Here is a 72089-nt window from a genome sequence, read left to right on the forward strand (position 1 = left end):
TCCGCACTGACAGAAATTCTGCACAAAATGACGAAATTACATGAGCAGACTTGCCTGGAGTGGAAACAGAGGCCGAAATGAGCCCGAATCAGAAATCTGAGCAGCTTGAGCTCTATAAGCTTCCCGAAATATTTGTCGACCTAAAAAACAAAAGCCTTGTAAGAAACGTACCACTCGCTCCAAGAAAAGTAAGAAAATGTTGCATTGGATTCCTAAAAAACTATTGGAAGCTCAAGGCTACTATAAAGGAAATGATCAAATTTGGGTGCCAAAATGTAAATTGTGCTGTTACTTGTCACCTGACCTATGTGAGCCCAATCTTGTAGCTCCAAAATGAATTGACAATTGTGGAAAGAAAAAAATCATAGAATTCTACACACCCGCTCCAGAGCTAGTTTGGGTACTGAAGAAAGAACGATTTGTTGCACCTAGCTCAGGAAAGGGGGGTGTCCCATGAAGCTTCTAGCTCCTCATGTAATGCATCCATAGAGGTAAAAGCTTCTCCACAACCTCCACCTACAATAGTGGACCTCCATAAAGCTACAAAGGAATCCACACCTCCCAATTTTCAAGAATCACCTGATGAACCACTTAAAGTTCGATCCTGGGAGAGTACCTTACCACCCTTGCAACTCGATGAGGCACTTAAGGTAATAGAAAACTACTGGCAAAAACCCTCACCTATTACCAACTGGAACAATTGGTTTCAAAGGGTGACAAGCACATTTCAAACAGTATGACCTACCCAAGGAAGGGGGGAAGTCTTCATTCACGTTAGCCTATTGAATTATTTCCCTCTCAACCTTCCTCCATGACCTCTCAATCTCCCAATCTTAGGGAATGTATATATAAAGCCTTATACTCACAAAAAACAAAAATAATAAAGAGCAAGAGCAATTAGCAAACGAGTATGCACAATAAAAGTCAAAACATTGACCCAGACCTACACATTCACACCCGGTACATTGAAACAGAAACCTATGTCATCAAACACCTTTGATCCTCATCACTCGAGTGATGCACGGTAGGTAAGATTAGTACGATAGGAGTGTTTTTGTTTTAGAGTTTAGTGATTAGAAAAGTTCTTTCTTCCCACTGATGTGCCTCCTAGAGGTATTCTTTGTGTTTCCTCCTGTGTACAGGAACGTGTTGTTGTGGTTAGGATTTGGACCTTCATGGGATCTTTATCTCGTTCACTCTTCAAATCAAGCGCGATCATCAACACAAACAGGTGTTTCTTGTCCATTAGCATTTCCCCTTATCTTTTTCGCATCCGTGTTTGTCTGCTTTAATTGTAATTGGTAGCATTATATTCAATGCAAGTATCAAAAATTAAATTCAATGTAATTTTTTGTCATAATCACTTGTCTAGGTTTAAAAATCAAGCAGTTCGACTAAGCTAGGCATTACAGATCTTATTTTGATACCATGGGGAATGCCTTCCTAATAATCAATGGTTACTTAGGTTCTTAATCCTATTTAGGCAGCATTGTGTGCGATGTACTAGGGCTTTCTAGTGGGCTTAGTCCCTATTGACCTTTAGCTTAAGTATTATAAAGGGAGTTTACTAATGTGATGAGCCTGGGAAGGGTAACATTGTTATATGACCTGCCAAAGTTACAAAATTAAAATGCTGAAAACGAACAAACAAAAAATCAAAGTGCCACAATGTAAAATCTAAAGCGGGAAGATAAATCTCAGTTTGATTTGGTACTTCACTCACATGTATCGCCTATGGTACATTATGAGATTTCGGAGGTCTTTTGGAGGGCCTTTTGGTAGAGAGAGGAAAATAAGCTCCTCCAATGAGAGAAGAGCCTACGTTACGTAGAAAAATAGATTGATATTAACAAAAATATAAAAGGTGTCCCTCTCCTCATTTAATAATCTAGTGGTCCTTAAAGACAAGCACTCTCTTTTATTTAATGTGAGCACCTTTTTCAGAAGGTAGATGCGGTGCATTTGATACGGGCTACGTCATCACTAGAACTCAAAAAGTCACAAAACTATCAAGTGGTGGAAGATTTTGAAACTTTTGATACTGTCAATGCGTCCGGAACGCACATATCTCCTACAAATGAATGTCCAATTGCCTCGCTCAGACATCCAAAGAGGCCAAAAATGTCAAAAACCCCTAAAAGAACATTTTACTAACGGCGCGCGAGGGGGCATTCCAAAATTTTGGAATGCCTCCTCACGCGCCGTTAGTAAAAAGGCCATTTTTTCCTCTTTTTAGGGAGATTTTTGAGAGGAAAATGTCCAAAAACCTCTAAAAAGGGGCTTTTTGGAAAGATAAGTGTCCAAAAATCACTAAAAGGAGCTTTGTACTAACAGCGCGCGAGGGGGCATTCCAAAATTTTGGAATGCCTCCTCGCGCGCCGTTAGTAAAAAGGCCCTTTTTTCCTCTTTTTAGGGAGCTTTTTGAGAGGAAAATGTCCAAAAACCTCTAAAAAGGGGCTTTTTGGAAAGATAAGTGTCCAAAAATCACCAAAAGGAGCTTTGTACTATCGGCGCGTGAGGGGGCATTCCAAAATTTTGGAATGCCTCCTCGCGCGCCGTTAGTAAAAAAGCCCTTTTTTCCTCTTTTTAGGGAGCTTTTTGAGAGGAAAATTTCCAAAAACCTCTAAAAAGGGGCTTTTTGGAAAGATAAGTGTCCAAAAATCACTAAAAGGAGCTTTGTACTAACGGCGTGCAGAGGGGCATTCTAAAATTTTAGAATGCCTCCTCGCGCGCCTTAAGTAAAAAGCCCATTTTTGGGGGTTTTTTGACATTTTTTGCCTCTCCGGATGTCGGAATGAGACAAGTAGACATTCCTTTTTAGGGTATTTTGGCGTTCCGGATGCATTGGTGGTGTCAAAATCCTCAAAATCTATCACTATTTTATAGTTTGTGACTTTTTAACTTTCAGTGATAACGTAAGCTGCATTAAATGCGCCGCACCTGCCTCCTGAAAAAGACGCTCGCATTAAATAAAAAAGTGACCGTTTTCAAGGACGATTGGGAATATAAATCTACTTTTTAGAGTGTCTGGTTGTCCTTTTGGACGTACTCACAAGGTGCAAGTGCATTTTAAAAAAAGTTTCTAGAGAGAGAAATACAATTTCTTACAAGGCCCTCCAAATGACCTCCGAAATTTTCTAATGCTAGAGCCCTAGAGGTTCCCAGTGTGGGCGCTTTTCCTTGAAAAGGAAAAAACCCAAGGCATACAAAATAAGCACACACATCAAAATTGAAATAATGTGAAAAGACTTTGGGGGGTCAAAGAAAAGAAAATAAGTCAGGCGATGATTTCATGAGCAATTCCTTTTATCGTAGCTTAACTACAAGGTCTTCTAGGTATAGGCCCTCGGACATGAAATACTTGGTTCTCGCGATTAAAAAACTTAATTGACTAGAGAAAATTGAGAAGCTTGCCCATGGTATTAATAGTCGATCTTTAGTGCCTTTCGACCTTTAAATTAGCGACCCCAAACTTGTTTATTTTTTCATCTTTACAACTATTTATGCGTTTGATTATATTACAATTTAATGTTTTTTGCTGACAAATGGTTTAAAATTATGTTACCAATCAAATTGTCTGTCTACAACTGCATATGGTTTTTCATTGTATAGGAGAATGCAATTATTATGTCAATGTTGTTTGATTTTGCGGTGACTGAAGGAGGCTAAGGACATTCATCTCAAATGCTCTTCCACCTCGATGAATGAGATTCAACTCAATAGATTTCGAGGATGGAATCTACATCAGGAAGGGGGGCATGTTAACCCTCATGCACATTCCTATCACCTAAGACAGACGCCGTATTATTTATTTGGTAGAGTCAGGTACCGCGCTTGTCGGTCCAATAGGAAAAGGGTAAGAGTGATCGCCGATGAGAGGCACACTCTAACTAGAACATTCAAGGGATTAGTTGGTTAAGAATGGGCACCCAAGTGTGAATGGGGCGAGCTCATATAAAAGTCAACTAAACCTAAAATTCACTCATTCTTTCATTTGTGCAATTGAAGAATGCTCTTGCTCCATCTCCATCGTCTTCTTCTTCATCTCCTTGTGTGTGTGTGTATGCGTGGTGAGAGAGAGAGAGAGAGAGAGAGAGAGAGAGAGAGAGAGAGAGAGAGAGAGAGAGAGAGAGAGAGAGAGAGAGAGAGAGAGTGCAATCGAGCATTGCGACGACGGCACGGTGGCGGTGAAGCGGTTGAGCGCGGCGCAGCGGTGGATCCTTCTTCTTCGCGGCAAGGAAGTCTCCACGACAGCAAGCGTAGAGTGGTGAGTGACACACCATCGCCATCTTTGAGCTTACTAGTTTAGGCTAGTTGCGTGCTTGGAGCCATTTGTGGCTCGCACACAGTGTATAGGCAAGTCCCTTGCATTGACACATGCAAGAGACGTGCACACTTAGCATCCAAAATCATGAAGAGCAGGTAAAGTTTCAGGTGAAGCCTTCAAAAAACATGCTTGCAGATGTCATACTTGGAAATCAGTGGTTAGACCAACACAAGGCCTCCAAAGAAGATACAATGCTAATACTCTCTTTTCCAAGAGGTGACAAGCAACAGTTACAAGTACCATTAATGCTGGAATCAAAGTTGCAAAAGTCACAGGAATCAAAGACAAATCTTGCAGACAAAGGTAAAGCCAAAGTGGACCTTCCACCGATTAGCAAAGAAAAGGTGCCAACATATGTCTCTACATCAAAGAACCCTCATGGATCAGCTTCTTCAAGCAAGTCAGCTTTCAAAATTTCAAGTCAATTGTTGACCCAATTGAAACCTCTAAGGAGACACCCAGAAAAGCAAAGATATTTCAACCAAAGTACTCAAGAAAGAAAAAGATAGTCAAGCAAGTGTTTGTTTCAAGCAATTTAGTCAAAGTCCATGATCCAGTTTGGATTAAAGACAGGAAATCAACACAGAAAGACAAACACATGGGATGGATAGCATCACAATGGAGCTTAAAGGAACAAGAGTACTATGGAGGTAACAGACATATGTGGTTGCCAACACCGAAGGTAAGAGCATATGAAGTAACTTCAAGTCCCTTCAAGAAAGAATGCCCACAAGGTATCAACCTCAACAATATCCTAGGATACATAAGAAGTAGGTATACAACAGAACAACATTGAAAGATGCTAAAGTCAACCACAACTCTCAAGAGGATACAAAACAGAGACGGATTTCAAAGAATGCTGCTCTTGGACAAGAATTCTACACAGGGTATACAAAGATTTGGCTACCAGTCAACTGCAAGTCAATTGCAACTACACCAGATCTGCTTGAAGATCTCAAGGAATCAACAAAACCTAGAACAAAGCAAAGTCAACAATGGAGAAACAAAGGTCATCAAGAGATTTGGATTCCTAAGTCTTCCAATGAACCGATTCAAAAGCCAGATGATGCCGACAGCCAACAAAGGCCTACAACAACATCAAAGACTCCTATCAACAGGCCTACTTGGAGAATCAAACGGATAATGGAGTGTTTACAATCAAAGAAGGACAACCCAACCAATGTGAATGCATATTCAAAAATGATAAAATAGGTATGACAAAAGAAACATTCAATGCCAACTTGGTCCTTCACTAATCCTCTTTTTGAGGATTCAAACTTACTTTTACCTGAAGAAATGTTTGTAGTAAGCACAAGAACGTAAAAAGTGAAGTCACCAAGGTGAAAAAAACACTCTTTAGCATAGTCAGAGTGGGGTTGCTGAGCCATAAAATGAGCAAAGCATTAGTCCCAAAGCTTCAAGTCATATTCAACTCTGTGATACTAGTCGTAGTTATTAGGCTTACGCAGAGTTGAGCATATCTAAGTCATGTTGCTCATGCTGGATGAGATGAGCATAAGAGTCAAACTCTATTAACTTATAATTGGTGGAGTGTTGTAGAGTCCAACACTCACGCACATTGCACACTAAGAGGAGAGCACATATCCTCGTCAACGAAAACCATTCTTAAAGGGGTGCAAGCTTGCAAAGCCATGTCGTATGCTTTTATAGCTACACCATCTTTCTGCAGAACCCCTCAAAATCCTTCTTGCACAGCATATTGTTTTCCATGCATTTTTTGTATGCATAAATAGGATGTCCCATCATTAGACATATGTCGTAGACACTCTTTTTTGCTTCCACCTATGAACCTTGAGTGGAAAACAACAGGCAAACCAATGTTCCATCATGATACCCTTTCATATTTGCTGCCTTTTTATTTCCATATCTATCCGCAAATAATCCCTTGAGTACTTTATTAATATTTTCCATGCTAATAAGTACCCCAATAATGCGCGTATCCCAAAGGCACTTTTTTTCCAATGGGTTTTTTCCCTTTGGTCATCCAGGAATTAGTCCCTAATTTAGAACCTCATCATTTATTTCCCTTGTACATACTTTTCGTAAATAAACATCAGCCTCATCATTATGCTATTACAACGGACAAATGCAACATCATCTTTCACATCAAACTATTCAGACCAATGAAGATGCTGCAGCAAAGTGAACCTCATCAACAAATTCAACAACAAATGACGACAATCAGCCCATCAACAACCAATCAAAACCTTCCACAGCCTCCACGAACACTTTTCAATAGTGCTACAGGACGGACACTAAAATCGGAAGCGGGAATGTAACTGAGTCAATGTCAGTTAATAGAAGCTGCTAAAGACCGAAGACGTACGGATGCACATTGAATATCAACAGAAAGAAGCAGTAAAGATTGGAGTTACACATTTTTCACGTTTTTTCCAAAATGGTCATGTATTGTAAATTCCCAATTTATTTCAAGCCATTGTAATATTTCTAATGTGTTACAGGCTCAATGGGATTTCCAAGCTGTAAAGAATAGGTCGATTACTGTGCCTAGGTTTCAGATTCAGTAAGTAGTGGAGCCCTAAAGACCTTGGGTGCTCGGACATTGCGTATTTTTACCCTAGGTATATAAGGAAGTGTGTAAAATAAATTAGGGTTCTCAAGCTCATTTGTTGAGAGCATTCTTTGGTGAGAGCTCTTGAGGTGTGTGGCTATGGAGTCCTTGAGCTTCTCCTTGCTCATGAGACTTGATTAACACTAATCAATGATTCATTCTGTTTTACTATGCCTCTCTCATGCTTCTTATGATTGCCTATGATGCTTAGATTAGCTAGATCTTAACTAATTAGTGGTTAATCCCTCTCTAATCTTGTGTGATTTCCCTCTTTTGCTTGTGTGTGCATGTAGGTTTGATTGGAGTGTGGTGCTCAATAGATCTATGTGTGTGTGCTTGCGATTAGTGTGTTGCATGATAGGATTAGTGTTGCATGATAGGATTAGTGTTGTGTGTGTCTTGCAATCGTAGTGTATGTGATTGGGTTGATTGAAGGTGAAGAGAAGTGGATGTGAAGATTTCCCTTCATTGTGGCTTAGCTCCTCCATAGGCCAAGAAGTTCACCTCATAGAGTTAAACATTTGTGTTGCCATAATTAGCTCACTAATTGTGTGAGTGTTTCATGCCCTAGCTAAGTAGCTCATCCCTCCGTATTGACAATTTTGTTGGTCATTGGAGCTATTGCAACGATGGGACCCCCAACATGAGGTGAGAATAGCAAGCATCATGCATTCCAGATGGATGTTCTTTCTAAAGTGATTCATGAAAAAAATGCTTAAGGGATATGTGCATCAAAGGGCATGCCCTGAGGGAATCATGGCAAAGGGTTAGCAAATTTCAAAGTCATTAGCGTATATGGGTGAGTGTCTCTCTGGGATGGATTGTAAGATCTCCACCTCGGCGACACCAAAAAGTGGGATGGGATCCTTGAAAGGTCTCTAGGCCTAATAAAAATCAAAGTCTTCAACAAGAAGAATCCAAGGAATATACCTTTACTATTGACAATGGCTTGGGTTTATAGTCCTAGAAGGAGACGGAGTCCTATCTCGCAGTGGAAATGGGACAACTTTTTTTGAAATTTGTAAAACTATTTTGGCATTATAACTTCCATTAATTGGACTAAGGTTTCCTTAACCAACTCTTTCCCCCCCCTAACATATGTGAGGGCACAACCCTGGACTCAGGCTTCCAAGTGGAGAAGTTTTGTAGACATTTTTAGTGCACAGGAATGGATAGTTACGTGACTAATCAGGGCCATCGGTCCATGATTGACAACCTTAGTCAATACCCACTTACCACCCCGCACTCACACATGATACTTTGCTACTTAATTACTATTACATTATTACCACAATATAAATAATGATTCCTTTTATCCTTCATACCAGCATTTCATCAAAACAGCCCTTAATAGCAGTATTGAAAACAATCTTTTAGCAAACAAACATCTTTAGACTTAAGACAAGGTACTGTCAATCTGAAGTAACTCTAACCAGTACTCGCTTGTCTCAAGATCACCTATACAGGGGTGAAAAACGGCACCCATTCTTTATTTATAAAAACCGGGGTGGAAAAAGTCATCACCCAAAATTTGGGCACCCATACTCCAACCGGTTGCCCATACAACCGGGTGGTTCCTCTATGATAAAAATGATATCCTAAGTAGTATCCACAAACATAGACAAGCACGGGGTAAAGACTCCATGTGCACGGAGGTAACCGACTCATCCATGGCTGACTCGCCATCATTACTCATCACATGGAGTAAAATATTCCAAGGAATCAGAGGTGTCTTGAGACAAGCTGTCTTAACGACGATCAAACATTCTTTCCTAGGTCAACCAGTCTTAGCCCAAACAGTTCTTTCCTGTTTACAAACAATGCTCATTCGTTTCTTGGAAGTTACGTTTCGTTTTTTTTGGCTAGTTATTCCTTTTTGGTTCATATGCAATGTTAATTTATAAAATAAATTTAAGCTATTTAAAGAATTAAGTGAATAAATTGAAACCCACCTGAGATTGATCAGCCATCTGCTGCTGCACTGGCGCCTGAAGACTCTCCTCCGTAGGCCTATGACTAGGCCCAACTGTTGGAACTAGGGTTGCAGAGAAACACACACAACTTGGAGAAGACAAAGGAAGCTCAAGGCACACAACTGAGAGTATATTACTTAGTGTGCAATGGAAAGATAGATAGCCCTAGAGTGATGGGCGTATATACAACGCATGGGGGAAAAAACCTCTTAAGGAGGGAAAAAATGCCTTGACGGTCCTAGTATGTTCACACACATCACTACCACATGTATATGGTAACAAATCCCCCTTGGAGTGATCCGGTGAACGAGAGCTGGCACATGAGTAAAGGGAAGTGCCATGCCCTAAGGACATATTCACTCCACAAAGGGGAGTAAGCCCAAAGCTTCAAGCTTCTCACAAAACAATGCCTTTGTGAAAAGATCTGCAAGGTTGTCCTGTGTTGGCACATAATGCAAGCTGATCTCTCCTGCCGAGAGCCTCTCCCTAACATAGTGGTAATGCACCTCAATGTTCTTTGTGCGAGCATGAAAAACTAGGTTCCTTGCAACTGCCAATGCGCTCTGTTTGTCAGTGTATATAGTGTTCGCAGTGTCCTATCCAACACCCAAATTAGCCATAAGGCGTCTGAGCCATATACATTCAACCATAGCTGTGAAGATTGCTCGCTCTGTACTCAGCCTCACAACTATAAGTGGACATAGTAGGTTGCTTCTTGCTGAAACCTGATATACATGAACTGCTAAGCATGAAACAAAAACCACTTGTGGACACTTGCATGTCAAAACAACCAACCAATTTGAGTCCGAAAAGCCATGTAAGTCTGGCGGCATTGATCCCCCCTTGGGATAAAACAAGCCAAGATATAAAGTGCCACTAAGGTAGAAAAAAATCCTCTTGATAGCGTGCCAGTGCTTAGATCCTGGGCTATGCATAAATCTGCTGATCTGTGAGACTGCAAAATGAATATCCGGCCTCGTGTTGCATACATAAATGAGGCAGTCAATAGCAGTTTGATAAAGAGTGACATTAGCAGGATCACCAACATCATGTAGACTCAACTTCAAACGTGTTTCCATGGAAGTGGCAATAGGTTTGCAATCCTCAAGTCCAAACTTACATAGCAATGTCTTTATGTAAATTTTCTGACACAAGGCAATACCACCATCACACTGCTTAAACTATATACCCAAGTAATGATGCAACAGCCCCAAATCTTTCATCTTGAAAGTATTATTCAAATCATCCTTAAATTCAGCAATATGTCTCTCATTTGGTCCAGTGATCAGCAAATCATTGACATAAAGAACCACAATGAGAAGTACATCACCTCACGCTTTACATACACTGTGCTTTCTGTTGGATTGTTACGAAAGCCTCGTTTGACCAAATGAGTGTCAGCTTTCTCATACCAAGCAAGGAGATTGCTTCAACCCATATAAATCCTTCTTACATCTGCACACTTTGTCCTCTTGTCCTTTTATGACAAAACCGCGAGGCTGCGTTACATAAACTTCCTCAAATATGTCACCATTTAAGAAAGCAGTAACAATGTCTGATTGATGTTCATCTTGCTTAAAACTCTTTGTTTTGCCTTTTTCTTGTTTCCACTTCGTACAGTCTCTCTTCATGTGACCCTTCTTGCCAAAATGGTAGCATTCAATGTCATCCTTTGACTTCGATCACGAGACTTACTTCGGTTTTGTGCCTTCTTACCCTTCTTCTCTTTAGACTGTTGTCTCCCTCGAACGACCAAAGCACTATTGCCTTTGCCTTTGTCAATGTTCTTCCTGTTCACTTCCTCTGTGAGCAAGCTGCCTTCTACATTGGCACTTGTAAGACCTTCTGGCCCGATAGAATTACTTTACACTGTACGAAAAGTATCCCAACTGTCTGGCAAAGTGATTAAGAGAAACGTATCTTTCACTGAATCTAGAAAGACTATCTCCTGTGCTGTTAACTGGCTGAAAATTGTGTGAAATTCATCGAGATGATTTGACATGGCTGTCCCTTGCTTCATCTTCAAATCCACCAATTTCTTGATCCAATAAATCTGAGAAGCAACACTTTGTTTCTTGTACATACCACATAACTTTTTCCATACTCCATACGCTGTAGTCTCTTTTGCTACGTTGAAGTAAACATTTTCTACCAGTGTCATCATGATTGTGGAACAAGATAACTCGTCAAGCTCTTCCCACTCATATTCAGCCATACCTTCTGGTCTCTCCCCTTTGAGCTTCAGTGGCTTCACTTGTTTTTCCTGCACCAAAACCTGCCAAATCTGCTTCTTCCAGAATGGAAAGTTTGTGCCATCCAGCTTCTTTATGTTGTAAAGAGTCTCACTTTAAGAAGATGCCATATCTGCCAACTGTTTACTCATGGGAAAAATCTGGCAGAGTTTCCCCCTTAAACTGGCCTCTGGACACAATAAACAAGTTGTAAATAACAAGCTGAACACCTCTCCCCAAGAACTGTCAGTATTTTGAAAAATTTTGACAGAGTCTCCCCTGTAAACTGAGCTCTGGGAACCAAAAGATAGCTAAAAAACAATCATAAATAGCTGACCAGTGACAAATCTAAAAATCTTTGTAATGTGCTGTCCTGTAAGCATACACTGTCTCCTGTCTGGGCGATCACAGAACCTGTATTTGTCTCAAGACTGAACCCCTGAACAATGCCTCAACGGCCTGACGCATAAGATGCAATCCAATGTCTACACGAAGTCATACATCCTATGGGATAAAAGTCGCTGAAGAGGATGCGTGTAGAGGGGAACTCCAGCAACCTAATCCACCTCACATTGGGTAACCCAGCCCCCAGTGCTTGGCTTCTAAAAACCTCACACACGACCCTCACAGATGGCTCAGCAAACTTCCCAGAACTAGCATACATCCTACAATAGACCAATCACTGTCCTATGACCGTTGTGGCGGTCTGTCTGCTAGCATGACTCACAACTAGCAGACCCACAATCACAGTACATCAATCTGCAATACATGCCAGTGGTGTCAAGCCGTTGTATGGCCACACCTCCCGTGGAACCTGGCAAGCACAAGAAGTAGCAATGCAGTCTGTAATATATATATCTGATGATATATATGTGTACCTGGTCTATAGATGATGCTTTGAAGACGAATGAGTGATGTATGTCGATGCAGATATTGATGCCGACAACCTCCTGTTTGCCAATCTACACAAGACGGGTTTCTTTGCGGCTAAAACCTATCTTCTGATGTAGTGGTCAGAACGAAATTCTGAGGGCATAAACGGCTTCGAAAGGGGGGTAAAACCCCAAGTCACCTATTGGAAATGCTCTCGGAAGGTCGAGTGTGAATTTCCAAGCTCCGGATCCAAAATCTGTCTGAAAAGTGCGCGCGCGCGATTACTCAAATACGCATTGAACCAAGCTCTGATACCAATTGAAGTCGCGGAGCGGAGCGTGGATCGACTCTCTCACACACACACATAGAGATACACAGAGAGCTTACACAATACGCAGAGAATCGTTTGAAGGGTTATCTCCCAAAACCTTATTATCTACACAAGTATAAGTGAGTATATACAAAGAGTTAGAGGTAAGTGAGTTAGGCGGGCGGGTGGCCATATCCGTATAAGAGGCCACTTGGGCTTTAATCCCAACACATCCCAACCAAAATGAGCTGCCAATGCACATAGAAAATGCATAGTAGTCATACAACAAGTGGGAGAAAAAGTCTCTTTATAATCTATGCCTTTTTGTTGTGCATAACCCTTTGCAACAAGTCGAGCCTTATGGCGATCGATCTCACCATCTGGCTTGCGTTTCAACTTGTAAACCCACTTCGTACCAATGGCCTTTTTGCCAGGAGGCAAATCACATAAAGTCTATGTGTCATTTTCTATAAGTGCATCATATTTTGATTGCATGGTAGCCATCCAATTTTTTGAATTCTATGCTTCATCAAAAGACAGAGGTTCCTCAACATCATGTAAGCTAGACACAGCCAAAGCATAACAATCTGATGCATAAGATGCATGGCAAGAGCCTGAACAAGTACGACTAGACAAAGGTGCATCCAATTTACGCAATGTATGCACCAGCCATTTTGGCATACCTCTAGCCTGCTCATTTTCAACCCTTTCTTCATCAAGTACATCATGTACATCTCCATCAGTAATAGGCTGATCTATAACTTTTTCAGTAACCCCAAAGGCTATACATTTGCCTCATTGGAATTTACATTCGTATTCCACCACTAAAAAGAGACAACAAAGTGTCATAAATGTCCTGTGAGCTTATATTACTATCTCTAGTACATGACAACAAGGGCTGAACAGAACCTTCCAACTAGAATACCCTTTGTTTGCGGATGATGCAACTTGTAACCTTTGCTTTCAGTGCTATAACCAACAAAAATACATTTGATAGCCTTATCATCCATTTTTCTGCGCTGTGTTTGTGGCACCAAACCATATGCCAAATAGACAAAAACATGCATGTGCTCAATAGAAGGCTTTCTATCATGCCATGCTTCATATGGAGTAATAGACTGCAAAGCTTTCGTAGGACACCTGTTAAGTACATAAGTGGCACACATGATGGCCTCAAGCCAAAAAGAATGCGACACAGCTTGACTTTTGACCATACATCATCGTGCCATTTCCGTAAGTGACTTGTTTTTCCTCTCAGCTACACCATTTTGCTGAGGCGTATAAGGAAATGTACATTGGTGTTTTATCCCATGACTAGTCAGAAATGCATTAAATTCATGAGACATATACTCCCCCCCTCGATCAAAACGGAGGGTGCCCATAGTACATTTCAAGACATTTTTAGCCATAGCCAAAAATTGTTTGAAGCACATAAAAACTTCAGACTTCACTTTAAGCAAAAATACCCATGCATGCCTGGAGTAATCATCAATAAAAGTCACGAAGTAAAGGTACTTGTATTGCCCAAGGACGGAGCTTGCATGGGCCCACAAACATCACTATGCACAAGCTGTTGGAACCTGCATGTGGCTCTAATAACTGAACCATCCTTTGGAAACTTTGAACACTGCATCTTACCCAAAATATGGCCTTCACAAACATGTTTAATAGGTGCTTCAAGAGGCGGCAAAGAAGCAACCATATCAGATTTCTACAAACGTAGTAAAGTGGAAAAATTTAGATGACCAAAACGTGCATGCCAAAGTTTTGCATCTGAAATAGCCCTTGAATCTGCAACTGAATTTGCAAAATTTTATACACACGTGTGATACAAAGTGAGCTTATACAGTCCACGGAACAAAAGCCCAGATGCAACAATTTCATCACCAAACTGAGATCATGAACTGTACATCTGTCATCCACAAATTTGACTACAAGTACAACTCTAGCAAGTGCAGATACAGACAAAAGATTCTTCTTAATCTAGGTACATAAAGTGCATCAACAAGTGTGAAAGAACTACCATTTGCAGTGGTAAGCACAATCTTTCCAACTCTCTGAATTGAATAAGAGGCATTGTTGGCACAAGTGACAGAATTCCCATGAGGAACAGACTCGAGAGAGGTGAACAATTCACTATGTTAGGTAATGTGCTTTGTAGCACCACTGTAAAAATACCACACATGTGAATCTGCAGCAACTGACATGCATGCATCATGGACGTCAAGATTGTAAGTGCGTTGTGCACTAAAATCCCATTCTGCATCAACATCAACATCATAGTCTCCTTTCACAGAAGACTCAACAATGGCTGAATTTGTAGTGGAATCAGTATTTGCAGTGGAACCACCCTCTTTCTTCTTAGCCTCTTTGGCCTTCAACTTAGGACACTGCTTGATCAAGTGATCGTTAGCTTTACAATAATGGCAACGCATCTTCTTTTTGCCCTTATCACCAAAATTTCTAGATGAATTGCTGCCAAAATTTTTGCCACTCACAACGACAAAACCATAAGAAGTGGCTACATTGCTGCTACCACCCTTTCTTTGAGAAGCAATAAAAGCATGTTCAACTACACGTTGCCTAGTCCTGTTTTTTTGGAAAGTGACTCTTGCAACAACAATGTGCATAATGCATCAAACTTGTCAACTTCAGGATTTCCTTGGGTCATAAGTCTCCAAGTACTAGCAAAAGTCTGGTAAGAATTTAGTAAAGCATCAAGAACAATCTGCACAAGGGAACTGTCTAAAATGACTTCACCTGAAGGAATAAGTTACTCATTGATATCCTTGAGACCAGCACGGAAAGTTTCCATATCATCTTCCTCATGCATAATCTTCGATTCCAGCTCTTTACGCATTTTAGCCTCATTGTAGCTTGCCTAAAGACCTGCTAGAATATCCCAAGCCTGTTTTGCGAATTTTGATGAACGAATGTGAGGAGTAATGGTGCGCTTCACAGACAATGCAATCAACGCATGAGCGTGCAAATCCTTTACATCCCGACGAGCTTGTTTAATTGCAGTAATCTTGCAACAAGATTTGGAACATCCTCAACATCGCCTACATCCTCAGAACCAGGATGTACATCAATGTCCCGCACAAATATTCCAGACACTTTGACACAAGAACATGTTGCATCATGTAAGCCCACATAGGGTAATTGTCTCCATCCAACCTTTCCTCATCAACAAACATCATGAACACATCTGTGTTGTTGTCAACCATGGAAAATATTTGCACCTGATGTGAAAACTGCTCGAAATGAGGAGAAATTGAGTGAGACTAGCATGTGCTATATAGCACAACCCGTAGTAGACTGTATGAGACTGTTATGCAGTATTTGGCACTAAGAAAAATTCTACACAAAATGACAAAATGCCTGCACAGACCTGGTTGTAGTGGAAATGAAGGCCGAAATGAGCCCGAATCAGAAATCTGAGTAGACTGAGGTCTACGAGCTCTCCCGAATTTTTGTTGACTTGTGAACGCTCGCCAAAGCTCACAAAAGTTGGATAAAGTGAGTAGGCGTGTGCTAGAGCTGCCAGGGACTAAGCCCGGGAGGACACAACTTGCTCTGATACCAATTGTTGGAAATAGGGTTGCAGAGAAATGCGCACAACTTGGAGAAGACGAAGGAAGCTCAAGGCACACAACTGAGAGTATATTACTTAGTGTGCAATGGAAAGATAGATAGCCCTAGAGTGATGGACGTATATACAATGCACGGGGGGAAAAGCCTCCTAAAGAGGGAAAAAATGCCCCGACGGTCCTAGTGTGTTCACACACATCACTACCACATGTATATGGTAACACCAACCTCATGGTCATGGGATGCCCTAGTCCTTTTGTGCATTGTATCTTCCTCATCGGACTGAGGATTTCCTTGGGTCCTTTTTGAAGCCATAGTGGCAGCCTTTATAAAAGGATACATAATCGATTAGAGAATTAAATGAATAATCTCTCTTATTCCTTTTATCCAAAAATAGGGATATTTTGGACTAGCTAAGTATCTTTGATAAATATCTGGGTGAGATATTTTCTCCTAATCTTCCTAATAGTGTTATTTCTCTCCCATAATTATCTTATAGTTATCGGGCTATTTAACTAATTTTCTCCTTTAAGTTTTGCTTAAAAACATATAATTTTGTCCTATTTAATTAGATAAACTAATTTCTTATGTATACCCTAATTATCTCGACTTCTTAATCATGATTCCTATCTTTGATAATTATTGTGTAATTATCTAAGTCATTTTTCTAATTTTCCCCTTTAATTTATGGCTAGAATTAGTCTAATTTGACCTACATAAATAACTATATTATTTTTCCAACCTCAAGATAATTATTATGGATTCTTTAACATGTAGTATAACTTTGATAATTAGCACATAATTATCTAACATATTTGTCTAGTTTTTCCCTTTAATTTATGGCTAGAATCAATCTAATTTGAATTAGATAAATAGCTATATTAGTTTTTTAATCTCAAGATAATTATCATGACTTTTTTAACATGTGAACTAACTCTAATAAATAGCACATAATTATCTATCGTTTTTTTAAATTTCCAGCTTTAATTTATGGCTAAAATTAGTCTAATCTGACTTAGATAAATAGTTATGCTATTTTTCTAACCTCAAGATAATAATCACAACTTTTTGAACATGTAAACTAACTCTGATAATGGCATATAATTATCTAACATGTTTTTTTAATTTCCCCCTTTCATTTATGGCTAAAATTAGTCTAATCTCAATTAGATAAATAGCTATATTGTTTTTTTAACCTCAAGATAATTATTACTACTTCTTTAACATGTAAACTAACTTTGATAAATATCACATAATTATTTGACATGTTTTTATATTTTCCCCCTTTAATTTATGGTTAAAAATAGCTCCTTTCAGCTTAAAAAATACTTATATTAATTATCTATTAATGAGTAATTTACCCCATGTTCCTAATAGTATTTTATAACTATGATAATTAACTTAATAATTTTGGAGCTAATTAAATAGATTTCCTATCAGTATTTTGATTAAAAATAGCTAGTTTTTCTAATTAATTATAAAAACTAATAAAAAATTAAGAGATAATTTTGCTAGCATCTTGACAATTTAATATAGCTCTAATAACTATTTTATACTACTCTAAGTTTAAGTAGCATAATTACCATTAATTTATGGCCAAAAAGATTAATTTTAGTCCTAATATGGCTTAATAGTTAATTAAATTAATATTCCTAATCTTAATCTAAGAAATCAGCAAAGTATTAAGAATTAAGAGAGTATTTTAGAGTGTATGTAATTTTAATCATCTTAATTAATTGGATTAATCAAGAAAATATATGTAAATTAGCATAATTTTGCTAATTAAAAAGAGATTAAGCGAATTATCGTGGAATAATCAATTAGAGTTTTTACTCTCTAGTGATTTTTGAGTAGAGTTCTCTTTAGGTAAGAGAGAAATGGCCAGGACTCTGAGTCTGATTTGTTTGTGAAGAGGGGGGGTCGATTTATAGGTTTTTAGGGCTCCTCGGCTGCTTCTGGCCTTACTTGCACCTCAAGCCAACCTCCAACCTTCCCCTAGAACCACCTACTACTAATTCTAGCATGGGCAAGTTCATCACTGCCCCACACAGCCCCCCAGGTACACAAAATCAATTTTCTGCTATTTTTTGACCTTTTCATGATTAATTTTGAAAATATATACAATTATCTGTAAATATGTAGGAGCTTTAGGATAAAAGTCTTTTGCAATAATGATTACTTAAACTTTACACTTTATTTAATTAAACTAATCCATAGTGTAAACTTCCAGGGCCCATAACTATGCTAGTTTTTATCGGAATTCTATTCTGAAAATTTCTAACCATAGTAAAGTCATATTACGGTTCCAAAAATATAAATATTTGCTATGGTTGGACAATTCTACATTGTATTCTTAACAAACAGATTAATCTGATTATGCTTTGTACAATCTCTAAGGTTTCAGAAGCTAAAAACCTTACATGGATCATGTAGATAACATGCTTTGGAAAACAATTGAGGATGAGTTCTTGATTGGATTGTGATGGTGGGCCCGAGCATGGATAAGAAAATGAAAGAGGACTTTGAAGCAAAGATCGCAATCCAACAATGCAAAAGTGTCTTTCCTGATATGATGATGCAAAATATACTCAAATCATTGCACAACATGCCTTTAGATTGGGAAAGCAACCACCAGTCCAGTACCCTAAAGATCTTAAGATCTTGCCATCATTCATGAGACTAAGATGATAGAAGAAGAGTGGGAGTATTCATGGGATTGTAGCCCTAAGGTAAATCTCTAATCTCTACTGTGTGGTGTGGTGTGGTGTGGTGTTCTTTGACATTGATTCTCATTCCTCCATTTTGCCATAGTACAAGTCCTACATGGCAGCATGGTGCAAATTTCATCACTTCAAGGAGCGAATTGACACAAAGCAATGCACTTTTTACTGCGGAATCATGGAAAAAAAGGGCAAAACTCGACCACTCTACCCAACGACGATCCTCTTATGCAGATCCAATTGTAACATATCTCATGCATTTTGGAACGTTGTATAAAATTTTGAAGGTGGATTACAGAGAATTCAAAGTGGAATTGTTTGATCTGAAATGATTCAAGGTAAAGATGGAGGGTCGTGCTGCTACCATGCATAAAGGGGAGTTGGGTTTTCTTGAGGTGGACTTAATGAAAAGATGGACCAATCTCCAGAACACTTTCATACTCCTCGAGCATTATGAACAAGTAGGTCGTATTTTTTTGTAGCCTCTTGTTGTATCAATTTCTCATTTGGCATGGTTCCTCTTTTTCAAGTGATTCTCTATCACAAGGATATACAACTGAGTTTGTGGTATGTCATTGAAGTAGACCTGCAAAGTGCACAAGTCTACAAGGGATACAATCTTCCACTACCAAAAAACATAGAGGAAAAGGCTCCAAAAAACATAGAGGGAAACGTAGACAAAAATGGTGAAGAAAAAGAAAGGAAAAATACATAAATATCAACGAAGGAGCAAGAGGATGTGTTTTTAGGGAGAGAGCTCTTCATAGATATAGGGGTTGTGCCAAGATGAGGGAGAGGCTCCTTAAAGTGAGAATACATTGTATTCGAAACACAAACTAACTAAACATGTTTATGTTTAAGTTTGAGTCTTTGTTTTAGTAATAAGATAAAAATGTTGATGTAATTCAAACTTGTGTTAGTTTTTTTGAAATCGAAGTAAAATGGTTTGAACTTTAAATTTACTTGTTTATTATGGAGTCCTTGCATCATTCTTGCATTTTGTTTTTATTTAGTCCTCCGTTCTGTACATTTTTCACTATTCACACACATTCACACATGGGGGGCTATGGTCAAGGTACATGGAGGAGTTTTTAGTATCTCTATCACCCACACAGAGAAGATGGTATGAGGGCATTCACTATGCCCCATCATTAAGGCATTGGACAATCATAGTTATCATTCCGAGTGTGAGGTACCCACCTCGCCGTATCAAACGGCGGATCTGATGGTGAACCTGGTGGCCACTAGATCTATAACGGAAGCAAACAAAGTGGTTCAGGGCTCAACTAGCGGACGATCTCTCATCACAAGGTGAGTCGAGTTCGAGCTTACTAGCATCGAGATCTAGATCCACCTCGTAGGGGAAGCGTACTTAACCTATCTAGCGATCCTAAGACCCACCTTCCAAGAGAAGAGAAACCTCGAGTGCCTTTTTTTCCATGTTTTAGAGGCACGTACACTTGAGACTTCGCCGCTCTAGGGCCAATGAGTAATACTAACGTCGATTTATAACACTATGGGGACAGAGAGTTCCCAACCAATCGGGACTACCCTTCTCATAGGCATTGGCAACCTGAGCCAAGCCCCCACTTTCCACCCCCACACTCACACTTCCTTGTGGGCCCTAATTGCTACCACAGTGGTTGTTCAACATAAAAGTTCCTTGGTTAAATTCCGATTCACAAGTTCGTTAAGACAGCCCTTCAATCAGTATTGCACAGCGGCACCAAGAGAGAGTTCTAGTAAAAATTCTACTCAAACTTATTCATTAAAATTCCAATGTTCTGGAGGTACAACATCCCCCCTCCAGCAAGAGTTTACTCCTCCCGTTGTCGCCTAGCTGCCCATACAACTAGGTATGTCCACCGCATAGAAAGCACGACATGGACATTCCCACTGCTTAACTAGCAGACGTGGGTTCCCACCGCTTAACCAGCAGTCGTGGGTATCCACCGCTTAACCAGCAGTCGTGGATTCAAGAGCCGTTAATCAGGAACTCTACCCCCTGTGATCAGGAGGGGGTTCATGACTAATTCAACATTGGAAATATAATGAACATGTCGAGCTAAATTTTCCCTAGCAGACATTCTTTCCTATTGCAAACAATATATCCGTCAATCATTTCTTTCCTACTTTAGACTTTAATATTCAAATGAATTCAATTGCCGAGGTTTCCGTCGGATTTCTCCAACATGTTTGGGGATATGTTCATTCCTAGCTAAATGTATGCAATGTTAAATTAAACAACTTGAATAAAGCTGTGATCTACCTCTTCCATTTCTTCGTCATTGGCTCGTGAGATGGCCGGTGCTTGTTCGACCATGGGAGCTTTTCCTTTTCCATTTGTATTGCTCGTTCCCGCCTCGTGGTCGTGGGCACCACCGAAGTGAGTTCTCTTAACCGGGCCATTTTACTCACTACTTTAAATGATAAACTTGAAAAAAAGAGCTAAAGTCCGAGAGCATCATAACAACCAAATGGCAGATTAGAATTATTAAAGAATCCTCCTTAGACAAGAGATTAGATTTTTCCTTCGAGACCATTTGACACAATCAAGTATCAAATTGTTTAGGAAAAGTAATTATCTTACCCTTTAGATCAAAATTTCAAAAATTAAAAGATTTTCAAAAAATAAAAATCTATGTTATTTACCTTTGTGCTATAGGAAAAGTGTACTTGCACTAGGAATAATCATGATTCATTTGTTTCACTTACATTAGGTAATAGGATTTAGAGTCCCATTAAAGCAAAAGGCAAAGCTAATATTTTTAATGTATAAATTAAAGGCTTGAGTATTTGCTTGAGAGATGAGAAACGTTAGTCATATGTGCTTTCCTAAACACGAGAGTGGGTGTTATAACTTGTGGGTGGTGATGGTACCAACCATTATGATTATTTGTTCTCACATTATCTATTTATTGCCTGCTTTTTTGTGCAGGTAGTATTTTACAGACGGTTTCAAGAAATGCATTCAATGGTGCGCATTTTGTTGAGATGCTTTGAAATTTTGAAGCCCTTTTTGTTGCGGGACCGCAATACCTACTGCTGCGAATATCATGTGCAAGCTGTCTACCTTAAAGATGCTTTCAACCAAATGCGTCAAGGTAGGTTTGGAGTACATGGAGTCTCTTGTCGCTGTGCTTGTGATGTTTGTGAACATGCAGTAAGTGGGAGTATATGTGTGGTTGCAAAGTCAACATTTGAGAGCCTCACAACACTATGGGAGTCCTTTTTGTGTCCTAAACTAGAAAATTCCATGTTTCATTTACACATTTGCAAGTGCTGTCTTAATAACTAGCAAAAGTTTCAGAGCCACTGGAAAGTGCTATCTTAACCACTATCAAGTGGTTCAGAACGACTTTCAAAGTGCTTGCAAGTGGAATAGAAGACCTAGCAAGTGGTCCAGAAGGCCTTTGAAAATGGTTCAGAAACTCTTAAGATTTTTGTTGAGACCAGAGATCAGAAGTGGAGGTGGTGGAGGCAGCACTTTGCCTTGGCCGCTTGATAATTTTTTCCTCACAGATTCAACGTCTCAAAGTTGCTGCCACCTTCTTCTAGCATCCAATTTACAAGCAGTGCTCCAATTGATTTTCTATTTTCTTCCACTCATAGACAAATGGAAAAACTTCATGATGCATAAACCTCTCCCATTGGTCTTCGATCTAGTCCTCTAGAGAAGGCAAGATAACATAGGATTCTTCGTCATTCATGCAACACCTAGGATATTTGTCATCTAGCAGGAGGGTGTTATCTTTGTTGAATGTGGAAACTCTTTCCAAAAAGTGCCCAAGACTAGAAAGAGCATTTGTTCCCCTTGACCATCAAGCCATGAGCTTCTACTACATGCCTCCTTTGCAATCCACCCATTCAAGCACCTGCAGGGATGAGGCAAGCACAATTCTAACCTCTTTTCTAGGTCTCGGTAGTGGCTTGAGTTCCATACGTACACTTCAACAATTTGGCTAGCCCCAAGAACAAACCACTCTACAAAATGGTGCACAGAGTGGTTCAGATTATTGTCCTGCTTCACCTTCCAAAAGTGCAGCATGTCCACATTAGGCGGGCTTGGTCCCTCTCTCTTGTCGTGAGTGACAATATGCAGATCATTAATATTAGTGATCAAGGTAGGCCTATTATGCTCTGAAAGGTGAGGGACATGAAATTGAGTTACTAGGGGTGTCTCCCAATCAAAGTGCCCCAGGTATTCTTGAGCACAATGCCGGTGCCCAACATTACCAATCACTTGTATTCTTACTACAACGCCCAAAAAACCACTCCCAGTAAATTGTAGTGAATATTGACACCATGAGACAAAAAATATATCTTATATTCAAAATAAGTAAATAGTACAAAAAGCACATGGAACTTAAAGTTTTGGATGTGCACAAATTTTGGGGGGGTCTTGATTGGTACTTTTCTTTGGATCTGGATGATGCACTCGTTCCTCTTACTGTTGCTTGCATCCTTTCTTAGGATATCCGCAATTACTTGTAATGTCTCCACATCCTCTGCGTCCTCCACTTTATTCGCGGTTTCCAATTATGGGATCACAATAAGGTTTAGGAAAAAAAAACCAAAATCTGCTTGAACAAAAATGAAACACTACATATATGCACTTCATTACCTTCCTGGATGTCGGTTGAGAGCTTGCTGGAGTCATGTCCAATGTTTTCCTTGCCATGGTTCTCAACCACGAAGGTTTCAGCCCTGGGGTCCTCCACTCCCACTTTTTACAACAGACTTGACATGCTAAAAACCCTCATATAACTCTTATGTTATTCTTGTCAAGTTCAAACAGTATTGTTCTCGTCAAGTTAAAGTAGACGAGAAACTTTGTTAGCATTGGTTTTTGTGAATAAAAAAATCATGTTAAGAGACTTATCTCATGACAAGTGGATTTAAGCTGAGTATTGTGAACCCATCCTCCGACTCTATGTACACAATTCTGAGTGCCTAGCACTTGGCAATTTATGAAATCTTTACTGTGCACAATGGGTGAGTGCACAATCTTTACTGTGCACAATGGGTGAGTGCACTCTGCCATAGTGCCACATAGAATTGCAAAGCAAAATGGGTGATATTTGTGTTGACATTCCAACAAGAAGACCCCTGCCATGTGGTTAGCTAAGAGGGGTTTCCCACATGCAACACAATCACCCCCCATACACACAAATGTTTTCAAAATAAAGGCTTTAGTCGGCGGTGAAGGGATAATGATGCCTCTACCCTTTTCCTAGACATATTGGATGGATGTATCCATAAATGATCTTTGAGATGTCAAGGCTTCTAATTCAAATTCCAAAGCCATATTCCTTTGCTACCAACCATAGCATTAACAACAGCGGAGAGTAAGATCATTTAATGCTTGGATGGACTTAAGTGCACAATCTTGAATGCTTCTATTGAACTTCTTCTAAAGAATTCAAAGCAAATTAAAGAATGCTTGACAAATCTTATCAAAATGCTTTCTAGGAATTTCTAAGCGCTTTCTAGCCACTTACTAACCACTTATTGAGCACCATTGACCACTTTCTAACCACCTGGTGACCACTTTCTAAGCACCTAGTTACCACTTTCTTAGCAACATAAAGCATTTCAAATCACTTTCTAACAACCTATTTAGCAACATTGAGCTCTTCAAAGCACCTTCGTACCACCAAGTCACCACTTTGTACTCCTTATGAGCAAAGAAAGTGCTTTAGAGTGCAGATTAGTTCCTTGAAAGCACTTTGAAGTACTTTCGAAGCACCATTCAACATTGTGGAGCACTTCAAAGCAGTCTCTTCACTCAATCCTTACCACTTAGTCTAAACTTCATAACCATCTAGTAAGCAGTTAGAGCTATGTCAAAGTACTTCAAAGCACTTTCAAGGACCCTTTCAACACTTTCTCACCACTTTTTGACCACCTATTAAGCCCTTTCAAGGATATTGTAGGCACCATTGAGCACTTCAAAGCACTTTCTAAGCACTTGGTTACCACTTTCTTGGCACCATAAATAATTTCAAATCACTTTGTGACCACCTATTGAGGAACAGTGAGCACTTCAAAGCACTTTCTTACCACCTAGTCACCACTTTTACTCCTTGTGAGTAGTTAAAGTGCTTCAGATTGCAGATTGGTTCCTTGAAAGCACTTTGAAGTACTTTCTAAGCACCATTCAATATTGTGGAGCACTTCAAAACAGTCTCTTCACTCAATCCTTTCCACTTGGTCAAAAATTTATAACCACCTATAGATCAAAGCACTTCAAATCACATTCAAGGACCCTTTCAACACTTTCAAGCACTTTCTGACCACTTTTTGACCACATGTTAAGCACTTTCAAGCATATTGTAGGCACCATTGAGCATTTCAGAGCACTTTCTAACCACCTGGTTGCCACTTTCTTTGCACCATAAAGCATTTCAAATCACTTTCCGACCACCTATTGAGCAACATTGAGCACTTCAAAGCAGTTTCTTACCACCTAGTCACCACTATGTGCTCCTTGTGAGGAGTATAAGTGCTTCAAAGTATTGATTCCTTGAAAGCACTTTGAAGCACCCTTCAGCATTGTGGAGCACTTCAAAGCAGTCTCTTCACTCAATCCTTACCACTTGGTCAAAACTTCATAACCACCTAGTAAGCAGTATAGAGCTATATCAAAGCACTTCAAAGTACTTTGAAGGACCCATTCAGCACTTTGAAGCACTTTAAAACACTTTCTTACCACCTATCAAGCATTTTCAAGCATATCGTAGGCACCATTGAGAACTTCAAAGCACTTCTAGGTGCTTTTAAGACATTTGTAAGCACTTTCTAGGCACCATTGAGCACTATGAAGCTTTTTCTAACCACTTGGTCAACACTTCCTACTTTGTCATAAAATCTAATATCTAACCAACCCAAATGATTTTCTCATATTAAATTGATCACTTATTGTGGTAGAATAAACGGGAACAAGTATTAAGATATAGATATGTACTTATAGATCTATCTCAACACGGGGCCAAAGGTAAAGGGGCCCAAATGAGAGATGGTCTATCAAAGAGCAAGGCTAACCAATGGAGCATAAGACCTTAGGGTTAGCTTCATTGAAGACCTCCAATAATGTGTGTAAAAGTCCTTTGACCTTAGGTAAGCTAGGGTTGAGCTTGAGGTGGGAGCTTGAGGCGGGAACCCGGCCCAAGCTCGAGGTGCTTGTCGTGCTTGAGGTGCTTGATTAAGGTGCTTGAGGTGCTTGACTTGCTACTTGATTAAGGTGCTCGAGCTGCTTTGACATGCTTGCCTGAGATGCTTGTGGGAATACACCCTAGTCCAAGTGCTTAGTCATGCTTGATGACTAAGGTTCTTGAGCACCAAAAGTCAAAAGATCCCTACAAGAGGGGGGGCGAGCCCTTTTCCTAGGGGCTACAGAGAGAACACACACTCACACACACAAGGAAGGCCCAAGCTTGAAGAGGCAGCAAGGACACATGTCAGGCCCCTACCTATGTTACCTTCATGAGATGCCTGAAGCCTATTGGTTGGCCACCCAAGGGGTCCAATAGTAATTTAGGAGATTTAATTAATTGATTTAGCATTTATCTAGCTCTCTCTCTCAAAAGGGAAAGGGGGACACTTGTCTCAAGGCTACCCCTACTGCTTGTAATGCCTCCTACATATGATTGGCTAGGCCTGGAGGGGTCCAATGAGCTTCAAGCATGAGCTACAAGGGGGGGTCGACCCAAGCTAGCTAGGGGGTTGCTTAGGGGGTATAGTCACTACACACACTCAAAAACACTCTCATTGTGTGCCATCCAAAGTGCAAGATCTCCCTCTCATTCTCAAAGCAAGTAGAGGTTGAGAGCCTACACCAACACTCTTGGCTATGGAGTGCAAATCCAACCAAGAGCCATGCTTCGATGCTTAAGCTTGCCATCTCCTTCTTCTTCATTACTATGCTATTATGTATGCTAGCAACAAGAGTATGATAAGTGAGGAACTAATTATTTCTCCTACGAAATGTTTCTTCTTCCTCTTCCCTACCCTCATTCCTTGCTAGCTCTCTCCACCTTCGAAGGTGTTTGAGGTCTTGGGACTGAGGCGTGGGATAGTTAAATCTTTCTTCAAGTTTATGTTATGTTTGTGATGCATGAAGCTTTCCATATTCATTGCATCACCTAGGTCACAAGGAACACAAAGACTGTATTGTAACAAGTCTCTCTTAATGGGAGAAATCATAATACAAATGCCTATTGGAGGGGGGACCGGCTCCACATAAATCCGGTCCTCAACTGTTGTCATGTTCTCTAAATTCTCTCTCTTGCAAAAGTATTGTTCATGCCAAGTTAGCTAATTGCTATGATTATGTTGCTATGTTCAATTATGTTCACCCATTATGCTCACAAAGTTATTTCTCAAAAGTACTCTCATTAATTTCCGCTACTCTCAAGTTAAATAGGCCAATTTCATTACATTGGTATCAGAGCATTTGGTTTCTCTTTTCTTGCTTAAGAAGAGAGGTCCTTAAGTAGCCTATAAATGATTGATGTTGTTAATTATAATAGGGTAAGTGGAACTGGGATCTATTATCGGTTTTGTTGAGCCCACTATGTGGGAGATGGTGCACACCTTGGGAGCTTTGGACTTAATAATGGAATCTTTTTAGACTTGCCTACGGATTTACCATTATTGAGCCATAAGAAGTCCGAAAGGAGCTAGCCCTTGGCAACTCTGCTATGTTAGACCTACTCCTCTACTCTCTATAATTAACCACTTTGAGCCGTGGGTGTAGATACTTAAGAGCCGATTTTCAAAGGCTAAGAGGAGTGGCAACTAAGGTTTTGAATTGACAAAGCATACACTAAGTACATACATAAATTTTGTTAACATGGCTGACAATAATCAAAAGAGTAGAATGAAAATTGATAGCTTTGATTTTGCACATGAAGGTGCTAATGATGATGCTCCCATGTTTGTGAATTATCTCATCACTAGGTTGCAGCAAGCTATGGGCAACCCTGCTTTGCAAGCCGAAGTTACTCAACAACTTCGTGCTTATGGAATTTCCCTTCCTCTCCAAGAGGGGAGAGAGCTTAGGCGGCCTCTTGAAGAGACCCCCAAAAGAAGACTCTCTCCCATTCGAGAGGAGGAATCCAAAGAGCAAGAAATCAATGAAAGTATAAGTTCCTCTGGAGATGTGGCTCCACGAAGACGGCGGTCTAGATGATCGGCTACTCCTCCCAAGAGGAAAAGATCAACTCATAGTCCTTCTCCTCATCACTCTGAAAGGCAAGAGAGGAAACAAAGGAAGAAAAGGGCTAGGAAAAGGTCACCCTCTTCTCCTTCTTCTTCACCTTCCTCCTCTTCTGACGAAAGTTATGGCTATTCTCCTAGAGAATACAAGAGGGGAGGACATCGCAAATCATTTCCTGCATGGCGATCAGCTCGTCAATGGTGGGCTAGCCTTCGTGGAAATGGTGAAGCCCCAAAGACATGGAAAACTCTACGAGTTTCCATCATGAAGCAATTCCTTGCAAGCGATGCAAAGGACAAAGTGCTTACCGAATGGCGCAGCTTGAAGCTCCTCTCCCATGAGTCTATCCACAAATATGTAGACAAGTTTTGGGATTTACATCTCAAGGCTACTGTCTTTCAAAAGATAGATTTTTCTGAGCAAAGGCAACGATTCTGTGCGGGATTACCTGAAGAGATGGCTAAATACATCAACTCTCAACGGACTGCTACTGTCACCGAAGTAATCCATCACACCATGGTTGCTTCACGCATCAATTTCCATCAAGGGGATAGACGTAATGTCAAACCCATGGAAAACAAAGACAAAAATGATGCAAAGGGGAAAAACAATGCTCAAAATAATTCCCAAGTCACTTCCAACAACAACAACAACAACAACAACAACAACAATCGGTCCAAGGAGAAGGGAGTTTACAAAGGTAAAAACAAACTCTCTCCTGAAGAGCTTGAATCTTTTCGCAAGGACCATAAGTGTTTCAAGTGTGGGAAGCAAGGACATGGCTATCGTTCTTGCCCCAAGAAGAATACTCGCAATGAGACTCCTAGGGCTTCCACCATCGAAGCTCCAAAAGAGGATGCTCATTGCAAAGGATCATCACTCTCCTATGCTTGGGGAAAGGTAAGAGAGCATCATGCCTTCATCTTGTTTGACCCTGGATCTACTCTCAACTTCATATCAATGGAGTTGGCCACCAAGTTGGGCATTTAAGCTTTTGAGATGGGAGATATAGTAGTGGCTGATGCAGCTTTCAAGGGACAACAAGCCTCCGTTACTCCCTTGATTGGGAAGTTGAGGCTTCATGTCCAAAGCTATGTCGACAAAGAAGACTTCTTCATATCTCCTCTCCAACAAGAGGATGTTATCCTAGGGGCACCATGGTTTGATCGCATGGCTGCCAACATGAAGTTCCCTGAAAGGAAAATCTACTTCACCTACAGGGGAAAGAACATGTATATAGATGCTAGTGAGCGTGGTCGCACTATTCCACTTGTAAATCCTCTTGCTTTTGATAAGTCAATGAAGAGCTCAGTTTCTGTGTACATGATTTTTGTCAAAGAGTCTCTAAAAGATACTAATGTTTCATCAAATGTAAATAATGGGAATCAAGAAGAGTTAGACTTGTCTAATTTTCTAAAAGGATTCCAAGATGTGTTCATCGATGATATCCCTATGGACTTACCTCAAAAATGAGAGGATGATGACCATCGTATTGAGCTCCTTTCTGGAAGCTCACCACCTAACAAGCCTCCTTATCGAGTCTCACAAGCTCAACAAGAGGAGATCATGAGGCAAGTACAAGAGCTGGTAGACAAAGGGATGGTGAGGCCTAGTTCCTCTCCCTTTTGTTCTCCAATCCTTTTAGTGCAAAAGAAAGATGGTACATACCGTATGTGTGTGGACTATCGAACACTAAACCATATCACTATCAAAAACAGATTTCCGGTACCTCGGGTAGAAGATCTGTTCGATAAGCTACAAGGCTCTACCTACTTCAGTAGGATTGACCTTAAGAGTGGCTATCATCAAATAAGGATAGTGGATGAAGATAGCTTAAAGACCGCGTTTCGCACAACGTTTGGTCTTTATGAATATCTAGTCATGCCTTTTGGCTTGACTAATGCACCAGCTACGTTCAATCGTTTGATGGAGAAATTTTTTAGACCATATCGCAAATTCATTGGAGTGTTCTTTGATGATATCATCATCTACTCCAAGTCTTTGGAGGAACATAAGCAACATCTCCAAGTGATTTTTCAAGCATTGAGGGAGAACAAGCTTTATCTCAACCAAAAGAAAAGCGAATTCTTCCTTCAAGAGATTCAATACCTAGGTCATATTATCTCTAAAGATGGTATCCAAATGGATCCATCAAAGTTAGAGGTAATAAAAGCATGGACTAACCCAAGAAATCTACATGAGCTAAGAAGCTTTGTTGGTATGTGTGCATACTATAGACGCTTCATAGCAAAATTCTCTCAAGTAGCAGGACCACTACACGACTTAACTAAGAAGAACGTTAAGTTTGTATGGACTGCTAAGGAGCAAAATGCTTTTGAAAAGCTCAAAGAGAAGCTTACTTCCCAACCAGTCCTCGTGCTTCTAGATCTCTCAAAGCCATTTGAGGTCCAATGTGATGCTTGTGGTGATTGCCTTGGAGCAGTTTTGCTTCAAGAAGGGCATGCCATAGCATATGAGAGCCGAAGGCTCAATATTGATGAACGAGTCTTGGGCATTTATGAGAAATATCTTTTAGCTATTCTACATGCCCTAGACACATGGAAGCACTACCTATTGGGGACTCCATTTATCCTACGAACCGACCACCAAAGTCTCAAGTATTTCATGACGCAAACCAAGCTTTCCGACAAACAAATGAGGTGGGCAAATTTTCTTTCGCAATTTAATTTCCATATTGCTCACATAGCTGGTAAGCACAATCAAGTTTCCGATGCACTTTCACGACGACCAAAAGTTAATGCGGTGTCTATAGCTACTCACAATGATCTATCCTTTATGATAGATGAGTATGCTACTGACCCTGACTTTAGAGACATAATGTCAGCCCTTGCTTTGGGGAAGAAAGAGGAACCATTCACCTTGCAGGATGGTAATCTTCTCCACGGAAATAGGCTATGTGCTACCCATTCCCTTCGTGAGAAAGTTATGTATGAATCCCATGCTCCCTTATATGCGGGGCATAGAGGTATTCAACCTACTCTCCGAGGAGTAGAGACGTACTTCTATTGGCCTACCATGAAAGTGGACATACAAGAGTATGTATCAAAATGTGTAGTATGCCAAAAGACCAAGTATGATAGAGGGAAGAAACATGGATTACTCCAGCCATTGCCTATTCCAAATTCACCATGGGAGAGTATATCCATGGATTTCATCTTTGGATTACCCAAGTCTATCCATGGGAATATTGGAATATGGACAATAGTCGACAGGTTTAGTAAGCAAGCACATTTTATTCCTGTCAAAAAGACTATTAAGGCACATCAAATGGAAACTCTCTTCATATCTCATATTTTCAAGCACCATGGATTAATCACCCACATCCATCGTGTCAGATAGAGATCCTAGAATGACCAGTAATTTTTGGAAAGGTCTCTTTGAAAATCTAGGAACAAGATTGAATTTCTCTTCGACCTATCACCCACAAACGGATGGCCAAAGTGAGATAGCCAATCTTACGATACTCGATCTACTCAAGACGTATGTTACCGAAGTAGATCAACGCTCACAATGGGAAAAGTACTTACCTCTTGTAGAGTATGCTTACAATAATACTGTACATACTTCTACGGGAAAAGCACCTTTTGAGATCATTGAGGGAAGACCTAAAAGTCCCTTGCTACTCAAAGTACATGGGAAGATCTTCGCCGCCGATGAGTATAGCCGTGACCTACAAGAATCTTTTGAAAAGATTAGGGAGGCTATATCCATCTCTCAACAAAGGCAAAAAGGTACTGTTGATAAGCATAGAAGAGCCTTAATGTTCAAAGAAAATGATTGGGTCTTACTCAAGTTTCCTAAGGCTCGATTGAGGCAAACGACGGGCAAAACTCCTACGGGCCATCAAAAGTATTATGCTAAAATAGCAAAAAGATACTATGGTCCTTTCCAAATCTTGAAGCCCATCAATGAGATGGCTTATCAACTCAAGTTGCCCAACCATTGGCTCATACACAATGCCTTTTATGTAAGCCTACTTAAGCCCTACAAAGGAGAGCCACCAACTGAACCAATTATTGAAGACCCTCCCGAAGTTGAAGACCAAGAAGAGGTGCTTCAACCTGAAGCCGTCCTTCGGCATGAAGACAAGGTACTACGACATGGTAAGATTATCCGACGGTATTTTATTAAGTTCAAAAATTATCCTTTTGAAGATGCTAGATGGATGTAAGGAGTACAGCTTAAGGATAGTATGAACCTTGTCAATGCTTACAATGCTACATTAAAGTAAGCAAATGTACAAATTTCTTTTAAATGACTCATGTTTTTGTCTTATAAGACTAGTCCTCTTTTTAATTGTGAACAAATTTAACTAGTATGCATGCTTAGAATCATGTTTGTGATGACGACGTCTCTCAAACACCAAGTAGAATTTGTCACTCTACTTTGGGAGAATGACATGGACTAAAGAGCAGACATGCTTGCGACAGCTATGTCTCCCAAGCACCAAATGGATTAGTCATCCATCTTGGAAAGATGTCGTAGGGTACAAAAGGGATCCTCTACCCGCTAAGTAAGATTGACTAATGACTAAGGCTTTATCTTTTCTACCTCATAGTCGAGGACGACTATGATTTCAAGAGAGAGGTAATGTCATAAAATCTAATATCTAACCAACCCAAATGATTTTCTCATATTAAATTGATCACTTAATGTGGGAGAATAAACGGGAACAAGTGTTAAGATATAGATATGTGCTTATAGATCTATCTCAACACGGGGCCAATGGTAAAGGGGCCCAAATGAGAGATGGTCTATCAAAGAGCAAGTCTAACCAATGGAGCATAAGACCTTAGGGTTAGCTTCATTGAAGACCTCCAATAATGTGTGTAAAAGTCCTTTGACCTTAAGTAAGCTAGGGTTGAGCTTGAGGCGGGAACCCGGCCCAAGCTCGAGGTGCTTGTCATGCTTGAGGTGCTTGTCATGCTTGAGGGTCTTGATTAAGGTGCTTGAGGTGCTTGATCTGCTACATGATTGAGGTGCTTGACTTGCTACTTGATTAAGGTGCTCGAGCTGCTTTGACATGCTTGCCTGAGATGCTTGTGGGAATACACCCTGGTCCAAGTGCTTAGTCATGCTTGATGACTAAGGTGCTTGAGCACCAAAAGTCAAAAGATCCCTACAAGAGGGGGGGCTAGCCCTTTTCCTAGGGTCTAGAGAGAGAACACACACTCACACACACAAGGAAGGCCCAAGCTTGAAGAGGCAGCAAGGACACATGTCAGGCCCCTACCTATGTTACCTTCATGAGATGCCTGAAGCCTATTGGTTGGCCACCCAAGGGGTCCAATAGTAATTTAGGAGATTTAATTAATTGATTTAGCATTTATCTAGCTCTCTCTCTCAAAAGGGAAAGGGGGACACTTGTCTCAAGGCTACCCCTACTGCTTGTAATGCCTCCTGCTTATGATTGGCTAGGCCTGGAGGGGTCCAATGAGCTTCAAGCATGAGCTACAAGGGGGTCGACCCAAGATAGCTAGGGGGTTGCTTAGGGGGTATACTCACCCACACACACTCAAAAACACTCTCATTGTGTGCCATCCAAAGTGCAAGAGCTCCCTCTCCTTCTCCAAGCAAGTAGAGGTTGAGAGCCTACACCAACACTCTTGGCTATGGAGTGCAAATCCAACCAAGAGCCATGCTTCAATGCTTAAGCTTGCCATCTCCTTCTTCTTCATTACTATGCTATTATGTATTCTAGCAACAAGAGTATGATAAGTGAGGAACTAATTATTTCTCCTACAAAATGTTTCTTCTTCCTCTTCCCTACCCTCATTCCTTGCTAGCTCTCTCCACCTTCGAAGGTGTTTGAGGTCTTGGGACTGAGGCGTGGGATAGTTAAAGCTTTCTTCAAGTTTATGTTATGTTTGTGATGCATGAAGCTTTCCATATTCATTGCATCACCTAGGTCACAAGGAACACAAAGACTGTATTGTAACAAGTCTCTCTTAATGGGAGAAATCATAATACAAATGCCTATTGGAGGGGGGACCGGCTCCACATAAATCCGGTCCTCAACTGTTGTCATGTTCTCTAAATTCTCTCTCTTGCAAAAGTATTGTTCATGCCAAGTTAGCTAATTGCTATGATTATGTTGCTATCTTCAATTATGTTCACCCGTTATGCTCACTAAGTTATTTCTCAAAAGTACTCTCATTAATTTCCGCTACTCTCAAGTTAAATGGGCCAATTTCATTACATACTCCAAGGAAGTAGTTTAGACCTATCTCAAAGCACTTCAACACATTCTACTTATCCATTGAGCAATTTGAATTTATCACATAGCACTTCTAAGTACTTTTAGCAAGAAGCTTATCTGCAAGGAGTCCAAATCTTCTTTAAGCCTCCCCGAATCAGTAGTGACACCTGCCTTGGACAACATCTTGGTAATAGCTATGACCTCTACCTCTTTGCGGTCTACCTCTCGTGGATTTGAATTGGGTGAGGTCTTGAGTACCTCCAGCTCCTTGTTGAGTTGGTCCAATTCCCTATAGAAGTCACTGTAAACAAAAAAATTCCCTTCATTTCTAAGCCATAGGTCCCTCTTTTCCTGCAGCTGCACTTTCACCTCGCCCAGCTCAGCCTTTTTTTCTCATTCTCCTGGCCACTAAGTCCCTCAACCATGCTAAGCACCAGCTGAATATATATTTGCGTCTCTACTACCTGAAATGACTACAGCTTTCTTGCCAACATTGTCGGTATTGATGACAAGGCACCGTCACGAATAGATGCTTCTATCGGTGCGGAACATGTTGATCTTCCACTCCAAACCCCCTTTTTGCATCTTGGAGTTTTTGAGGACATTGCCACCAAACCTTGCCCATACAATCCAATGTCCAGTTGGATCACTTGCTGCTGTTGGACACGTCTCATACACAAAACCCCCTGCAAATTTTTCTAGCAGCTCACCATTGGATGGGGTTTCTTGATATACCGTCTGGTACAAAAGCCAGCACTCGTCAACAACTCATTCTTCACATGGTTGAGAAATAGCTTTGTGCTTTTCATGTGCAAACACTTGAAGACACTCAGCCACTCCTCATCAGGGATATCTTTATCTATGAGCTCTTCAGGCAGCTTCCCCTCTAGACTGAGACCGTAATCCTCATGCAGTTCCTTGGATGAGAAGAAAAATCTTGATAGCCGCGGGTACTTCAATGCTGCAAGCACCAGAAAAAAGAGCTTGTTGAAAGCCCAGCTTTGCAAACACTGAAGCAATGGAAAAAACAATGCAAAACATACACATGCATACCTTATGATGACTTTGTTGACAACTTTGAGTTGGATGCAACGCATTCCACAGTGCCAGGCACAACATTTACCTCCACTTTTGATGGGCTGCTTCGCATTGCTTGCTCATTGGGTGGAGGGGTTTGATCTTGAAGTTCAAGTTCAAACGTTGTGCCCTTCCCGGTCTTATACCTTGGTAAATGGCATATAGGTGACTTCATCTTGTAGCCTACAACTTGACTGTATAGTAAAGAGGATTAGCTTACGAGCATGTAGAGAAATACTAATGCCTACAGCTCCAAGTGCTACAGTATGATGCATGCAAAGCTTGACTTTGGTAAAGCAGACAGGAAAAATGAGACATGCAAACATATAAGCCTCAACAGTTCAAAACCGTTTATGAGCACAACTGGCGACCTGTGTTTGCGAAAAGGATGCATGTCTTATGAGCATGAGGAGAAAGACTAATGCATGCATACAATTCCAAGTGCTACAGTATTCATGATGCATGCAAAGCTTCACTTCAAAAGCAGTAAGAAAAATGGCACATGCAGACATGGAAACCTTAGCAATTCAAAATGGCAGTAGGGTTTACCTTCTCAATCTGAGAGAGTAGGCAAGAGTGAATGAGACGAGTGTTTGAGTTTCGAAGCTCAGGGAGATCACTTGGCACGCGGGAAGAATCTGTCAAAAGTTGACATCGTCCTATGACAAATCACATCACACATATTCTTGAAATGATGATTGAGTCGCCCCTCCCTACAATCAGTAGCCCCTTACAGCTACTAAGGCCATTAGCATTTGAAAATTCCCCTTTTCTTTTTTCAATTTGTCACAAATTCCTTTCCAAAGTAGTCTCTTGGTGGTACCCCAAAAAGTGAAATAGTGGCACCACCAATACATGCTTAGACCCATATAGTATGTATATAACTCCCAAATAGTGGAGTAATCAAATTCTCAATATAGCTAAGCCCAAGGTAAGAGGAAATATTTACACGCAAAGAGTGGGCCATATTTTTTTTTAAAAAAATTTGTTTGGGATCAACTAACCTTGTGTGAATAGCTAGCTGAGGGTTTTCAAGGAGACAAGAGAAAAGTTCCCTAACTCACACATGCCTATGTACAATGAAAATGTGAGAATAGATATAATATTTATGTGATCCTTTTAGAGTGAGATAGCTTACTATGGCAAATACATATAGCTAGAAATAGCTATTAGAACCAAACCTCAAATTGAAATCAAGGGCATCGAGTTCTCTCCCTCTTTCTAGCCCCTTTTCTTTATCCCTCTCTACCTTATCTTGTAACTCCATTGTACGTGCCCTAGCTTAGTTGGGGCTTAATTAGCTACTTCGTGCAATGCTCCCACGCCTGTGTAGCTGCCACTTTATTCTTGTCCAAAAGAGAATACATGGCCTCTTCAAGCTCCATACTTTGTGTAAAGTGAGAATGTAGGTCATGGTCTATTTTCCTATAGATTGCCTATTGAACTTATCTAAGGAGAAAAAATTTAAGCACAAGCGAAGTTCTTGCATCTCTAAATTAGCTTGGGTTAGTGTGTTCTTGATGTAGATGGTGTTTCCATAACTTGAGACTTTGTTTAAAATATCAAAACGAGTACCTACCTTTAATACCTCCATTGATACATGTTAACATTAATTAGATGGTTATTTCCATAACTTGAGACTTTGTTTCAAAATATCAAGACGAGTACCTATCTTTAATACTTCCATTGATACATGTTATCATTAATTATAATATCTTGTAATTTTTTTCTTTTTTCTTTTTTCAAAACTTGCAATTGTGAGTGGTTGTTGTATTATAGTGTCACAAAGAAAATTACAAAGTAGCCTCAAGCTCATGCCGAGTCTTGAGGGATAGAAGGTTACATTAAAACTTAGTCAAAATACCCGGTTACCAAGCGTCCAAACATTTACACGACACAGATCGATCAGATGGTGAGAGTCATCCTAAGACAATCATCTGAGTTATACCTTTTACTTACCACACATTTTATCTCCTTGATTTCTTGTACAATCCTTGTATGCGAAAATTCTTGGCCTTCCAAATATTTTTGGAGAAGCAGTATCTATCAATTTAACTACATGGATATGCAATGCAGAACTTTGAAATTGTTTCCCACCAAGGCACATATCCATCTTGAAAAACCCGACCTTCCATGTTCTTTGTATCCATTTGCACACTTTTTTTCTAGTCCTCTAATAGTCGAACATTTTATGAACAGGTGGATGAGGTCTTCACGACCAATCTGCACCCTGAACATCTGTCGGACCCGATACCACATGCTTGTATCTTGATGCCTATCTCCAAGGCCTCCCAAGGTACCTTCCACAATAGAAATATCATCATAAAACTATGCTACTAGGGATCCAAATATTCTTTGTGACCTCAACCCATCTAGCTTCCATCCATTGCTTCTTCCATTGCTTGTTCATTGGGGCAAATCAATCACTCTCTTGTATTAACACTTGGTAAATGCCCTTGGTATGAGGTTTAAAGAAATGTCTATTAAAAGGCCATTTCCAAGCTTTCAAATCAAAAGTAGATTCACATATCAACATTAGAATATTGACCAAGCCTTCTACTACTCTATTAACAAGCAACTGCTTAATGCCATTGAGTTGAAAACTAGACTGCCACCTAGCCAATGGATTTCTAGCACTTGCTATTTCTATCGCAGAAGTGGCTCAAACGCTAGATTCCTTTCTTGTTGATAGCCAAGGGAACCAGTGATAGATATAGTTCTGGAAGTATCTAATTAATTTTCCCCATTCCAGTACCCCTAGTGCTCTATTGCACTTTCACATGAGCACTCTTGTGGTGCCACCCAATCTCACGCTAGACCACCCTGGGGCTAATAGTTTGTTGTACACCTTGAGCCCTTTCCACTGACCCCCATCAGAGCAAAGTTTTGCCTTTTCTATCATATCCTTGCTCATGACAGCCTAAGATTGGTCTTTTTTTGCAATTGAGACCACAAACTTGGCGCATAGGGCCTCAACATGAATCATTGGGTTGAGAATTTCAAGGCCCCCTTGGACGAACAGTCGAGCAATACCCGTCCTCTTTGCCCATTGCCACAGAGACAAGGCTTTAGTGTTGTTCCTCTATAAGAATATTTAAACAGGTTTCAAAAATTTCTTCCAGTTACATTTGGCTATTTTGAGGAGCGGGCTGAAAAGGAAATATAGGGAAGCATAAATGAGTTGATCACTCTAACTCGACTCTGGGAGGGAAGCAACACATACTCCCAGATTCTCATTTTTGTTGAATCTTCTACAGAACCCATTGGAACCTTTGCTTGTGTGTAGCGTCCACCCCCAAGGGGGCACCCAGATGATGAAAGATACTTCCTTTGGACACGGTCTCTCCTGACCAAATTAATGGATCAAATGTGTCATTTTCCATTAGAGAGATCAATCTAGACTTCTAAATAATACACTTTGACCCCAAAGCCAAAGCAAATGTCTGCACAATCTCAAGGGCCTTCCTAAGTACCTGAGGGCAGGCTTTCAAAAAGAGGAGGGATCCATCTGCAAACCTCTTGGCTAGAAGCTTGTCTCGTTACCAGTCAAGTTAACCTTGAATTTACCGTTGCTCAACAACAACTTTGAGCATCATAATTAGAGGATGCAACCCAATAGCAAAAAGAAGAGGGGCCAGGGGGCACCCTTGCTTGATAGATCTTTTGGCTTCAAAGGAGCTCACAATTCTATTATTGAATAAGATCTCCGATTGGTTTTTTGCAACTCAGAGTGTGTATAGGTCAATAGAGGCGAGTCCCAAAGCCCAATGCTTCGTGAAGGTTACGTACTCAATGCCCACCATTGCCGTCAAGATATTGTCATATATTGACCTTCCTTTGATAAACCCGTGTTGATGAGGAGAGATGGCTATGTCCAGGAGGGGGGAAATTTAAGGGCGACAGCCTTGGCAATGATTTTGTATGCCAAAGACATCATAGTTATGGGACACCAGTGCTTAAGATGTGAGCAAAAAACATGTTTCAAGATAGGCTTGATAAGGCCTCTTTTCACACTGGGATCCAACGATCCTTTGAAAAAAGCTAGGTTAGTCATATACATGACAAGGACCTTGAGGTCCTCCCAGAACTCCATAAAGAATTCCGTGGTCAGGCCATCCCACCCAAGGGACTTCTCCTTGCCAAGAGCTTGCAATGCAAGCAAGCATTCCTCTTCAGAAAGGGCCATCTCAAGACGATTGACTCAGGTTGGGGAGTTTTTCTATTGGCACTCTTGAGCACAGCCGCTCAAGCTTCCTCCACCGCTTGAGAGCGGCTCTCTGGCTGACCTATAATTTGGCTTAGATGATCAGGCATCATCCTAGCCATTCCATCTTGGTCTTGTGTATCATTACCATTCTCATCTGTGAGCGAATGGATGGAGCCCCGTTGGTTCTTCTTGATTTTCAAGACCCTAAAGAAATGTGCTTGATTGGAAGCCTCAGACTAGAGTAAGGTCTCCATGAATATCAACCTCACCCTCCTACCCACGTTGGCTCTAGCTTTTAGCCACCTCTTGTGTTCTTCCTCAGAGGCCCCTCAGAGGCCAACCGAGCATATTTTTTGGAAGTTAAACTAGCAACCTCCTCTTCGACCTGCTTCCAATGCTCTTCATGGGTCTTTTTCATGCGAGGGCCCGAGCTTTTGATAGCTTTATATATACTCTGAGCAAAGAGGTCCCAAGCTTTAGGTTTTTCAAGATTGATATCTTCATTGAGTATACTCACAGTTTTCTTGGTAAGCCTTCTAAACAGAGGGTCTTTAAATAGGTGTGCCCAAGCTAGAAGCAACTTCTTACTCCCTCTAGGGGCCTCCCCCTCCCCCTTGGCTTTCCTGAGTTTTAAGTGTAGAGGTATATGGTCTGAAATGCTCCTTTCTAGCACTACCTTCATCTCTCGTAGCAACGGGATCCACTCAGCCTGGGAGAGTAGTAGCACATGTCAAGCCGGGAAGCCATGCGGGCATACTAAAGGCTTGTGTACATGAAGCCGGGCATCCTATTCCAAGGACCCACCTCCCATACTAAAGGCTTGTGTACATGAAGCCGGGCATCCTGTTCCAAGGACCCACCTCCCAAAAGTCCACCATAGCCCATTTCTCACAGAGACCTAGCCACTTAGCTTTTATTAAATGTTTCAACAGATTGGGTGAGCATGTTCTATTGTTTCTCTTATCCACCATATTAAAGTATATATCAGTAGCCACTCTCCTTCAATAGGGGTATCCCTATGGTGCATCCACAATTCGGCTCTATCCTTAGCATTGGAAGGGCCATAAATGTTTATTATGATGATAGATTGACCTACCCAACTAATTCTCACACTTAGGACCCTCCCAGAATGGTGACTTAGGACCACTTTGGGCTCCAAGTCCCCATCCACAATAGAGAGGATGCCACTGAACACGTTCACTCCCTCTCCATAGAGCACCAATTTCTTCCCGAATGTCTGTTTTCTTTTTATGTGAGCATCCAAATGATGTTCTTGGATGTTCTAGTAATTAAATTCATTATCCTTTCTAAATTTCTCCCAAAAGAGGGCATGCTTCTTTCGGGTCTTCCACCCTTTCACGTTCCATGATTGGATAGCTAGAGCTTCCATCATTGGGATAGAGGGACAAATTATTCAACATCCAATCCTTGCCCCGTTTCTACCTCCTTAGATCTCTTCCACCCTTTCACGTTCCATGATTGGATAGCTAGAGCTTCCATCATTGGGATAGAGGGACAAATTATTCAACATCCAATCCTTTCCCCGTTTCTACCTCCTTAGATCTAGGACAACCACGAGGCTCTCCATCCACCCTTTGGTTGAAGCGCTTCAAAGGGATTGTGGAGCATGAGTGCACAAATCCCTTCCTTTAGATGAAGGAGGGGGAGGGGGGAGGGATAATTTCCCTTCCAAGTCTCTAGTACCCTTTGACAATACAGATTCTCTTGCCAATGTCTTCACCCTTTTGATCCTCTTCAGACCTGAGACTTGCACAACCAACAAAGTTGTCACTATCAAAAGCTTAGGTGTTGAAGCATGTGAAACAATCGTCTTAACATTGCATGGGCCTTTAGGTATTTGCAGTGTGTGCCTCCAATTTTGTGTAGCTTAGTGGATTCCTTATCACACATCATAGCCTCTTTTTCTTCCTCTACTCCTATCCCCACGTTACTCTTCCTTTGTTTCTCCTTCTTCCAAAGCTGCTTCCTTCGTACGGGCCTGTTTTTCGAGCCCTACACTGAAATGCCCAAAGGAGTACCTGGTCTGGATTCACCACCCAACCCCCCATATATAGCTCTTGGCCCTTGAATCCCCTAGTCCACACTGGTAGCTGGCACATGGCCCATGTCTGTGAACCCCCTTGGGTATGCTCTTTGCATGACATTACTCCCCCCTTGGAGAAGTGTTTTCGTCCTCAAAAACAAATAGTAGGAAACTTCTTTTTAAGAACACTAACATTTTCCCAAGTGGTACCTTCTTCAGGTTGAAATTTCCACTAGACTAAATCTTGACGACGTACATGATGACACATACGTAAATCATGATAGTCGAGGATTTTCTTAGGTTCATGCGGTGGGGTAGGAGGTTCAATGAAATCAGCCAGAATCTGTTGTCCCCATGCACGCGTTTATGTAAATGACTTACATGAAATACCAGATGGACACAAGAGTGTGTAGGTAACAAGAGTTTGTAGGCACGGTCACCAACTCATTTGAGTATCTTGAAAGGCTCACAATATCTAGGAGATAATTTAGATGTTGTCTCAGTCTTCAAACTTTTTGAATGCTCTTGCACACGCAAAAATAACTCTTCCCCTTCCTTGAAGGTAACTTGCCGACGTTTCTCGTAAGTGGACTTCTAATATCGATCATGCGCTTGTGAAACATTCTACCAAGCGAGTTTTAGCATATCCATATGGTCTTGGATAAAATCCTTAACTTGTTGGAGTTTTTTGATTCCCAAATCCACCGTAACTGATGACCTAGGTTGAAAGCCATGCATTAGCATGAAAGGACTATTGAGTCGTGACATGCTTAGCACTTGTGGGATGGGTGTCTTACCTCACTCCTATCTTATTGCAGATTTAGTGAGAACCACGATTAAATTGTCAATCCATGGGATGAAGCTAACTCGACTAGCGCATTAAGGCTACAAGAGGTTGTCAATCTCTCAAAAACCAACAAAAAACTCGCATCTAACTCAAGCTACACTCAAATGACTGAAATCACCAAAAGCCAATCGCTCATCGGCAAACAAATCACATCCGTTATAGCATCAAATGACATCGAAACGTAGCAAAACTTCTAGGAAAAGTTTATAAGACCTAAGCACACATGCTTATGGTCGCAAATCCCACTTTAGGTCAAGTGCAAAAATCGCGATTATTAACAACAATGGATTTTTGACCTAATTGTTTTTGACCCAGAATGCATCTAAATGCTTAGCAATGATTCCCCAATACCCCACCTATGCTTAGTTTTTGATTTTGAAGTGTAAAGTTCTACTTATGAGTGAAACTAGGCCGCGGGTCACCGACGCCAAAAAAGCTACAAAATACCGTGAAATGCTTACGTCAATGTGTAGAGCTCTTACCTGAGGTTGCAATCCAACAGACGCGACTACAATGTGACAATCGGGGAGGGAGTAGGAAGCGTGAGATGGAGAGAAGTGAGCGCCGTTAGCTCACGCTATGTTTTTTATTATCCAAAACTTAAAATTAACTTACAAAAATTGGCTTTTATACCTTAGCCAAGGTTTTTGGTGGTCAAAACTAATAATCTGGGAGCTCTAACTAAAGATGGGTAAAGACAAGTTGATACAATCTAGAAGCTTGTAGCCCCGACTCATCAATTACCAAGATTTATCCGAAAAATAGGAGTTACAATATTCCTGATTTATCAAAGTAATAAGTGTTTTTACATTGAGAGCTCCAAAAAATGATGTCCAAGTTAGCTTGCTGCTAACATTCTCCCCCTCCTCACATGTGTCGTCCCTTAACACAGCTTTATGGGTTGAAATAATCTTTGGGTTGACAGCTGGCGAGGCGGTCCTTAAGTGCATGTAGAGCCTTTTCATATCTGATTTTTCTCTCTTTGTCTGGCACCTACAAAAACTGCATAATGACTCTGTTTTTAAGCTCGACTATGGAATAGCCTACAAATCTTGAAGTTAGATTGCTGATCACTGGCCCAAAAATCTTGGTTCGCCAAGTGAAAAACCCTGTGTAGAACGTTTCCTCAAACGCCAACATATACTGAGAAGATAAAACATGTAGCGGGCGTAGAAGCCATAGAGGACTTCTTTGAAAGGTTGACCACTGAGATCGTAGCATAAGCCCTTATTGCCCTCAAGAAGGAAAGACATCCACGGGGCTCCTGCTTGCTCTAGCTCATGAAATACTTCAATGCAGGTGAGAAACATTCATCAAAATTTATAAAACATAGAACATGAAAGATCAGGTAGACTTTTGAAGAATGACATGGTGCCCGTCAGGGTTTTCACCATGTATTCTTCTGTCGGTGATCCCTTTTCTAGAGTTTGCTGGCAATCTTGGGTAACTCAACCATGTTGGCGGCTTCTTCGTTATTGTCCATGATCTTGCCATGTCCTTACTCTTGGTATAGGACAAAAATTTGGATCCTTTTGAAGTGCCACAGGTGCTGTTGTGAACAGAATTAGGTATCTTGGATTTTTGTTCAACCACCTCTTCCTCCACTTTGGGTGGTCTTCATCTGCGTCTTCTACTTGCATGTCTTTATAAAGTCTTTCCTTGACCTGGAGCAGCTCTACCTTTATCAAGGGATATGGCAGGGATTGCTGATGCCATTGTGCATTGATTTGATTGGGAGTGAGTTAACATTGACAGAGTGAAGAACTCTCAACTCCCAATCCATCGCTGCTTTCCACTGCTCATCCGTCTCTTGTGTAACCTTCCTTTAAGTGCATCTTCCTCATTGTTGGAGCTTTCACTGTTATGCCGTTCTCGAGATCTCTTGACAGATTCCTCATCGGATTCGTAAGTTCTTTTGGTGGATCTTGTGGCTCGATGGGATGGTTGTGTAGACATGATACATGTGTTCTGATCTGGGACAGGTGGAAAATTATTTGTCATGCCAATAGCATGGTAGGAAATTCTTGTAAGTACCTTAGGTGCTCCCAGATATGTTATCGTAACCTCTTTCTTTGTTCCCTTGAGTGTGGACAGAACATACTATGCATGGTCGATGGGTTGCCTGGTTGTCGCCTTTAACACTTGTGTAAATGTGGTCGCAACTGCATGATTGGGTGTCGTATACCTTGGCGGTCTCTTTGCGAGAAAGTGGAAGTGTTGGTGGTAAAATCTTGTTGGTTCTTCCACTTGCTTTTGGATAAGATCAACAAATGTTGCAACAGCAGTCTCTTTGGTGAAAGTGCCTGTTGTTTTTCTATCTCTTTCCCTCATGGTCATTCCTTCTGTCGGCAATTTGAGAGCTTCAGCCACTATTTCTTTTGTAATGACCACTTCGACCTTGTTCCCTTGCTGGTCAGAGTTCTGGGCTGTTCCATCTTCCTTGATTGTGGATAGGAGCTCATAAGCTTTCTGAAAATCCACTCCACATGGCTCTTGTTCGTAGAACTCGCTGAGCCCAAGCCTTCTATTAGCTTCTTTTGTCTTGGGTTTTGCTGCGACATCATAGACCTCTTTTGGTAGAAGTTGTAGTTCTACTTGATGTCCTTCTTTTGAATCTACCTGTGAAGACCGTTGTGTTATTCTCCTCAAGTTGTTCTTTAGACAGGTAGGTCGCTTTGGCTATTTTTACTGAACTGGGGTCTAGTTAATATGGTGGTAGCTCTTGCAGCTTCTCCTTTTGAGAGACCCTCTTCTTGGCCTTCTCTGCAGCTTGCATGGCTCCAGCTAAGTGAATAGAGTGTTAAAGTTAGAAAATTTGGCAGATTTCGCTTTGAAATGTCCTTCAGTTTGAATTGTTGATAAATTTGGTCCAATTTTCTTCAAATCAATTTTTGAACATGCATAGATGCATAAAAACATGTAAAGATCAAAATCACATGAAGTCCAAACAAAAAATTGCAACAAAAGTAAATAATTGTGATTATTTATAGCCGAGTAATTTTGTCAACTTTTTGCAAATTTGGCATTATAGGCTTGAAGTATATATCAATTAGATACTCTGAGTGAAATATGGGCTCATTTGGGTGCACATGATGAAAATGGTGCCAGATTTAGGCTTTAGGTCTCTAAAACAGTAGATGTAAAGGAGTTTTGAGGTTTTGAGCTCCAAATTTGTTCAAACTTGGTTAGTGGGCTTAGGACATCATGTACTTTGGTCCTATGATGGCAAAGTTGCAAATTTTCCCCATCTTGGCCAAAAAGTAAATAGTTGTGATTATTAACTTTTTCATTAAAATGAACAATTTTTTGTGCAACTTGGTTCTAGGCATGGTGTAGATCTTGTCTATGTGATATGGATCAAAACATGTGACTCATAACTCAGAATTTGGCTTGCAAGGACTTCTTTGCATTTTTTGGCAATTTTCCAAGTTATAATTGATCATTTTGGCTCATACTTGAAATTTGGCATGTAATAGGTGTGTACAAGTGATAGGTGAGGTGATGATACCATTTTCAAGCCAAAATTTTGCAAAAGTAAATAATCTCGATTATTTAAAGTAGTCAACATTTTCTTGCAAAACTTGAAAATTTTGACCTAAACATATTCTATACACCTAAAACAAGTCCTTAATTGAATTTGTTAAAACTTGGTCTTGCCGGCATCACTTCGTGCTTTGTGGACTCTAAAATCACCAATTTTTGTGACTACATGGCCTGTGCAGTTGGTTAGTCACTTTTGAGGTTATGGACTTGTCCGCTATATAGTCCTGAAGCAGTTCATCCAATTTTGGCCCATTTGGAGTCAGTTTGACCTCGTATGTCAAATTTGACGCTTTGTAGCCTTCGAACCGTTTTCTACTTTTTGAGGTCTTGGCTTGATTGATTTTATAAAACCAATCATATAATTGTGTATAGACCTCGTATATAAGCTGTCTGCCGAGTCAGAATCCAATTTTAGCATCTGTCTTTAACCTAGGTTTTCTACTTGGGACCCCCTCGATCCTTGCCGAATGGTCAACTATTGATATAGAAGTGTTCTATTATGTTGGGGCATGCTATAGTTCAAGTCTCATCTGATTTGAATCGTAGGTCTTCGTGCACTGCTCGGATTCTAGGGTTTTTTTTCAGCGGTTTAGACTAGCTACCGGCCGTACAAAATGGATCATTAATAGTATAGAACTTACCCCTCATGTCTCGTGTGAGACGCCACTGAAAAAGGCAATTGTGGACTCCATTAAATGGGCGCGAAGAAGGTCAAAAAGCTCTCTCCCCCAAGGCAACAAGTGGAAATGAAGTAATTTTAGCCTACCTTGGGTATCTATACTCAGACTTCCTGAACCATTTTCCCCCAAAATCCCTTGTTAGCCCTACGAGGCCGTGAAATCTATGTTAGACTCAAAAAATTTCCCAATCGGATTCCTGTAGCTCATTCTGCAAGAATTCTGCAAAAGTAGGTCTAGTCGCCTAATTTAGACTTCCCGCTTTCATCTGCCAATTTGAGTGAAATTTTTTGTGCCTGTCCACCTTGTCTTTCTGATCATCAGCGTGTCTTCAGTTTTTCCATGTGAGCTGCTTTGCTATTTATTATTAATTTTTGACTTGTTTATTAGAAAAATCAAAGAAAATAACAAAATGTGCTAAAAAAGAAAATTAAAAATTCAATAATTAAGAAAATCCATTGAAAAATAAAGCTTTATTGTTTTTTGTTTGATTTCTCTATTTTTAAGTCTCTATATCAAGAAAAATATTAAAAAATAACAAAAAATAACTATTTTTTGATAATTTTTCGATAGTATATACACTATTTACACTCATCGGGGAGATATTATTAGTTAATTTTTCCCTGTTCATGAATTATAGGGCCATTATTAGGTAATTTTGCAAAAAATCACACTTTAGCATCAAACTTTTTTCTCCCTCTTCAAACATTGCCCATAATTACTTAATGCCTTTCCACACCTCCTAGATGGCGTACTCTAGGACGACTGTGTGCATGGGATGAACAATCATGTCTATGCATGGCCTTGGTTGGTTCTACCATGCTTTGAAGGTCAATGTACTTCAAACCATTATCCTGTGCATGAGTTGGGTCTTGAGTGATTAACTCAAGGGTTTCTGATGTCGAGGTTTTTTGATGATGTCTGCCAAAGAGCAAATCTTGTAGCTTGTGTGCTCTTTGCTTGATTGTATCATCATGATGCTTTAGCACGCTGAATACTTGAGCTGTTGGCATCAATTTTGACTATTGTTGAGCTTTTACTCGCCATTGATATCTTGGTTTTTTTTTTGTCAGAATGGTATGGTTGAGTTTTCTGAGATTTAACTCTCCATCGCTTGATCAGTTTTCCAATTTGTGGGGAAGATAAGTGCTCCTTTTTCTTCCAAATCCATTTCGTGTTAGGTTCCTTGGTCGGAGATGTTTGTCTTTGTGTTTTGAACCTTAGGTCCATCTTCGGTAATGTCGAAGATGTTTTGGACACCCAGATTTGAATCGGCTTGTCCTTAAGCTGTGTTTTTGGAACCCAAATTTACATGACTCCTTGCATGCTAGTTGTACCATTTACATGTTGATAGGATGGAGAAGATTGATTACTTTGTGGTTTTCTCTACTGGTAACTTTCTTTCCATTCCTCCTTGCTTGGTGCAATTGGAACAATGAGTTGTCCACCTTTAGGTGATAGCTTGAGCTGATTGGTATCCCAATCTGGTACTGCCTTGTATGTCCGCATCCAGGGAATTCCAAGAATCAAATTAATGAGGACATGAACATCCATGTACTATCACATTCAAGTTCACTACTCCCAATGTTGGTGTTGGGTTCTTGTTGCATCCTTTGATAGTCGCTATTCCTGTTGTCAATGACTGACTTGTTGCTTTCTTGTATGTGGAATAACTGACTACATCTACTCAAGCTCATGTATCAACCAACGCATTTGTACTATGATGTTGAGCTGTAATTTGATGCGAAGGTCCATTCTACCTAACCATTCATCATCTGTTGACACGACATCTTTCTACAATTCCCATTGTCGGCCATCTATTTCCAGGGTGTTGATGGGAATAGGTATTTGTTGATTCTTGAGAGCACCTTTTCTTTTGAGTACTCAAAGCCGAGCTTCTTCTTGGGATTCATCAATAACTTGTTGTCATTTTATCTTCCTTTGCTTAGCTGCATGCATCCTTTCTAGCAATTCATTGGTTAGTGAAACATTGTACTTCTTTAGACGACATCCACTAATCCAATTAGCCATCGGTTCACCATCTAGGGTGGACAACTTAACTGCTCCACTTGGAGATACATCCTCAATGATAAACTATCAATGCAAGATGTGTACATCATACACAAGGATTTCTCCCCGAACGGCCATTTTGTTTTGTGGGTGCTTAAGGCCGCAAGTAAACTCCTATGCTTAGCCACCATCCCTCAAACATCTTATGCAATTATTCTGGAGAAAAAATCACTTGCAATTGCCACTTTTGGCATTGGCTTCCGCGGCAAGGTCATCACACACATAGCTCTTTGTCAAGCTTTGGGGGTTGACAATGCCCAGGCTTTAGCTGCTTCTATACTTACATCCATTCTACCCATCGCTATAGAACGTCGTAGAGAGGTCGCAAAGCACCTCCTATCAAAATATTGTTAAGCCAGATGTACAAGGTTTTAAATGAAGATTATATGTCTTCTTCATGATCTTCTGCAAGTTCAATTTATTGTTTTGTTCATGTTCAGTGAAAGGAAAACTGTTTGAAAGTTTATTTTGTACATTGAAAAAAACTTGTCCAAAAAATAGCATATAATAGCTTTTTTGGTACTAGTTGTGCCCTGTCATTGACTTTTCTTGCAATTCTCTATGTGTCCACAAGGCAGTGAGATTTAGCCCTGCAAGCCTGCTGGATGGCCAAATCTCACTGTCTTGTGGACAACACCATTTTACAAGTTTTGCAAGTTTCTGGCAAATACAAAGCAAACATTTTACCTAATGGACAATTTCAAGCCAACCAAAAAATTTATTTAGCTTTGGTTGCCAGCTGTTGATTAGCATTTTGTACACTTGATTAGCATCTCACCTTCAACCATTTAACAGAATAAATTTAGACAAATAGACATTAAAATTGGACATTAAGTTAACATAGAGAGACAAAAAGAGACGGATTGTATTTGTCGCAAAGTGAAAATACATTGAGTTCTCAAGAAAACTTGAATCCAGTACAAGGGCTCCAAAGTAAATTGATTCCAATACAAAAGTTAGTTACAAAAAAAGGTTTTGACATCAGAGGGTATCAGTCATTCCTTAGGCGACGTACAAGTTGCATGTCCTTGGCCATGATTGTTACATGCTTGGCATGGACAACACATAAGAGTGTGTCTTCAAAGAGACTGACCAAATAAACCTCTATAGCCTCCTTAATTGATTTGAGGGCAATTACAGACATCCAAAGCTCTGTGTTGTAGCTTTCTAGCACTTCCTTACATGTCCATGAAAATGGTGCTTTCCTAATAAGCAGGTCTGTTTTCTTTTGGTAATGCCGAATTTCAGCAAACGCTTGAGAAAAGGATCGTGTTCTTTGAGGTCGGTGTTGTGGGGGCCTCTAAGATCCTTGTGGCTTTGCTCTCTACAGCTTCCTGTAGAATTTTGACTTTCGATGGCACTTGGGAGGTGGCTGGGGGGCATCTTCATCTGGATCATAATCCTCATCTTCACTGCTACGCTCATCATTGTTGGGTTGACCAGAAGTTAGGGCATCACTTCCTCTGGGCAGTGACTTGCCGACCACAGTGTGGCAACCTGGGCCAGATGGCATCGAGCCCATTTGGTATGGCAACGTCTTCCCTCCCACCCTATGGTTCACTGGGATTTCCTCCCCTTCCCACGGAGGACGTTCATCAGACGTGTCCATCTCTGTTCGATCTGGGTCAGCTAGCTCTTTAGGTTGTCGATTTGCATGCATCTTCTTCTTTGTGCGCGCCTCAATCGTCTTTGGATTCTTCTTTGCAGTCTGTTTTGTCCTTGCCATCGTGAAAGTGAGTTTGGGGGGCTTCTTAGAGCTTGTGGTGTTTGGTGAGGGAAGGAGTGTTATGTGTTTGAGAAGGGGGGGGGGGTTACCTCTTTATATAGGGTGGTCATATAAGGGCGGGTTCACATGGTGGAAAAGAGCCGCTAAAAGCATGAGAAAATAATTCTTTGAATTTTAAAACCACGTGAAATTGGAAAACTATTCAAACACATAGAGCGAAATGTACACTTGTAAAATTGTTTAAACAATCAAACAATGCAAACGCTTGATCCAAAAAAAAGAGCATCCAAATGTAGTAGATTTTCTATTTTCATGAGATTCTAAATACATCTACTACCTCCTGACCCAAACTTTTCCAGCCCTAGTCCTTGATGCTCGCCACACTGCCTGTCGTGCTAGACCTTGTGAAGATCTCCAGCGTTCTGAGGAGAAAACGTGGGCCAGTTGACGGGGTTTCTTTTTCCTAGCGCGATGATCTTTCACGTTCAATCGACACTTTTCTCCCACAGGTGGTGCGATAAAACCAATTGAATTTCCTAAAGATAGCATGAGCGCACTAAACCTCCTCCATGTCTTGTATTCTTGAAGTAGACACCCCTAGCATGATAATGTGACTTCTCCATACCTTGCGTGCTTCAAAGATCCAATAAACTATACATGTTCATAAAGTATGCATGATGGGCATAGAGGACGTGCTGCCCAAAAAGCCACAACACATTGATGATTAAAACTAAAGCATAGTACAAACCAAGTTGGAATAGCAAGCACTCACCATAGTGTGTAATGTTCAATTCACCCCATGCAATGACGACTGTCTTTGTGAACTCCACCATCGAATTTTAAAATTCTTGTCGTTGCTCACTGGTTGTGCTTGCAAGTCATAGTATCTTCATCACAATCCTTGTTCATAGCTATACGTTTTGCATGAAATAATGCCTCGTTCTTGAGAGTAATACTTATCCTTTCTAATCTTCATTTCTTCACAATCTGACAATTGTCTAGCTTGAGCACAAACACCAACTTTGAGCCTAGAACTGAAAAATGTCCAAAATAACGTAAGGAAAACCATAATTGAAAAAAAAGGCTGCATTAATGTAGCCTCAAAATTAGGTGGTACACCATAAAAATGTATCATTGCCGTTTGAAGCCTTCTCGAATCAACAAAAATATTATTTGACATTGAGTAAGAGAATCCCTTGGCCACCCTGTCTGCACCTACGCTTGCATTGGTATGTTTCTTAACTCCTTTGGACCGCTTGGTAAAGATGGATGAAGGCATTAACTCCTCTATGTGCAAATAGCCTCCTATTCAAAAGTACATGTCTTTGTTCGAGGACTTCTTAGCAAGATTGACCTCAAGTGGTATAGGAAAAACATTCTCAGTAATTCCTCTTTCCCTTAAAGAATCCTTAACAAGACCATATAAGGCAATGTATCCCTTAGTACTAATTCCAACTTCATCACAAGCCTTCTGCACATCAACATCACTCAGAAGATTTGAAAACTTTTGCATCACCTCCTTTGTGATAGCATTGTTTAAATGTTTTGCATTTGCTACTCGTAAAAGGGCTACGACATCCGATTTTTTGAGGCACAAACTTAACAAATGGATGTGATCGTTCTGGATATGGCCTCCACACAGCTCTTGCATAAAATTCCTACAAGAATGAACAAAAATATTATTACAAAATTCCTACAAGAATGGATAGATTGGAGTGTAGAAAAATGTACCTTGTAGCTGTAACCCTTCTTTTTCTAGCAACGCCTTCGGGGGCTAAAGTCTATATGGCATTGAAGCTCCTCTTATGCTCCCTTACACCTAAGGGTGTCTTTTTAAGATGCAGGATCTTATCTTCAAGCTTCGTAATTTTAGCATGCTTCTCTTCCACTTGTAGCTTAAGAGTTTCCACTTCCTCCTCAACATGAAAGATCCTTTCACGCAATCCACTAGTGGTATGGGAAAGAATCTGACATTGATGCAAAGACCATTGTGCACTATCAGCTCCAATAGTCGACAATCGCTTGCAGTATTCAAGAAGACCTTGCTCCCCTCTACCTACATATTGTAAGAATGAAGCAAGGCTGTTGAATGTTGGGTACACATTGATGGCTGGATCATTAGGGTAGAGTCAACCATGCACCCAAAGGTCCACATTGGTGTGACCTGCAGCACGAGATTGTTTTGGAGTTTGCAAGTAATGATGCTTTGGGGGTACGAAGTCCTTTGGCAACCGAACATGTAGAGAAACCATTTTTGAACTTGACAATCTTGTTGTGGATGGGAGGTTTGTAATGTCACCTAGATCCATAGCAAGGGGAATAAAGCTTGCCTCAAGCAAGAGTGGAGAGCTGCAGTAGAGGCACATAGTGGAGAGGTGAGCTATGGAGTGAAGAGCTATGGAATGGAGAGATTCAGGAGAGCTACATAGTGGAGAGGAGAGCTATGGAGTGGAGTGTTGCAAGAGAGCTATGGAGTGGAGAGGAGGGCTATGGAGTGGAGTGCTATAGGAGAGCTACGGAGTGGAGAGGAGGGCTATGAAGTGGAGAGACATGGGGGGGAGACCTGCAGAAAAGCTATGGATTGGAACTGCAACAAAGAAAGGGAAGGAGGAAGCTATGGAGTGGAGAGCCATGGGGGGGAGAGCTCCAGCAAAGCTAGGAGTGGACCTGCAACAAAGTGAGGGAAGGAGGAAGTGTGTGTGCTGAACAGTAGGATAGAGAGGAGAGAGGGAGAGGAGTGAGAGAGGGAAGGAGGTAGAGTGTGTGCTAAAAAGTAGGAGAGAGAAGAGACAGAGAGGAGTGAGAGAGAGAGGAGTGATTTTGGAGAGAAATAAAAAAAAGGTGGGAAGTTTCATATTTTGCAGGTCTAGCTGTGAGATTTTGAGAGAGAAAACTGATTTTTGAGTATATATATAGGTTAGGGAAAATTTTTGCGTAAAAGTGAGGTTTTTTTGAATGTTTTTGGAAAAAAGTGTTTTTTGGGCTGAGGCTATGGAACCCTTGATGATGTGACAAAAGAAAGGGGGTGAGGGTAGTTATTGTCATAAGGACCACCACTCTTTTGGGTAGAGAGAGAATGTACCTATCCTCCCTCCTTAGCCTCTATTTCAACCTACAAGAAGCCTATGACAACCTTAAAAAAATCCTATGAGAATACCCTCATTCAATGGCCTTGTCTCCTAAACCACACACATTTTCAGCGTTAATCCCTTATCCTAAACCACACACATTTTCAACCTTAATCCCTTAAAATTAGGGATCCTTACAAGGTCCTTTTGGGATTCATATTTTTCCTAATGGGTCACCCCTCCCAGGGACGACACATCACCAACGCACTGGTCCCAATCCCCAAGATAAGAGAGGAGCCACACCCGTCGTCAACCAAGCCCCCATAGCCCATCTCGTCCCCTGTTTAGACTACCCAGAGCCCTCTTGGTGCATGAGCCCTCCTAGCTCATGCGAATTCACGAGAGTTGACAAGGAACCACATAAAGCTAGGGCTTCCTCGTGGTAGTCCCATTTGTTAACCTTAAAATCAATGGAATTACCACTCAAGGATTTGCTTTCAGCTATGAAATTTACACCACAAACATGCAAAACACAAAAACATTTGATGTGGGTGGGTGAGGCGTAGGAGGGTAAGGTGTGATGCAGGAGGGTGTTGTCTCTCACAGGGAGGGTGGGTGTGTGGGGAGCGCCTTTTTATGATTGTGCCTTACTAAGATCCAGTGACCTTGTTTTAAATCTTCTTAGTTAGGAGCCTCCACATTCTCTAGATAGGGATTTTGTCTAGTCTTGTGAGGGTTGAGCACTGCATGCATGTTCTCCACTATGCACCTTTATAAATCGTAGCACGATCTTCACCTTGCACCTTGAAGAATTGCGATTATCAATCTCAATGCCTTATATCTTATGCACGCCAATTATAGATATAATAAGGAGTCCTTTGCCTACACCTATTATCCATTTTATCTTAAGCGTAATTTTTAGCTCCTATCTTCAACACTTTTTTTCCAGCTTATTTCCCCTCCAATAAGGGTTGTTCCCCCGAGCTTCTAGACCCCTCTTACCCCTCTTTAGGGCTTTGAGTTTTCTTCCAGCCCGATGTTAAAAATGGAATCAGAGGCCCTGCCCATGGAAGAGGACATCATCATGTTTTTGCAAACGCTCGCAGCCAGAAAAATGTCAGCAACAACTGATGGAGTAGCTCCGATGGATGAAGGAGAAGGGACGTCTTCACAACCCTTGAATGATGTCATGATGAATAATGTGGATCCAAGAAGGGATCCAGTCCAATCGATTAATAATACTCTCTCGGAGGACAATGTATTTTTGGTGAAAGAAAAAGGAAATGAGCTAGCCCAAACTGCTCAAGAATTCAGCTTTGAGTTGAGGACCCTCAAAAGGGGTGTGCCCCAGGTACAGATTGATACAAATGTGAACGAGGGATCTATAGTCTTTCTACTACTCTTAGACCAGGCGTCTCATTTGCAAGCATCTTGAAGAGTCCGAATCACAAAGTTACACTAAAGTCACAGGTGTTGAGGCATCAAGTGAGGGGAGCCACAAAAAATTGAAGAATATTAAAGCTCGCCTCAAACAGAAGTTGAAAGAAGTAAACAATCATTTAGAATGCGGCCCAATTGGTAAAAAAATAACTTGCTCCCAAGTTGAATGTAGTGGGATTCTCCAAGAATGGATGGCAAATCGAGCCTATAGTGCTCTAAAGAAGTCTCTGCCGCAACAAGTGGAGCTTACAGAGGCTATCACTGTCGAGATTTTTCCAGCACCCATTAAAAAACTTCTAGTCATGCAAACTAAGCTTATGCTCGTGCTTGGCTTCAATGGGAGAGTCCCTAATAGATTTAAACTCATCAAATGGATCCAAGGACCGCAAATTCTTGGTCATGGGGGGACAATTGAAAACACCAAATACTAAGGACTTCTGCTTAGTTATATTCAAGGAGGTATTTAAGGCCCAATCCTAGAGAAAGGCCCCCTGATATTTAACAAGACCACTATGTGTGTGGTGCCATGGGAACCAATATTCTATTCAACGGAGTCACTTCAGGGGATCCATCTTATCTGGGTCAAGTTTGCAGGTCTGCCTAGCTGGCTGTGGGATAACATCAGGCTACTTGCCAGTCAACCAGACATCCCCTTGATTGTCGCGTAGCTTTTGGCGTTACCGACCCGCGGCCTAATTTCATCATAAGTAGGAGTTTACACTTCAAAATCAAAAACTCAGCATAGGCGGGGTATTGGGGCATTATTGCTAAGCATTTAGATGCATTTTGGGTCAAAAACGACTAGGTAAAAAATCCACTGTTGTAAATAATCGTGATTTTTGCACTTGACCTAAAGTGGGATTTGAGACCATAAGCATGTGTGCTTAGGTCTTATAAACTTGTCCTGGAAGTTTTGTTACGTTTGGATGTCATTTGATGCTGTAAACGGATGTGATTTGTTTGCCGATGAGCGATTGGATTTTGGTGATTTTAGTCATTTGAGTGTAGCTTGAGTTAGATGCAAGTTGTTTGTTGTTTTCCGAGAGATCGAAAACCTCTTGTAGCCTCTATGTACTAGTCGCGTCAGCTTCGTCCCATGGATTGACAATTTAATCGTGGTTCTCGCTAAATCTGCCAATAAGATAGAAGTGAGGCTAGACACCCGTCCCACATTTGGTGCCGCTATCAGGGATCGAGGAGACCTAATCTAGGAAAAACATGAGCATCTTGTGAAGTTATCCTTTAACTTCCTCTAGGATATCTTAGAGTAAAAACTTTCCTTTTAGAAACCACATAGCTTAAGATTGTCGTCTTTTGCTGTGTAGAGGTAGCTTGGATGTAAGTTGTGCTTGCTGAGTGCCTTTAGGATTGTAGGATTGTAAAACTAGATTAGGATTTTAAGAATGATTGATGGACGAGACAATTCTTAATATCAAGGCTCAAAGAACCATAAAAGACAAGAAAACGAGTGTTTGTGGACACTTTCCACAACCCCATTGCATTAGAACCTAGGAGTAGGGTAAGCAGAATCCGAGATGGATTTCAAAACATTTCTCTCTCCAAAAGAATCACTATTGAGTTGTTATTTGAACCAAATAGACATGTCAGACCAATTGATTTTTAAATATGGGTCAGAAAATACAGTGGATCGAGGAATCCATACGACCACTTAGCAAGCTTTAAGCAAGTGCTAAGAGCAGAATGCATATTTGATTTCTATACTCAACTTGAGGGGTTTGGAATGACATTAGAAGGAAAAGCATTGATATGGTCCCAAAACATTCCACCAAGGTCAATCATGGATTGGAACACATTAGCTCAAGGATTTGTAGCTGCTTGTTCCAAAACGGGGATCAAACAGAATACGGTAGCTCAAATCTATAGCTTTAAACAGAAACAAGGTGAGTCTGATAGGGATTAGGCAACTCGAATGAGACAATACATTGCCAGATGCTGAGAGCTAGAGATACCTGCAGAAGGACAACTAGTATCATTGTTTCTAGAGGGATTGCTAAACAAAGAACTTCATGCTATATTGTATAGCAAGAAACATACAACCCTAGAAGAGTGTGTGTCAAATGCTCAGAAGGACAACTAGTATCATTGTTTCTAGAGGGATTGCTAAACAAAGAACTTCACGCTATATCGTATAGTAAGAAGCATACAACCCTAGAAGAGTGTGTGTCAAATGCTATTGAATTAGGAGACAATTGTGATATTTTCAACGAAGAAGATGCCCCTAAAGATAACCAAAGCGAGAAAACAACATTCACTAAACCAGCTCAAGTGGGAACGGCTACTGCAGCACCACTTTCAGCCATAGACGACATGCTCAAAAGGATGAATGACATGCAAAAAGCACCTATCTGAGAGAACCAGGACAAGGGATACCTCAACAGGGACAACCAATTAGGCCGCATAAATGGTATGCAATCGAGGGTAAATGGACTAACCATGAGACCAATGAGTGCTATTACCGACCAAAATATGATGGGAATGTTCAATACGTACCTATGAGGCCTTAAGGACAACCCATGTACAGATATCAACCTAACATGGCCCTAGCTCAAAGAACACCAATGGGTATGGAAAGACCTCAATGCGTGTTGGGTCAACAACCTCCATATCCGAGACATAATACAATGCTTGTAAAGTACATGCATCTAGAGGGAGTCACAGATGAACAAGCACTAATATCTGCTACACCTATGTTGAGTCTAGTCCATCTACAGTCATGGTAGAAGGAGATTGGTATAATTCACATCCACCACCAATGGAAGAACCTGTGACTTATGCTCCACCAGGGCTTGCACCAATGTACTATGTGTCTAATCAAGGTGTTAGACCTCCTATGGTAAGACCCATGATTAAGCCGAGAGCTCGAAACTGTCATAAATGTGGTGCAAATGATCATTGGAAAAATGAATGCCCAGAGCCTGACAAAAACCTCAAGCCAGTTGAAGCTTATTGCATACAATTTTGCAAAAAGGGAGGACACTTTCCGATAGATTGTCCAAAAAATCCTTTAAACAAGGGTAAAACAGTAGTGAACGTAGTCCATGTGATACCTAGTAGCTCATCTGAGAGTGAACCGATTGTTCCAATCAAAGTAATCACCACAGCCTGAGCTAAGAAAAAGAAACATAACTCCTTTGATGATTCCGAGAATACAAAAATTTCCTCTCAAAAGACCAAACGAAGCAGAAACAAAAGGTATGAGATGAGAAAATAAAAACATAAGACTGAAAACGAGGAAAAAGTTAAGAAGTTATTCCAAGAAAAGGTGAAAGAAATTGGAAGCGAAATCAAGGAAACCACTATGAAATCTGGAGGATTAATTTTGGTTGACAAAATTTTTGAGCCTATTAATGCAGCCTTGGAAGCCTACCAAGCGGGACTTAAAGCACGCCAAAACACGGAAAACAAATGAAAAAACTATCCTTCTCCAGACATGGAAGCAGCTAAGCTTGAAGCTTATTAAAAAACCTTGGTAAGAATCACGCAAGAGATGCTGGAAAAAAAAAACCAAGCTCGAAAGTATGGCAAAACCTGAAGATCTTGTGGTAAGAGACAATAAAGACAAATCCAAAGTGGTGGTAGAACCCCACCTTGAAACAAAAGATCCAGAACTTATAGTGCCGGACAGTGAAGATGTCTTAGACCGAATTCCATTCGTAGAAGAAGATTGGCTAGGATACTTATGGGAAAAAGTTAGAGGGATCAATGATGGGAGCCTAACTCTAAAGTCATCTCCTATAGAGGAAGTTTGGTTAGACAATCTACCTCCTGATATGGACATGGATGTACAATACGTGTATGGGGATTGCAAATCTGAAGCTTCAGGGATGTCTAAACCATTGCCCTTGAAAACATCACCCTCTTATTCGGGAGATAATGAAGATGAATCCATAGTGTGTAAAACCACTCAAGTAAGACCCTGGAAGTAGAGAACATCCATTCAATCATGTCTACACCCATCCAATGCACTCTTATTTTAGGAGAAAAAATCAGACCGTATTTATGGAATGATCTATAGAAAACTCTAGAGAAGGTGGGAATAACGGGGTTAATTGCAAAAATTTTGGGAAAATTGAAGCACGAAGTGGATAACAAAGAGATTTGATGTGTTACAATGAACAAAGTTGGAGAATACAACGAAGGGGAAGAAGGAAACACAACCCTTCCAGTGAAATATAATGACATAGAAACCATGGAAATACTGGATAGTGGGGCAGGCATAGACATAGCCACAAAAGCAGTATGGGAATCCTGGGAACAGTCAATCATTAGAAAAACTCGAATGAAATTGTAATTGGCTGATGGACACATTGAAAGACCGTTAGGACTGCTTGAAAAAGTGTTAGTTAATTCCTGTGGGATTGAATATCAACACACTCTTGCCATAGTAGACTTTGGAAAGAAACTCAATAACTAAATCATATTGGGAAGACCTTTCATGCGACAGGTACAACTCATTCAATATTGGGAAAACAATTATCTGTACTTGAAGCAAGTGAGATCAATAACAAGGGTTAATCTAAAAGATCACACTTATAGAGATGTCATGAAAACGCTCATACAAGAATTTGATTAAGTCTCTTTGGCTGAAACTAAGCTTCCATCTTGGTTGAACAAAGACACCCCTATTTGGATGTGTGGAGCTTCAAAAAACGGGAGCTTAAAACGAGAAGAATGTATCTTAGAAAGGGATTGCACAGACAAAGCATATGTACCTAAACCCTTTCGAGAGCATCTGTTTGAGCCATTTGAATGGACTCACATTTTAGCAACAATGGATGTATGTGTAAATACGTCTATGCCTACTCAATTTTGCAATGAGGACGGCTATGACATAATTCCCATCCAAATGATTTCAACCCTTCACATTGAAGATGAAATTGAAGAACCCAAGGACTTAATGAAAGCTCAACAAGTCCTTTTAGTTCTCTACTACGATGCAACAGATGAATTAGAAGAACATTCAACTACCTCAGATGATTCGGGATTGGAAAAAGAACATGTGAGAGCTAAGTACTCATGAAAGGAAGGGAGGAAAAGTTTTTTGAATTTCCTAACCAAAAACCGAGAAAACAGAAATGGTATAGACAAAAAGAGACAATGGAAATTTGAAAGCTCCTATGCCATCAATCTCCAGTTGAACACAGTTCTTGATGCAGATAGATGCACATGATTGTGTCAAGGACAAAATCATTGGCAGATATCCTTCAAAAAAACATCCAAAAATGTCAAGAACGTCAAGAAAAACGAGGAAGGAAAAGCCAAAAAAACAGGACAAGGAGTCAACCATGACACAAGTTGAGCGGAAAAAGAAATATCAAGAGTTGAAAAAAGATCTAAAGGAGATATATATGACCAAAATGGAAACCGCAAAAGAGAATGGTAAAGATGTAATGAGTGTTCCCTCTCATCACAAGAAATTATACTCTCCAAGATAAAAAAATATCATAGTCGAGCAACCTGTTAGAGAACTAAGAAAATGGGATGAGTCCTACGAAGGGCCTGAAAATGCAAAAAAGATAGATTTGGCCGAACCAGGAGAAGAGCGTAGGCCTGCCTACATTGCAAATGACCTAACATAAGAAGAAGAAGAGATTTTGTTAAGCTTACTGAAAGAATATCGAGATATCTTTGCTTGGTCTTATAAGGATCTCAAGGGTGTTGATCTGGAAATCTGTCAACATACCATACCCATGAGAGATGATGCGAAACCAAGTAGCCAAAGACCATACACCTACAATGAAACATTTGCTAGGAAGATCAAAGAAGAGATTGAAAAACTAAATGAATCCAAATTCATTTATGAAATTGAACACACAGGTTGGGTGTCTTCGATTGTGGTAGTACCCAAGAAAAATGGAAAATTACGAGTGTGTGTCAACCTCAAGAAAGTGAATGCAGCTACCATTAAAGACAACTTTCCTCTTCCAATCACTGAGCATGTTTTAGAACGTGTTGCAGGACACGAAGCTTACAGCTTTTTAGATGGCTTTTTGGGATACAATCAACTTTTGCTTGAACCAAAAGATCAACATAAAATTGCTTTTGCAACGAAATGGGGTATTTTTGCCTATCGGGTCATGCCTTTTGGGTTAACTAATGCTCCTGCTACCTTTCAAAGATTGATGAGCCATGTTTTTAAAGAATATCTTAGGTATTTCTTGGAAGTATATATGGATGATCTATGTGTACATTCATCAATCTAGGTAGATCATTTTGAACACCTCAAAAAGGTATTCAAAAAATGTAGACTTTATAGGATTTGCTTAAATCCTGAAAAGTACACATTCATCGGTAGATAAGGAAAACTTCTTGGATATATGGTGTCTAAAACTGGCATAGCTACTGATAAAATTCGTGTTATTGCTAATTTTCCTAGACCAACAACAGTCAAAGGGGTTCAAGCCTTCATGGGGCATTGTGGATATTACAGACGGTTCATTTACATGTACGCTATAATTGCAAAACCCATGTATAGCTTGATTACACACTTTGAATGCACTGATGCGTGTGAAGAATCCTTCATAAAGCTTAAGCAAACTCTCACTTCAGCTCCAATATTGAAAGCACTAGATTGGAATAAGATATTCCACATACATATAGATGCTTCCAATTGTGCCATCGGGTGTATACTAGCTCAACCAGGAGACGAGAAAATTGATTTTCCTATTTCTTATGCTAGCCAACAATTGAATATGGCAGAAAAGAATTATACCACCACCGAAAGGGAAGGATTAGGAATGATCTATGCCGTAAAAAAGTGTATAGACATTACCTGTTAGCCAACAAATTTGTGTTGTTTGTGGACCACCAAGCCCTATTGTACTTGGTCAACAAGCCATGTAGCACAAGAAGAATAGTGAGATGGTTCATCATTCTTCCGGAGTTTGATTTCATTGTGGTTGTAAAAAAGCTCACTACTCATCAAAGAGCATATTATTTATCTTGGATTGTTTCAAGGGAATCACCTAAAGGAGTAGACGATGATCTACCAAATGCATATCTGTTCTCTGTGGAAATGATACCTCGATAGTTGGAAAACATGGTATCATTGATGACAATAGCTCAGGTGGATTTGTAATATCACTTCCTATTACAATTGGATTAATTGAGCAATCGGCTATGTATCAATTGCTAGCTGGCAGACTATAAAAAAGAAATCGAGATGGAATATTTCTCTTATGCATTAATCCTTGTAAGGTCCCCGTCCTAAAAGATCCGGGAGACTTGGAAGATAGCCTTCTTTATTCTCTAAATCCGTTGACGACACCCTACTCCGATAATTCAAAGCAAGGATATGAGCAACGAAAGAGAAGAAGACTTCCACCTGATGTGTTCGTAGTTGCAAGACCCTACGCCACAAGCCAGGTCGATGAGGTTAAAGGTTCTATGGACTCTAGATCCTACAGTATAAGAGAAGAAAATCCCGTTCACATATTAAGGATCCAAAAACAACGCCTTTTTCCCCACGTTTAAGAGGCACGGCCGCCATCCTTAAATCCAAAATATGACAAGAGATAAATCTCTAACTAACTAAGACAAAGTGAAAAGTACTCGACTAATCGAGTCCACCCATCCTTGACCGGCAACCTGAGCTGGTCCCCACTTTCCACACCGCACTCACCCTTTTTACCACACTGTTTAACATATACAAATAGTGTTCCTTATTTAGTTCCAAACACAGGTTTTTTTATACAGCCCTTCAAACAATACAAAAACAATTCAAACAAGGTCTAATGTAATAGAACTATTATTCAACAAAAATAATTTTTCCAATTTTTCATGAGTTTGCCGCTACTCGCGGACTTCCTCTGTCTAACCAATAGAGCCTTTGCAAAGGATTTATTCGCTAACCACGAATTTCGCAATCTTCCCATCTCGCTAACCGTGAGGCATCCCGCTAACCGCGAGGAACAAAAGAGAGCCGATAACCTCAGCTTAATTTCTGCTAACCATGGAATCATCTCGCTACCCGCGAGAACAAAATATATTCTTTCAACAATTCTTCTCATAAATGATTCATCAAACATGATCAACCAATTCTTCATATCAATCAGAAACCCACTTATCAAGCAATAACAATTTATTAAACAATAACAATCCAACAACTGTGACAATTTATCAAACAGTTCTTTCACTAATCTATGAAAACATATGCTTGTTTCATGTGATTGAACAATCACATTTCCGGTCGGTTTAAAGTAAGGTCTAAGTACATCTTACCGGTCAACTATGATTAATTATAAATTTGTCTTACCGGATTTGGAGCGCGTGTGACTAACTCTTGTGCTAGAGGTTGGACGGCTTTGACTTCTTCTTCGGTTGATGCTTCCGCATGAGATACGTTTGGAGTTGAAACCTTTCTTCCCACCTTCCTTGGTGGCACAACGGCATGGGCGTCCTTAGAACTTCGCGTTACACGCTTCAGAGCCATGTAGCTTCGGGATGGAGAAAAGAAAAGTGCATTGTTGGGGAGAGAGAGAGAGAGAGAGAGAGAGAGAGAGAGAGAGAGCGTGTTCACAAATCGGGTGTGGCACGTCGACGATTGGAGATGGAGATGGATTGAAGGTGAGAGGTTAAGGGAGAGAGGCTTCCTCCGGCTTGTCGTTGCGAGAGAGCTTCTGCTTCTGTAGATGTGTGTGTTAAAAGTGAGAGGAGAAGGGTCCTTTATATAGGCCCTAGGGGGGTGCTAAAAATAATGAGAGGTTTCAAGTAGAAGGAAAAGCTCGCGCATCGTCGCGGCTCTATAATTTTTTTTAATTTTTTTTTTCTTGTTCGCGAATCCTATGCGCGATTTTAAAAAAACTCTATAATTACAAGTTCCCATTCTATTTTGAAAGAGAGAAAGACAGAAGTATCCTAATTTAGACTCACCTCTCTTTCTTTTCTAAAAATACTATCTCCAAGCTTTTTCTTCACACATAGATTAAGTTCCCACATAAACCTATTGTTCCACATAAAGAAAGATCATAAATAAATAGATTCTGAACCCGATTTTTGATCCGATTGCTCTAATAAACTCATGATGACTCACAAAATTGAGAATCTCAATTACTTTACAAAATATGTGAAATGATTTATATGGATAAATGTTGGGTATATTACAATCCTAAAGAGAAAACCCAATACATAAGTTGAGCACATATTACCATAGTAGGACTTTACTTTGCGGAAGGCCAAACTATGCGACGAATTTTGAGACTTGAAGTATTTTGGCCAACTATGAGGAGTGATGTTCTCTCTTTTGTAAAAGATTGTCCTCAATGTCAAAAGAAAACACCCATACCTCATGTAACATTGTTCCAAATGTTGCTTGTTCCTAAGTGGAGTAACTATTTAGTTACTTACTTATCAAGCTGAACATTTCGTGAGGATATGAGTAAACACCATCAAAGAGAAATTGAAACTGAAGCAAGAGACTATGCTCTTATTGGAAATCAATTGTATCAAAGAGGTAAGGACCAACATCGGCATCTTTGTGCAAATAAAGACGAATATATTCCAATTTTAGAACAAGCACATGCTGGACTAGCTGGAGGTCACTTTTCTAGATAGCATGCCCTTAAGACCAATGATGGGGACTAGAGATTTTGCAAAATGGGGCTTAGATTTTGTTGGGTCAATAAAGTCACCTGCTTATAGAACCTAAGCTCAATATATCATTGTAGCTATGGATTATTTGACCAAGTCTTCCGAGGCTAAAGCAACTCAAAAGAATGATGCTAGAACCACTTCCTCATTCTTATATGAGTATATGTTCACAAGATATGGACTGCCAATAGAAATTGTCAGTGATAGGGGAACTCATTTCCTCAATGAGGTAATTGAGTATCTGCTTAATGAATTTATGGTCATCCATAACAAATCAGCTCCCTATCACCCACAAGCAAATGGACAAGCTGAGCATACAAATAAAATTCTTAGCTTGATATTGATTAAAGTGGTGAGTTCAGGAAGGACAGACAGGGAAATGAATCTTCATGCAGCTCTATGGGCTTATCGAGTTTCATTCAAAACAGCTTTAAATGCTACACCCTTTAACCTTGTTTATGGGCTTGATTCCATATTGCCAATAGAGTTTCTATTGCCGACAGTAAGGGTAGCTAAAGATCCTAAGTGGAGTGGACATGAATTATCAAAGAGACTTGAAGATTTAGAGAAGCTAGATGAGCAAAGGCTAATTACTGTAGCTCACATCTATGCACAAAAGCGGAAACAAAAACAATTTTTGATTCCCATCTAATTACAAAAATCTTCAAAAAAGGGGACTTGGTTTTAGTCTATTCCCTTAAGCAGCACATTCCCAAGTTTAAGAAAAAGGAAAATGGACCGTTGCTAATGTAGTGTGCTAGGGTTGCCTGAGGCCCAAACACCGTGCACTCTCCCCCCTTCCGGCTAGCCCAAAGGTCCATGTCCAAAACATCCTGCAAAATTGTAATTAACCAAAAGAAAAGAAGAAATGTTGAATTATCAACATAGGAGATGCTTAGAATTACCTCTTGTTGCTTATCCTCAACATCCATAGTTGGTTGGCTTCAAGACTGATAGAGGATTTTCTCTCATCAACCTTGCGGGGCTCCGTGAACCAGGTGAATTGGGGCAGATAGGAGTTTGGTTGGCAATGAACTCCTCGTCCATGACTTTGCTCTGCTCTGTAGCGAGAATATTCGCTATCACTAATGTAATTGTGTCAGCAACAGAGTCCCCCAATGGAAGCAGCTTGTCATCTCTAGCTTCTGGTGTAGGATCAAGGCCATCTTGGTGCATATGAGGCTAAGACATTCATCTAGTCGGATACCAAAAGCCTTTTCAAGATAATGTAAGAATAAATAATCCTCATCTTCTATAAATATGCTGTTGAGACGGCTAATCTCCACTTCAAGAATTGCAACAGGGTCACGACACTCGGGGTTGGGCACCTCGGAGGTGCCATCAATCTGCTCTCTCACAAGCCGTGGGGATATTCGACAACTTATAGTCTTTGCTCACTTTGGACATCTATAGGTGCGGCCTTGGGATCTTTACGATCCGTCAACATCCCACCCATTGCCAAATGCCGGATCTCCATCTTCTCCAAGGAGGGCTCCTCATTGACGAGGAAGAAGAGAGTGGCAATGTTGGACAATAAATATTGCCCAATTTTGCACTTCTTGAAGGAGTCTGCAACTTCCTTTGTCACTTGATGGAAGTGGTTCACCTCTTTTGAAATCGCCTCAAAGCAAGCTAGTCTCTTTGAAAATGCAGTGTCGCCCTTGTGGATGTAGCGAAGCAGATCACATGGCAACCATAGCATGGTGTTGTCTTCAAAGTTCACAACATACTTCAGTATATTTGCATGCATATACTCTATGATGTCGTGAAAAGTGTCATTGTGGAGTTGCATGGTTTTTTGTAAATCCAATGCAAGGGTAAAGAAGGCATGAAGATCATTGCATCCAGCATATTTAGTGTCCTCTAAGAAAAGAAGAAACCGTGAAAGGGGGATGTGTGGCTCTTCCGACGCTGCTCTGCTGCATGGGAGGAGGATGCACTAGCGTGTGCTGCCATGGATCTCTCTCTCTCTCTCTCTCTCTCTCTCTCTCTCTCTCTCTCTCTCTCTCTCTCTCTCTATCTATCTCTCTCTCTATGTATTATCTCTATCTCTCTCAAGTGTTGACAAAAAAATAAGAAGCCCCCTGCCCTTTATATACACCCCCCACTTCCCCCCACCGCCGCAGCACGCTGCAGAAAAAGACACCATCCCAAAGCTCTTTGATATACATACAAACACACATGGGTGCGCACAAACACCCAAACAAAATCTAAAAACTTAATCAACGAACGTGATACTATAATGACAAAAAAGTTTTGAATTCCATTAACACTAGAATGGTAACAGGACACTTTTATGTCCTTGGACACTTTTGTGTCCTGTTAAGTGACCATTTTGCTTGAATTATTTGAAGAGTATGAAAATGAATTTCTAGGTGCTATATATCCACAAAGTTGCCTTATGAGCTGAAAAAAACTTAGCATTTTTTTTTGAGTATCGATCTCACCATTAACCTTACTCTTGCACAACATTTTTGAACATAAACTGTGTGAAAAATTGGGTCCTGTTTTTGGACTTTTTTCAATTTTTGGCAACTATACCACTCTAAACTTCATGTTTGTGAGGTTTAGATGGCTAGAGGTTAGGCCTTCATAGTTCTCAACATGTTTTGATGCTTGTAGGGAGAGCTAAGTGTTAAAATTGAAAATTATGACCAATTTATAAGAATTGCATAATCCTGTTTTTTGGCCAAAATTAGCACTTTTATGATTTTTTTGGTGGCTTTCTTGATATCCAAATTCAATTTTGATTGTGTAAGTGTAATGTATACCATAAATCTAATCTTCCTTGAGTTTTGGGGGACCTAATATGCCATATAGCATAGTATATGATGATGGTTGAGTTTTTTGATTGCTGAAGAATACGATACATTTTAGAGTAGCAAGTATAACTTTCTCAATATTGCTAGTTTCTTAGGCCAATTGTGTGTATTTTGTAGGTAGTAACCATATCTAATCATAGACTACAAACTTGGCTAGATAATGAGTAGTTTTTATGGGTTTCTAGAGGTCATAATGCTAAACCCAGTTTTTTCATGTTTGTTGTATTTAGCACTTTATCATTGCCCCCAAGGTTCCAATTGTAAGAGATCCATTATCCTTTTGGCCTAAGAAAACATATATATAGTATATGTATTGAGCGTGACTATAGAAACTTTGATGATAGGTCCGTAGAATGGCAAAAATGCAACTTTTTTGTACCTATTTTTTCTTACAAAAAAAAAATTAGTGAGGTAAAAGCAACCATATGTTTTGGTCACCAACCCATTGAAGTTAACGGGGCATTTTATCTCATGTCCTACAAAAATCCCCAGTCTTATTTATATGCAATCAACCGTAAGAAATTGTTGTTTTGGGCAAAATGCACCGGTCCATCAACTTTGGAGGCTTGTAGTGACCAAGGGATGAGAAAAATTACAAGTTTCTCATTTTTTTCATATGTAGTAGTTATTGCACTATAAGCTCATGAAAGGATTTTTCAAAATGAGTGGATGTTAACCCTCATGGCTCACGGACACCCTATCACCTACGAGACGGACGTTGTAACCTACGGTGGACATTGTATTAATTATTTGGTAGAGTCAGGTACCGGGCTTGTCGGTCCAATAGGAAAAGGGTAAGAGTGATCGCCGATGAGAGGTGCACTCTACCTGGGACATTCAAGGGATTAGTTGGCTAAGCATGGGCGCCCAAGTGTGAATGGGCTGAGCTCATATAAAAGCCAACTAAACCTAAAATTCACTCATTCTCTCATTTGTGCAATAGAAGAGTGCTCTTGCTCCATCTCCATCTCCATCTTCTTCTTCTTCACCTCCTTGTGTGTGTGTGTGTGTGTGTGTGTGTGTGTGTGTATGTGTGTGTGTGTGTGTGTGTGTGTGTGTGTGTGTGAGAGAGAGAGAGAGAGAGAGAGAGAGTGCGATCGAGCATTGCGGCGGCACGACGGCGGTGAAGCGGTTGAGCGTGACCTAGCGGCGTCTCCTTCTTCTTCGCGGCGAGGAATCCTCCACGGCAGGAGCATAGAGCGGTGAGTGACACACCATTGCCCTCTTTTGAGCTTACTAGTTAAGCTAGTTGTGTGCTTGGAGCCGTCTGTGGCTCGCACACAGTGTTAGGCAAGTCCCTTGCTTCGACAATCAAGGAGTGCACATTTTTGGCGCCGTTGCTGGGGAATCACTCTACACTAAGCCCAAGAGGCACTTTGTGCTTCTTCTATGAGTTGTTTGTAGTAGGAAAGAAGAGGAAGGGGAAGAGGAATGAGTTATTTTTCTGCAAGTTGTTAATTTCTGTATTGTCTGCAAGTTCTGTGATTTCTGCATAATCTTGTGTTTTCTGTTTGCACACAGTCTTTGCGCAATTAGTAGTCGTTAGCTTGTTCGCAGTGAATGAGTAAGTAGGTAGACAGTTAGCAATTTCTGTTTGCACATAGTCTGTACACAGTTTTCTGTTAGGTTTGCCTGCACACAGTCTTTGCACAGTAAGGTAGTGAGAGAGGAAGTAGGTGGAGAGTTAGCTCACTATCAATAAGCAGTTAGCAGAGTGGTTAATAGATTAGTTAGTGGTTAGCAGCACTGTTAGTAAGTAGATAAGGTAGTGAGGTGTGAGCTGTTGACAGAGAGGTTAGGTAGGTGTTGACAGTGTGCGTGACCAAGAAAAGGGTCACCTAAACCGCGCGCGGTCGTCGCAAAAAAAAAAAAAAAAAACGAAAATATTTAAGCGTGATTGACTGGGGGGCTACACTAAAATTTTGATCGGGATTGGGATCAAGCCCAAGCCCAGGCCCAGGCCTCAGTCCTTAGTCTTATGATATATACTAGACTCACTCTTATATATATACCCTACCCCCTCAAGAGGGAATGAGAGCATGTGGGGCAAGTCCTCCACTCTCCTCCCTTCTCTTCCCACTTGCACCCTTAGACTTTCTAATTTGGGCCTAGTCCCCTACTAGAAATTGACGGTTTTAGGGATTCCGAGGGCATAAAGTGACCAAACGGAGGGCTGTAAAGCACGGCACGTCCCTCGACCGAGATGCTCATTTTGAGCTATCATACGTTCTATTCTATAGCTGGGTCAGAAAAAAAGCACCAAAAAATCAAAAAAAAAAAAGAAGAAAAGACTTGGGTTGCAAAACACCCAAAAATACTGGGCACTCACTGACACTTCTAGGGGATCCAAGTCATATGAACCTACGCTCTGGACGAGTGTTAGAGCACGAGCATATTGGAGTGCCTCCATTTACGCGTGCACCCATTATTCCTCCACCCTAGGTTATGGACCTTTGGCCGGGACTCAAGGTAGCGCGACCCAAGATCCTCATATCACGTCTAGTGATTCTTCCTCTGATTACAAAGTCATGGAGGGGTATCCTACACCAAACCCCGATAGTTCAAGTCAAGACATGCATGCCATGGGCCCACGGCCCAGGTCTAGCGTGTTTAGCCGCTTAAAAGAGACCCTTAGTAGAGCTACTCGCTCCGAACATGCGGTTAATGAAATAAATGAAGGGAGTGGGGAAGTAAATTCGTCATTCATGTCTAAAATAGACCCTATGCTTCTTGAGAGTGTGCATGTGAATGTTCCATCCACTGCACCTCCTGATCCTTTAGGACTATCTCCCTCTGAGGTTCTACTACCCGATGGTAGGAGTCTTGCCGAAGTACAAGAGACCGAACGCTATATGCAAGCAACAAGGGAGAGGGAAATTGATAACCTACGAAGGCTAGAACAAAGTCGAGCCCTGAAAGCAAAGGCTCCTATGACAACAATCATGCCAGCCGAGAAACCGAGCAAGGTAGCAGTCACGGAGGGGCAAGCGATGGGGAGCAATAATGCTTCCACTTCGAGGGAAACCTCCAGCACGCCAGGCCTAGATGGGATATTCCTAAACGAAAATTGGGAGTATGACCTACAAGCAGAAGCTTTAACTGATCGGTACACAGGACACACCTATCATGTGGGTTGGTTAGATGTTCTACAATCCACATCGGGTGCTACTAGCATAGATGAGCAACAACAGAAAGTCTGTGATGTCCTCCATAGGATTGTTGAGTTAGAAAGACAGAACACAAGGATCAACATGCCTTCAAGAGGCCTAATGAGATTCTTGGATACGGGAAAGGCCAACCAACCAACCCTATCATAAATGGAGACTCCCTCAGTGAGCCCCATTGATCCTCCATATGTTGTTTCGCCAGGAGCCTCATTACAATCTGAGCCCACAAGTGGCAGCTTTACCTTCCCGGATCTAGCTCATCTTTCTCTTAATGACACTACGACTACCATGCATATCCCAGTGGTGAGCATGACAAGAAGTACACCATGGAGTTAATTTGTTAACACTGCACCGATGCCTAGTAGCACAGTGCCCCCAACTATACCTACATGTATGTATCAATCATGTGCACCCGTCGTACCTCAGCCTCATGTAGCTCCTACACCTCCGATTATTCCAAGAGCTTACAATCCACAATGGCATTATCCAAGCTCTTATACAAGTGGAGCCATGCCATTTAATAATAACATGCCATATCAGGCACCCCCTATGCCTAGGGCCACGCCTGTAAACTTTGGACCACCGTCTGGTACACCACCATACGAAATATGGGACCCAAGAGCCACGCGTATGCCAAGGCCAAGGCCAACTCCCATCTCACATGTGGTTCCAGGAGCACATACACCCATTATACCCGCTCAAATAGGAGATTTGGCAGCATTTGCTCAAACTATCGGTCGCTCTATTGCGGAAAACATGCATAGTGCACCTGATAGAGAGCCTAGGAGCAAGGCAGTTCAAGTAGCTAAGCTGACACAGAAATTCGGTGCAGACGGAGATGCTAGAAAGCATATGGAAGTCTTTGAACATGTGTGCGATTCCTTGAAAGAGCACAATGAGCTACATAAGTGTAAGGCTTTGAGTTTGACCCTAAGCGGAAAGGCTGGAGATTGGTATAGAACCTTAAGAGTAGAAGAGAAAACGATCTACTCTACTCTTAGGATATTGTTCTTGAAAGAGCACATACGAGAGGGAGTACTTTGGGGTGTAGCCTCTCAGCTCCAGAAAGCCCAACGAGAAGAAGGTGAATCCGTGAGAGACTTCATTAGTCGCCTAAAGAATTTGAATTCTCGATGCAATCCAAACGAGCGATTCAACAACAACCAATTTCTCGATAGATTCATTAGGGGACTACGACATGAAAGTATCTATAATGGCCTAGTCATTAGAGGTATCACTACTTGGGAAGCAGTCACCATGAATGCAATCCAATTGGAGGATAATTTAATGATTGCAGGAGAAGGGTGTCTGCCAAGCCGAAGTCTAGTAGCTCGCAAGCGTCAGGGCATGAGCCAATGAAGATAAAGCCAATCGTGAAAGAGCAAACGATATCTGAGATAACTTTGGCAGATATCACCAAGGCCATCCAAGAAAGCCTGAGGGGTAATCGTGCTCCACAAAACACTCATATGTATCCAAGAAGGGACAACAATGGTGCTCAATTTGCTTGGGCCCACATACTACGAGTGAATGACCTACTTTCAGAGTAAAGTTTAACGGGACTTGTAACGCGTGTGGTAGGTATGGCCATCAAGCGAAGGATTGCCTAATGCTTAAACGCATCATGGAAAATAGACCGCCTATAGCTTGGGCAGACTCACCTCGAGTTCCTGCATTGATGCCTACCCCACCCATGGAGCAACAGTTTCCATTACAGCACATGGTCCCTAGAAC

This window comes from Adiantum capillus-veneris, chromosome 8, assembly GCF_014529385.1.
Source record: "Adiantum capillus-veneris isolate H3 chromosome 8, ASM1452938v2, whole genome shotgun sequence".
NCBI classification, from domain to species: domain Eukaryota; kingdom Viridiplantae; phylum Streptophyta; class Polypodiopsida; order Polypodiales; family Pteridaceae; genus Adiantum; species Adiantum capillus-veneris.